This window comes from Myotis lucifugus, unplaced genomic scaffold, assembly GCF_000147115.1.
Source record: "Myotis lucifugus unplaced genomic scaffold, Myoluc2.0 scaffold_30, whole genome shotgun sequence".
Taxonomy (NCBI): Eukaryota; Metazoa; Chordata; class Mammalia; order Chiroptera; family Vespertilionidae; genus Myotis; species Myotis lucifugus.
The window spans coordinates 4,985,615-5,057,703 of record NW_005871078.1 but is presented as its reverse complement, the minus strand read 5'-3'; the positions used below and the strand labels follow the sequence as shown (position 1 = coordinate 5,057,703).

Here is a 72,089-nt window from a genome sequence, read left to right as displayed (position 1 = left end):
GGAGTGCTCATAATAGGTTTAATTATCATTGAGGTAAGACTCTCCACGGTAGTCTACCAAGGCTCTATGAATCATGCATTTCCCCCCTCTCTGCTTTGTGAGATGCACGCTATTTTCCATGCTGTTTGAGGACTAGGTATTATTACTTTTCTGAAAATTAACTGAAACTTCAAATATATGATCAAATGGGAATTCAAAAGCATAAATTAAAGGCCCAAACCCTGCTCAGATTTTGCTGCTTAACCTTACGCATTGTCCTCAATCTCCTGTTGCTGCAGTTTTTACCATCTGTTATGGAAGGACAGGCTGCCTTAGGCATTGCTTTAGAAAAGCACATGAAAACTTTCCCCTACCTCCAGGATACCTGACAAGAAACCTACACACTGGTAACAGTGGTTAGAAAACATGTTGGACAAATTGAAAACACAAGGTATTACTAGTCCAGTTCAACAAGGAGATACAGATGGCTTAAAAGCTCATGAAAGAGACTATTCTAGGGAGGTTTTCAGGCTACCTGAATAGAACCAAATATGCTCAGGCACTCGTAGAACTGACTGAAAAGTAAGGATCAGATTACTTTCCCACAAAATAAAATTAGATACGACATCTCTCATGTGGAAAAATTAATCTGTCCGGATGGGAGCCTTGCAGACCTATTTACTCTAAAGGATGTTTGCGTTTACAAATTGACAACTGAAACTACTTTTCAGCATATCATTTCCCAAATAACATACGTGGTGCTCTTCATGCCAGCAGGAGAAAATCAATGTGCACTTATGGTCAGGAAAATTCAATTAGTGTCTATCAGCAGGAAAATACCAATTGGTTTTTCTTCCACGATCCAAGGGTCTCATTTCACTATGGATTATATTCTGTATCCCTTTAACCGTTTTCATCCTCAGAAATCCTTCCCAGTTTTGATCTGGGAATTGGCTTTATAATGATCACTTGATTTTCATAGAGCCGATCCCATTTCCACTCTGTCAGCAAGTTTTTATTCGCCGGTAGTGGACGGGGAAAACCTGCCGCTGAGCTATAAAGGGCAGACTCACAGGCCGTCAGAGGAAAGCTGATGACTCCCCTGTGGAGGCTGCATGAGGATCTGCCTAGGAACGCTCACCTACCTCTCAGAGCGCTTTTAAGTATAATTAGCTACTGGTCCCCGACTCCCCCCCCCCCCGCTAATTTTTCTTCTGCTTTTTGTTCTTTGAATATAATCAGTCGTTTTAACTTCTTTAATGAAAACCTCTTTTATGTGTTTTGTTCTGTACATCATAGAATATTAGAGACGACTTAGGACTGACATTGTCTAGTGCTTTGTTCTAATTGCTCCATGGGGCCCTTTGAGGTAACGAAAGGACCTGGATCCCTGCCCGTTTCCCCTCTCCCCCATCGGTGTAATATATTGGTTTATCCTTATGATTTCATGTGAAGAGAGTTTTCCAATAAGAAGAATTTAAAAGCCTCATCCAACCCTCTAACTTTATGGATGAGACAACTGGGAAGGTTACTGATGGGTCAAAGTTCACCTTGTCAGTGCAGAGCTAAGACCACTAGGTATGTAGACCTTTTCACTTCCCGTCTACAATCTTTCCACTACCATACACTGTCTTTACTTGTGTGTGTGACATGTATAGGGCCAGCTTTGCTTTTTCCATATATAGATTTCATATTAGTTAGGACTCTGCCTCTTGTGAATTTTAGAAACCCCACCAGAGGTAGTTTTAGAAGAGAGGATACTTTATTGGAAGAACAGGGGAGATGAGAGTATTTCACAGGAGCCAAGGAATAAGTGAACAAGCAAACTGAGGGAGGAGCGGAGACCTGTTGTAACCCATTCTCTGGAGCAATGGGAACCGGGGACCTGAGTGCTGAGGACTTTTCTTCATATGTGGTCTTTGCTTCTCTCTGCATTTCTTCCTCGTTTTAAATACAGTGATGCTGCACAGTTCTCTTCCCTACTCTTTCTACATTGTGGAAAACAGTGTGGCAAGGATATGGAGAGAAAGGAACCCTAATGCACTGTTGCTGGGAATGTAGATTGGTGCAGCCACTATGGAAAACTTCAAAAAATTAAAAATGGATCTGCCTCATCACCCCGAGATTTCACTTCTGGGTATATATCCAAAGGGACCCAAAACACTAACTTGAAAGAATAGAAGATACACTGCTATGTTCATTGCAGCATTATTTACAATAGCCAAGCTATGGAAGCCACCCAAGTGCCCATCAGTAGACAAGTGGATAAAAACATGGATATATATATATATAAAATTTGGCCATAAAAAGAATGAACTCTTACCATTTGTGACAGCATAAATCAGTGATGGCGAACCTTTTGAGCTCGGCGTGTCAGCATTTTGAAAAACCTTAACTTAACTCTGTCAGCATTTTGAAAAACCCTAATTTAACTTGGGTGCCGTGTCACATATAGAAATTTTTTGATATTTGCAACCATAGTAAAACAAATATTTATATTTTTGATATTTATTTTATATATTTAAATGCCATGTAACAAAGAAAAATCAACCAAAAAATGAGTTCGTGTGTCACCTCTGACATGCATGTCATAGGTTCACCATCACTGGCATAGATGGACCTGGAGGGTATTATGTGAAGTGAAATATTTAAGTGAGAGAAAGACAAATATTATATGATTTCACTTATATGTGGAATCTAAACAACAATATAAACAAACAAATGAAACAGACGCATAGGTACAGAGAACAGACTGATGGTTGCTAGAGGAGAGGGGGATTGGGGCACTGCGTGAAAAAGGTGAAGTGATTGAGAAGTACAGATTGGTAGTGACAAAATAATCGCAGTGATGTCAAGTAAAATAGAGGGACTATAGTCAATAGTATTGTAATAACTATCTCTGGTGCCCGATGGGTACCTAAAATATCGGGGGAACACTTTGTAAAGTATATGATTGTCTAACCACTATGCTGCACAGTTGAAACTAATACAAAATAATATTGAATGCAAACGGTAATTGAAAAATAAAATTCAAAAAATATCTTCCAGAAAAAAATGCTTTTAAACGCAAAGACAACTAATATTTCACCAGTAGTATATATCTATGACCTGTTCACATAATCAAGGGATGTTTTAATTCTATAATTCTTAGTGCACTTGATTTTTGAAGTTCTTCTATTAGCAAAATTTGGGAGTACCTCTACCTGCTGCCACAATATCCTTTATCTACCAGTTTCTTTTTCTGTTCTGTCCCCACCCTCCTCACCACCCCAAATTCACTTATTATTCTTTACTTAAGGAGGTTTTTTTCTCTCTCTCTTGGTAGCTATTTTCAGAAGTTTCATGTGGGGAATGGACCCCATACTCTGACCATGTTTTTCATAAGAATTGTTTAGCTATACTCATAGCCAACAAGGAGAAGTATAACCATGAACTCCACCCCACCCACCCCAATATAGAGATTCCTCTCTGTCACCCTTGTCTTGATGCTATAAACTATGGATTTTGGTTTTACTCTCAGTGTATGCTCCTCAGTCTCATTGGTTTTTCCTGAAATCTATAGTCACTGCCAACCTTCCCAATGTGGTCTCTTTTTTCCTCCACTTGCTTTTATGTGCTCACCTGGTTCATTGTTATTCTGTTGTACATCATTCCAGCTATTTGTCAATCTGGAGTTTTAGTTGACTCCTAGTTTTGCAAAAAAATAGATTTTCTTTGTTTCACATCTCTTTGTTGTGTAGGAATAATTTCCCAGAAAAGAAGACTAAAATGCTGACATTCTGTCACCATATTGTAACTGAGGTCTAAACTGTTGCTTTAATAATCCATCCTATAATGGTTTGTTACAATAATATCAAGCATTTTCTTGGCTTTAGCAATGAGTTTGCCTCTTTGTTTACAGTTTTCTTGTGCCCTTTTCATTCTTTGTCATTTCCTAATTTGCTGCTGTGACTCTGAACAATTGTTTTTGCAAATTCATTCAGCAAATTAGCTTGTTATATGTTGGAACCAGATATTTGAATTCTTTGCAAGCAGGTTTCCTTTCAGTTTCTTGGCTAACTTTTATTTCAATTTCTGTTTTATTGTATTGGATCTCTTTTAAAAATTCTATTTTTTATTTTAATTTCTTTGTGAGGAAAGAAAAGCAGAAGCAAAACAAGAAAAGAAAGGCCCTGCTTTCTCACCGTCATCTATTAACAGTGTTATCTTCCTTATGCAGCATACTATCCCCGTCTGTGAAGAGGCAAAGAAACCTGATTATAAAAGAAAAATCTGTCTTCTTCTATTTTTTTTAACATTCTTGTATTGTTCTCTAAGCACTCACAAAATGAAATGAAATATACATTTTGGCTACCCTACCTAAGTGCTCATTATTAATGAATGATAGAATTAACATAAAATTTCAAAGTATACAGATGAGAAAATTTATTTCACAACATTCTTACCATAGACCTTTAATTACACAGTCTTTGTCATCTAGTCTCTTTACTACACCTCTCACTGTCATCCGATCTCTAACACACCGAGATCCTGGACATAAGGCCTTAAGACTCTTTCTGGACTGGGGGAAGCATATGGCAGACGCTCAGCGGCATCTCCAGGACAACAGGAAGGGAGAGGAGGGAGAGAAGGGAGGGTGAGGCTCCTGAGCCCTGGCTGAACCAAAAAGTAGCCCCATAATTTTCTCAACCATGGACTAATGTCGCCATGCAAAGAGAATACCCAGGTATTAATTAAGCCAAGTGTAGCACAGAAGATACTAGCAAGAGTTCAATTAAGTATTAGCGAAGGACCAAAGCCTCCTCTGAATACCTTGATATCATATATTTCTCTCCGCTCCACAGCCCAATGCCATGTATAAGAGGAGTGGGGGAACGAGGGAGTTCTCTGCCAGATTGAACAATTATTCTAGAGCAGCAGTGTTAAACCAGAGAGTCTATTTAAACTATTGGATTCGACTGAATTCTGAACCTGATTTGACTCAGTTTGTATGTGTGTGTGTGTGTGTGTGTGTGTATATATGTGTGTGTGTGTGTGTGTGTATGTGTGTGTGTGTGTGTGTTTACTTCTACCCAATAGGTGGAAGTGTCTCTTGAGAAACATCAGAGAAGTTCTAGAGAAACAAAGGAGATACTTTTAGAAAATGTAATATAGAGTATGGTCTGAATAAATTTGCAACATTGCTAAAAAGATGATAACAGAGTTGTTCTGATTAAATCTGTGGTAAGGAGTATATATTTGTTTTCCTATATTTTTTCAATAAAACTGTTTCTATTTATATTTACTTCTTTTTTAAAAATCCTCACCGAGAATATTTTTTTATTTATTTTAGAGAGAGAGAGTGAGAGAGTGAGAGAGAAACATTGATGTGAGAAACATCAATCAGTTGCCTCCCATAAGCACCTGACAGGATATCAAACCCACGACCTAGGTATGTGCCCTGACCAGAAATTAAACCTGCAAACTTTTGGTGTATTGGACAACACTCCAACCAACCAAGCCACCAGGACAGGCACACTTATATTTACTTTTTTACTTTATATTTGCTTTTAAAGATTTACAAAATATTCCAAACACAGAAAAGTGAAAAAAATAATCACTGTGCTTTTTGCATTTATTTCTATAACTCAATAATCCTATCTCATATGCCACCAAGCTTCCTTCACCTATTTTCTTATTTATCTAATTTTTCAAATAAACTGCTATATTTACTATAGTGTTTTTGTATTTATTCATAATTTGAAAGTGTCCTTATTGATTAATGTCCTCTTAACTTCTAATATTTTCATTGGTAGTTACTGTTTTGGCTAGCTCAGTGGTTATAATTTTATAAGTTTTGAGTGGTCTAATAAACTCCATTTTTCCAATGTTTTATTATTTTTAACATGTGATTTTTATAGAATGCGTTTGTATGTCTTTCCAGAAATACTCACATTAGGTTATTTGAGAAATGCCTATATACACAATTAGAAAGGAAAACTAATAAGATTGGTGTCTAGCTCTACTTTTTGTTCCCAAAAATCAGAACAAAATAGCATCTTTCTTGTTCATATCTAGAGTCACTCCAGCTTGCAATCCACCTAACTCCCTGAATCTTTTTCTTGTTCAAAATAATGAACTCTGTCTTATCCTTCTGTCTTTTCAAATACCTCAATGATTTATTTCACACTCTCCCTGCATTTGTCTGCTACCTTCTTTACCTTACCAAGAGCATGCTTAATTATGATGTTGTAACTCCACAATCATAACAAATCAGGTTTGGTTTTATACAAATATTTAATAAGATCATAGAGAATACCCAGGAAAAAATGAGCCACATAAAGGTCTCATGGACAGATTTCAGGGACACACTGTATACCTCTGTGGTTTGCATCACCGTAGTCACACCTTTGGGTCAATAATGTTACTTCCCGGTTAATAGTGTGATGTGAAGCCTGGCTGGTGTGGCTCAGTGGTTGAGCATTGACCTGTGAACCAGGAGGTCACAGTTTGATTCTTGGTCAGGGCACATGCCCTGGTTGTAGGCTCAATCCCCAGTATGAGGAGTGCAGGAGGCAGCTGATCAATGATTCTCTCTCCTCACTGATGTTTCTATCTCTCTCTCCTTCTCCCTTCCCCTCGGAAATCGATAAAAATATTTTTTTAAAACGAGTGTGGTGTGGAGTCAGACATCTGGATTCAAATCCTGACCTCAGAATATCCTGGCTGGGTGATCTTAACCTAATTCCTTACTCTCTCTAATCCTCAATTATTCTGTCTTTAAAAAAGATTCATCTTCCCCTTAAGATTATCGTGACATCTACTGTGATGTTCATTGAAATAATGCACATAAAACCCTGGGCACATACCTGATATATAGTGAGGGTGAAGAAACATTGGCTGTTATTAGTGTTGTATGAACTTGAATGCATAGTTGGTGCGGGGGATGTTCATGATCTTCTGAAGTGCAGTTTCACTGCTGGGTAAACCCCAGAACATAGCCACTCTTATATGACAAGTAATAGAACACAAATAAATGAATTTAAGTTGTGACCTTCATTTTAGAAAGAACATAATTTTTTAAAAATGTATTGTTATAGTCATTTAAATGTACCTTTCATTACATTTACAAGAACTCAAAATGTGATCTCTTGGCCTCGTGTTCTTCCTCCTTTCATACTCAGTGTTGAAAGTTGATTTCTCTTGTATACTTGCTTTTGGCTAACCATTGTTTGCCCTCACCTTCACCCTTATTTTATAAGAGATCACTCTCACATGAAATGGCTTGCTGCCACTCAGGCACACCCATATTAGCAGTCTGAACAGCCCCTGTGAAAGCAGGAATGGAAATTGGGGAAATTTTGCAGTCTTTCACATACGTTGTTGCCAAGGAAACCATCTACGTACTAGCTCACAGTCAGGCTGGCTTTTGTTTTGTGTCTTCAGTTCATATGAGGAAAATAGAAGGAACTCAGATTTCCTAAGGATGCCTCATGGACAACAGTTAAACTCTAATTTAAAAAAATTAGAAATCCCACCACTATCAGAATGCAAGTAATAGAAGGGCAAGTAGACTTTTCAATACCAACAAAATTTATTGTTACACTTGATAAAAATGCATCTGAGATTTTAAGTACTACAACCAGATAGTTTACCGAAAGCAGGGAGCTCACATTCCAGCCAAGAAGAGGTGTGGCTGATTTATTTTCAACCCAAAGTGATTGTTGTCATGAAAATATGGTCAGCTAATAGATGAAAAGGCAGAAGACTGGCTCCTTATCTTAAAATGACCCCTTAACATCTTAGAGTCTCAGTTACCTTAGGTTTAAAATGGGCATGAGGATACCTTCTCTGTCTACCTCAGGTTAGAAAATAAATGTGAAATACACTGTAAACTGCTCAATTTGATTGCTATTTAAATATATACATATATGTGACTTTTATAATTTCCCAAAATGTTGTTAAAATACAAAGTCAAATTATTTTTAAAAGATTAAATTGGATATTTTAGCCATATTTTAAAAACAAGAAAATAAATAAGTAATATGGATTTCTAAGATCAAAGGTTTAGAACTTTATTTGTAAGGAGGCTGTCCAGAGCACAGAGGATCAGGACCTAGAGATTATAAGTCTCCTAGCTGTAGTTTCTGATTCAAGTCTTTCTCTGCTCTTGTTTATCCGAAATGCTTCTAGTAGAATCATCCTGTTATTGCCTTGACCAATGACTTATGTTATAAAGAGAGATACAGAGAAGGAAAGTGAAAGACACAGTCCAAGGAAGGCGAAGGGGGTGGAGCCTCCAATTGCCCAGGTCCAGCTCATGAGTCAACTGGTCTCATCCTTTCAATGACCTCCTCCAACAGGAAGATAAATGGGTCAAAAGTAACACTACGGTCGCAATGATGACCCAGTCCTTGCATAAAATATGAGTTTAGGCCAAAATACATTCCATTATTTTAGAACATTAATTCTACAAAACTTTCTCTAAATTTGAAATCTAGCCATATTTAATATATACGAATATACATATATATGAATTTAAAAACTGATAAATTCTTTAGGAGGTGATATGAATGATTCTGAGAAGGTAGATGCTATTAGAGTAAGCAATCATTTATGAAGATCCTAATATATGTTCAGCACTATTTGCCTTGTGTAGTAAATATTCTAATTAAAAAACGCATATTCCATAGTGCATAGAGTAAAAATGATTAGGACTTGATTTTGGAGTACGATAAAGTGAAGATGCTGAAAATAAAGACACATGAGGCTGAAGAGACTGAGGTTAGATTATGCAGGATTTTAAAAGCCAGGAATTCAATGAGTATCTGCATTTTAAATAATCTAGATTAGTTTGCAGGGTGCTTTCTTTGGAAAAGTTGTCAATTGCTAAGTCAGAATCACAAATAAAATGGTCTCAACATGCTGACACACTTCGTTCCTTTTGGAAATTTGCATGAGCTATTTAGACCTCTCCGTTCAGCCTAGGTTTGGAACATAGGTTTGGAACATTTGTGGTCAAGATAATTTCGTAGGGAGATTTACCTCACAGCTAACAAAGAGATAAAGATACTCAGAGTTCTTTTTGGTGTTTTCTCTTCCCACCTCCACTGTATACTTTCTACCATGTACGATTCCATGGTCTCACAAGCCTCTGTACCATTGTATGAGTGCTTTCCTCAGACTTGAATGCCCCCTCCCTTGGTACAATTGATGAACCCTCACTCATTCTTCCTATTTCATTTTCTGTTCTTGCACACTTTATGCAAGCCCCAATTAATCAACTTCTACAATTTTTAAAATATGTTGCATGCCCTATCATTCAATTGTGAGCTTCCTGGCATAATTTATTATGCCATATTTATTTGTTTTGTTTTCATGACTTAGCGCTATGCTTCGCAGTTAGTAGTCAACAAATGTTTGATATTTAACAGTTTAAAATAGCTTTATTTTCCATTGTAACTAGGATAACTATGACACAAAACCCAGGAGTTAATGAAAAAAGGGGGCCTTATATTGATGAAAGCACTGAGAGAAGAGACTTTGACTAAGAAGATGTTTAGGGAGGCAGAGCTACAGCCAAATTAGGATCAACTTGAGGTCAGTTCAAGACCCTGAAATTCAAAGAGAAGATAGCTTTGTAGATGTTGCAAATCTTCAAATCTCAAAACAATGTGAAAAAAAAGAAAACATCTGTGCATTCAAAAGGAAGCTGAAGCTGGCATAAATCAGATAAGCTGGTGCAATTGGAAAGTTGGAAATTCACAGGGTAACTGCACATGGGAGTATGTTCTTCCCAAACTTCAGTGTTATTTCTTGTGCTTTTGCATTTGCAGCGAAAACCTTCCTTTGTTGGTGCTAATCTTGAATTTTTTAAACTTTGATGTTTGTGACCTAGCACACAAATTTTTCTGCCATTAAGAGGAATATAGCCAATCAACACACTGCAGAAATACTCTAAAAACAAAGAATTACTTTTACTGCTATATCTGGTGTATTAGTTTCCTATTTCTTGCCATTGCAAATTACCATGAACTCAATGGCTTAAAACAACACCAATTTAGTATCTTACGGTACTGAAGGTTAGAAGGCCAACACAGGCCTCACTGGTTAAAATAAAAGTTTAATAGAGTTGCGTTCCTTCTGGAAGCTCTAAGGGAAAACCCATTTCCCTGCTTCACTCTATCTTCTAGAGGCCACCCCCATTCCTTGGTTCCTACTCCCTTTCCTCCATGTTCAAGGCCAACAACACAGCAACTCTGACACCGCTTCCATTGTCACATCTCTCTCTGTCTCTTCAGCCTCCTTCCTCCACTTTCAAGGATTCTTGTGTTATATTGGGTCCACTCTGAAAAATCCGGGATAATCTCCCTGTTTTAAGGTTTCATATTAGAAACCTTTATTCCTCTGCAATTTTGATTCCCTTTTGACACGTAATGGAACCTATTCATAGGTCTCAGGGTTTAGGATGTGGACTTCTTTGGAAGGCCTTTATTCTGCCTCACATACCTGTGTACATGGAAGCATGTTTAGCCCCCCTCATAAACAACATATGGCTTAAAAGAGGTTAGGAGTTGAGGTAGCCCATGATGTTAGAAAAGTGTATTTCTAGCCAGGATCTGCAAACTTAAGTATAAGTTAAACAGTTGCCATATTCTTTTATTTTATATTTGCTGCAAAAGTCCCTATGAAACCCTTACCTTGACCACATCCTTTTAAAATATATACTCCCAAATAATACTGTTCAGAATTTTCATGGTATGCTTTTAAATAAACTCTACAAAATATTGTAGGAAGATTTTCACTGTTGACTTAACTGATCTAGAAATAGACCTGCAAGATGCTTCTAGTGCTAAGTAGGGCACAAGCAATCACGATTCTATTTGCCATCCTCTTGACAGAGGAGTGAAACTAAGATCATTATCAAATCAAAAATTATGTTTAACTATTACAGATTTTCATTAAAAAATTTACTCTGTTATATTCCATTGTGTTTGAAAAGCTCAAAGGAGAAAAAAAGAGAGTCTTTGTGTGTGGAAAGAAACCACAGAAGATTAATGAGGCCTTCCTAATTAAATTAAAATAAAATTCCGTATTTGAGAAAGAATATTAAAAGCAAGTCACAAGGCCAACATAAAGGGAGTACTTTGTAAAAGTCATGATATAGTTCATGGACAAGGACTAAAAGCTCCAAACAGCAGGCATGGTTGATCTTGTTTGGGTGAAGTTAAACTAGATAGACATACCAAAGCAGAATGTTCCAAAGAAAAAGGAAAGATATTATAGCAATTAATTTCTGTGCTCTGATAAGCAGTCAGAAGTTAGAAATATTAATTTATAGGTAAATAAGTTTTATTAAAAGTTATTTTCTATTTAACTAAAAGAATAGTTATTTTGAGTTGAAATGTATTATTCATACTAATCTGTCCATTTAATAATAGCTATCCAGAAGAAAAACAATTATTTTAAAGAATAAGAATACCCGCAGTATTTAGTAAATATATAACTTTATAGCTATGCCATTATACCCCACGTTTCAAATTAACCAGACATTGGCCCTATCTTCACAAACTTTTTTTTTTTTTATTTTTTATTTTTTTTTATTTTTTTTGTGATTCTTTTTTTTTTAATTAAATCTTTATTGTTCAGATTATTACATTAGTTACTCTTTTTTCCCACCATAACTCCCCTCCACCCAGTTCCAACCCCACCCTCTGCCTTCACTCCCCACCCACTGTCCTCATCCATAGGTGCACGATTGTTGTCTAATCTCTTCACTCACCCCCACACCCCTTTCTCCCCCCCCCAAGAATAGTCAGTCCATTCCCTTTCTATGTCCCTGATTCTATTACAATCACCAGTTCATCAGATTATTTATTCACTTGATTTTTAGATTCACTTGTTGATAGATGTGTATTTGTTGTTCATAATTTGTATCTTTACCTTTTTCTTCTTCTTCCTCTTCTTACAGGATACCTTTCAGCATTTCATATAATACTGGTTTGGTGGTGATGAACTCCTTTAGCTTTTTCTTATCTGTGAAGCTCTTTATCTGGCCTTCACTTCTGAATGATAGCTTTGCTGCATAAAGTAGTCTTGGTTGTAGGTTCTTGGTATTCATCACTTTGAATATTTCTTGCCATTCCCTTCTGGCCTGCAAAGTTTCTGTTGAGAAATCAGCTGACAGTCGTATGGGTACTCCCTTGTAGGTAACTGATTTTCTTTCTCTTGCTGCTTTTAGGATTCTCTCTTTGTCTTTTGCTCTTGGCATTTTAATTATGATGTGTCTTGGTGTGGTCCTCTTTGGATTCCTTTTGTTTGGGGTTCTCTGCGCTTCCTGGACTTGGAAGTCTATTCCTTTCACCAGGTAGGGGAAGTTTTCTGTCATTATTTCTTCAAATAGGTTTTCAATATCTTGCTCTCTCTCATCTTCTGGCACCCCTATAATTCGGATGTTGGTACGCTTGAAGCTGTCCCAGAGGCTCCTTACACTATCTTCATATTTTCGGATTCTTTTTTCATTTTGCTTTTCCGGTTGGGTGTTTTTTGCTTCTTCGTATTTCAAATCTTTGACTTGATCCTTGCGACCCTCTGGTCTGCTGTTGGGAGTCTGTATAATATTCTTTATTTCAGTCAGTGTATGCTTAATTTCTAGTTGGTCCTTTATCACAACATCGAGGGTCTCATTAGATTTCTTGAGGATCTCACTACATTTATCGGCGGTCTTACCAGTCTTTTCGAGGGCTTCTAAACAGTTCTTTAAAGACCTTAAAAGTGTTGTTTTGAACTCTATATCCAACAGTTTGCTTTCCTCCAATTCTGTCGTTTGTGTCCTGTTTCTTTGTCTCGGCATTTTTTTATGCTTCGCTGTGTCGATAGAGTGCCTTTCTGTGCTAAGTGTCCCAATTACCTAAGGTAGACACTCTTGGTGCACCCCCTTGTGGGCTTTGTGCACAGTCTTGTTGTGGTTAAGCCTTGATTGTTGTAGTTATCACTGTGAGGAATTGACCTCCAGGTCAATTGGCTGTGAGAATCAGCTGTGTCTGCGGTGGGAGAACTTCTGTGCTGGAGACACCCCTCTGGGGCTAGACTTGCTTCGATGGGGCTTTGGTGCTCACTGAGTCTGCCTCCTGAGTGTGTCTTTTATGGTTCCATGGAGCTTAAAGCTGGATGGTCCCACTCTGACCTCTGGGCTTCCTGGCTCCTGGATCTCTAGGGAGGTGCTAATCTAGCCTTTGCCTGAGGCTATCCAGCAAAAGCCTCCCTGCAGGGCTTGGGCAGGGCAGGTCCCACGGGATCAACAGGGCTGGGTTAGCAATTATGGCTGCTCTCAGTCTTGCCCTCAGAGGCTCTGCTTCTCAGTGTCCCAGTAGTCGCTGCAAGCCCCACGGAGAGAAAGCTGCCCTAGGGTTCTGAGCGATGCCAGACAGTCCCGCTTCTCCCGTATGAGTCTGGATCCTTAGAGACTCGCCTGGAACTGGAGCTCAGAGCCTGAGACTCCCTCCCGATTGAAAACAACCGCGCCCTCAGCCTCCAGCCCGCTCCACATGCACTCCGAACCTTAGTATTTTACTTCAGCACTGCGCCTCCTCTGAGCCTCGGTATGCTTTTCTCTTTCCTCCTAGTTGTAGAACATCCACTCAGCCAGCTTTCCTGTGGTTCTGGATGATGTCCGTTCCGTCTTTTAGTTGTATTTTTGAAGTGGTTGTTCGAGGCAGCAAACTCCCGTGTTTACCTATGCCGCCATCTTGGTTTCTCAGTATCTTCACAAACTTTATAGTTGATTAAACATTCATGTGGATATTTTTTTCAATCCTTTATTGTTTAAAGTTTTATATATGTTTCCCCCCCATGTGGATATTAATAAAAAATAAAGCTTAGAGTACCAGAGATAATGTACTATGAAGAACACAATTCAGTATAAATAATATGTACCAGTACATTTGAGATTGCAGAGAGTCTTGCTTTTACTAACTTAAAGGGTGCTATTGCAGGAAGGTAGGACAAGGAACAGCCTTTCGAGCTGCATAACCAGGTGTCAGAAAACACTGAAACATCATTCAGATTACTGTGGTGACTGTAGCAACCCTCCAATCCCAGGAAGCTGCCCGGAAGACCTCCCCTGCTCCCTATTCCAGTGCCACAACCCTTATAGTGCCTCAAGTACTCTTTATCTACCATCTACATCAGTCTTCTCAGTGCCTTCTGTCTGCTTTTGCCTTACTCTTTCTGTACCTTTCATTCATGCACCCCAAGAAGAAGAGAATCTGAATACTTGGTAGTTACATCCAATATAAATACCCTTTTCTTGTCAATATAGATGAACGCTTTTGCAGAGTCCTTTCTCATCGTGGCTCATTTCAAGAGCCTCTGCTGTTTGTCTTTCGGTCCAATTCACTGTGACCAGGGAGTGGATTTGTGTGGCACAAATGTAGAAGAAAGTACCCGCAGCTTTCTTTTTTTCCTTATGGAAGGTTGTAAATGTAGCAGGAAATTAGAAATATTTATCTTGTTCATATGTAAGAAATATTCTATGGAATATTTGGGAATTATAATAGCCTAGAAATTTAGAATTTCTAGAATGATAACCTCTAAAACTTAATATTCACATACTAACTAGGTAGAAGCATGATAAAATTGAGGTGGTGGTGACGGTGGTGGTGGTGATGGTGGTGCTGCTGCTGCTGCTGCTGGTGGTGGTGGTGGTGGTGGTGGTGGTGGTGTGTGTGTGTGTGTGTAGGCATTATTCATTCACGCATCCATTATTGGGCATTTATTGAATGGTGGCAACTATTCTTCATGATGAGGACACAGTGATGCATCATACACACTAATTTGGGATTTTCCAAGCTCAAAGACAGCTTGAAATCTAATGGAAGAGACACCCCTTTACCATGAAATAAAAATAATTATTTCAAATATAAGTGCTATTTTCACATGCTGCCATTATCAAACGTGTCCAAACTGTCTATTTCTGTATCTTCATACCCTGTCTTCTCTCCTGTTACTGTGTATCAATGACCCATGCTCCTTCTAGTACTAAGTCTTCAAGTTGGGCACTGGATCTCCCTCCCAAATCACTTTTCTCTTCCAACTCATCACTTTCTTCCTCTCCATTTGATTATTCACATTAGCATTAAAAGATGCTATTGTTTTTCACATTTTAAAAAACAAATGTTCTCTTGATCCCACACCCTTCCAGCTACAGACCAATTACAGTAAAATTTCTCCAAAAGATGGTCCATGTTTATTTTCTCTCATTCCTCTTTTCTCATTCTTTCTTGCTGTCCAGTTCAGCTATTTACCAGTTCACTGAAACTAAGCTTGTGAAAGTTTCCAATGACCTCCGACTTGTCAAATTATGGGGTCAAGTCCAGTTTTCATCTCATTTGCCTTATCAGCAACATTTCCTCTCATTGACCACTTTTCCTCTAAAACATTTGCTTCACTTTGCTTCTGGCACACAAATGTCTTTTAGGTCTTTTTCTATTATGCAAATAATCTAAGCCTTTTCAGCTTCTCCTCGAAACTTACATACCCATACTCTTCACTGTGCACTTTTAGAAAAGGATATTCCATCAGAAATCCATACCCATAGTAGACAGTTTATTGATCATATTTTGTTATTTTAATGTTTTTAGTAACCCACAATACTTACTAGGCTTTTATTATGCTGCCTGTAACAGAGAATCCACAATAGCTGGATATTAAATAAGATATAAGTTTATTTCCCTCCCTCATAAGAGCAGTCTTATCTCAGTCCCAGGCTGGTATGATGTGCCAAGGTAACAGGAACTGAAATTCCCAATCCTGATTTCTCTGCCATCCTCAGTGTGTGTGTCCCAATCTCTTTCAAGGTGGCTCCCCAACTCCAGGCATCTGTATTCCAATCAGCACAATGGGTGAGTCAACAAAAGAAAGGAATGACCTTTTCCACCTCTCTTTAAGAAACTTTCCCCCCAAAATTGCACATAACACTTCTGCTTAGTTCCATTTGCCAGTATTTGTCATATGGTCACACGATAACTTTAAGCAAACCTGGAAAATTATTCTGGGCAACAATGGGCCTAGTTAAAACCTAAAAGTTCTATTTATCAAGAAAGAAGAGGAAATGGATATTTGGGGGAAATGAACTCACTCTGATCATGTCACTACCCACCCAAAGTAGTTTATTAATCTTTTTCTCTGAAAAAATAATAACATCCTCCATTAAATTTTGGTGAGTGTATTTTGTCTGGTATATCTAACTTATGGATATATGTGTATGTAAGTATATATATAGGCATATCTATATGTATGTCTGTATTTATCTAGTTTCTATCTATCTACCAATTTATCTATAATCTATGTATCAAATTAATTTATCTATTTACCTATACATCCATCTAATTATAAAATTAACCAACTATCAATTTTTTTAAAAGTTTTAAACATATTTCTATTTCAGAGAGGAAGGGAGAGGGAGAGAGAGAGAATCATCAATGATGAGAGTCATTGATAGGCTGCCTCCTGCACACCCCACACTGGGGATCAAGCCCGCAACCCGGGCATGTGCCCTAACCAGGAATCTAATCGTGACCTCCTGGGTCATAGGTTGACACTCAGCCACTGAGCCACGCTGGTCGGGCATAACTATCAATTTTTAAAAACTACATCACTGTTTCCAACTTTCTCTTGGCAGTCCAATTCTAAGATGTTTTGTTGTTGTTATCAACAGCTAAGAAGGTTGCTTAGAATGAAGATAGGGGCTATAGAAACATTGGAATTAGATGAGGGGTATTGTCATTACTAGCACATGGGATTAATCATCAAAGTTTTGAAATCGTGTGGTGACAGCCATAGCCTCTCTGCTGCTGTATAATGTGCTTGGAACTAGTCAGATAAATACTTTTGATGAAGCTAAAGCAGTGCATGTGATTCTGATGAGGACATACAAGAATATCTCATCAGTACCAGAACAGTTCCGTGATGAGAGGCATAAATTTACAATATTTCCTATTTTGAGCTGTGTGAAGAAATTGATTGATCTCCATTATAATACATAAATTTCATATCTCTTTTTATTTGCAAGAAAATGTAGGTAATTGGAGGTAGAGATCATGGCTTCAGAGTGTGACTCTATTTATTTATTTATTTATTTATTTATTTATTTATTTATTTTAATTAGCAAGCAAGAGCTGAAAGCCTCTTTCCCCATCATTCCTCTGCTCATATTTCATTCATTTAAAAGAAAACTAAGTACACTGTTACACCCAGATGTCATAATCCCAGACCACAACACATCTGTCTGAGTGACAGAGAATGGAAATGACTAATTCTTGTCTGCAGCCAGGGTGTTATAGATATTATCAATGTAGGTGTTAAAGGTATTGAAGCTGATGGGAAGGATGTCTCAAGTAGTAAGTGAAAAAGTGGAGTATCCAAGAGTCTGTCAGCCTACACTCTGGGAAATAAAGTAGGAAGAAACCTTTTTCAAGATTAGAGTTTATTTAACCACATATGGCGAAAGGCAGAATTTCAACTCATGTACTAGTTTAGAAATGTTTAGATAGCCTGGCTGGCGTGGCTCAGTGGTTGAGCTTCTACCTATGAACCAGTTTGATTCCTAGTCAGGGCACATGCCCTGGTTGTGGGCTTGATCCCCAGTGTGGGGTATGCAGGAGGCAGCCAATCAATGATATTCTCTCATCATTGATGTTTCTCTCTCTCTCTCTCTATCTCCCTTCCTTTCTGAAATCAATAAAAATATATTTAAAAAAGAAATGTTTAGATAAACTGGACTGATAATGATTTTTAAAATACTGCTTCAGATATATAAAGAATCTAAACCCCACAGAAATGTTAAGAAAAAGAGACCTATTCCAAACTTATTTGTAAAACCAATCTTATGGTGATCTAGATTCTTAAAGTTTCCTGTTATTTCATATGGATTACAATTATCAATCTTCCTTGCTAATTAGTTCATACCATTTCATTCTGTGGTCTTAAACCACCTAAGTGACTACTTGGATGTTCTTTATTATATAGGAGAGTTACCAATTCATAGTCTCCATGTTCTCCCTTCAGCTGATTACTAAAGGCACTACTGATATTAACAAATAATTTGTCTTAAAAATGTTCATGTGAAATTTGGCTCTTACAGTGGATGTACAAAAATCATCCTCTCCTCATCTGCACTTATTCCTAATTTTGTATTCCAAAGTAGGAACCTCAATTTCTTTGAACTAAATAGAAAGAAACTTGCCACTACCCTTTCCAATTCATTCCTCCCTAAAGAAAAATCCTTTGGAATTGGAGAACTGAGCATATAGAATTCTGCCCATCGTTTTTCTTTTCTTTTGGGCCTGCCAGCATGCACAGAGGATACATTTGGCTCAAGTCCTTCTGCTATGTGGTGAGTATACTGAGATCAGGATCCAGGAATGTCTTCTAGAAATAGGTCTGAGGAAGTCTATCTTCCTCTCTATCTCTACTATCTGGTCTATATGGTTAAAAGACAGCTACCCTTGGTGCCCCCAAGGCATAGAATTGCTGTTGCTAAGAAGCCTCATGTGACTCCATATCTAAATCCCACTAGGTACTCTTATTTTCAGTAGTTTGATCTTTAGTGCTCCGCTGCAGAATCAAAGATATTAGGAGCTACTCATAATTTATTTCTTCTTTCATGTACACAATCACAAACACCCCCCATTTTTCTTACCAATTTATACAGAGCAAGTCAGTAATGGTCAAAATGTTAATTTAATCCCAAAGTGATAGAATCTCAAGTTCTAATGGTAATAGAGATAGAATAAGAATGAACATACCTGTAAGATAAACCCAATATTTATTTCTTCTGATTGGGGGTAGTGTAAGCTACATGGGAGAGTTAAAAAGTTTTATTTATTTTTCTCATTGTTGGCATTGGGAACTTCATTGATAGAAGCATGTGCACAAATGCTGAGCAAACAAAGGGGTTGACTGTATTCTCAGGTAAGAGCACACCCATTTCATTGTCTCCAATGTTCCCCTGGTGTAACAAGGGATGGTAGGAGAAAGCACTTTTCCTTGACAGCTAGAATTCTGGATGTGCTTTGGTTTTCCCCACGACATTTACTCAGAAAAGGTTTGGAACGTGGAAATGAGATGGGGACCATCTTACATGGCTGTGGCAGTTAGCAATGGTCTGACAGTGACAGTGTGTGATGGGATATGAGGCCGTTATGATGTTGGCAGTCATGGCAGAAGCTCCAATCCTAGTTTCCCACCTCAGATCACAACTCGTGTTGTGACCTGGAAACCAATTGTCCTTGAAAGCCCCAGGCTCGCATCTCTTCTACCTTTCCAGCAACTTTGTAAAGACTTTTATTCCCTCTATTGAATCTCTGCTAGAGATATCTAACATGCTTTCTATTTCCTGCCTGTAACATTTCTTGATATAGTATAACACTAGCTATAGGACATTGAGGAAACCCCAGTCTCCTCACTGTGAAGTGCTGATTATGATATATTATGAGGTCCTTTCAGAATTAGAGAGAAAGTATGCAAAGTGCTGAGCTCCAATAAATTCTCAATAAAGAATTGCTGTTTTCACCAACCCTCATTAGTAATACATTTTTCTTTGAGTGTAAAGTACATGACCACTTCATAAATGCTGTTATATTGCTAGATCAAGAAGAATGCTACAGATGATTATAATTTTGTATTATGGTCATTTCCACACATTATAATTAAACAAAGCTATGGTTCCCTGGAGTATATTAAGATATTTTCTTTGAAGTTTGTGTGATAATTTCTTGTCCCTCTACCTAGCATGTAATCCAATTATAAATCAGATTGGAGAGATGATAAGATTTCTGATTTTTATAGGGATGACCATTCAGCACTCCTTTGTTCATAAGAAGATTCTGACTGAGTGAAAAAGGAGATGAAAACCTTTTATGCTATTTATAGATTTGGAATTTTCCCTCTGGTGATTTATGCAACATAGATTTGTCACATTAGAGGCAAATGTCATTGAATTTATGCTTTGATTGTGCGTGTGTGTATATGTGTGGGTTGGATTCCATAAACAAAGAAATTTCCTAAATATATTATCCTGCAATATGGTAAAATCTGAAATTGAAAAGTGCAGCTTCTTAATCTTTAAAATAAGATTTCTGAGGGAGTGAAGTCTGCATTCCTCTGCCCTAAAGTAGGAAATAAAGAAAAGTCTCTGCAGGCTCCTGGGTGACCTTTGACAGGTATCACAGCAAAATGGCCTGGGCAGCAGCAGGATGTATTATTCAGAGGTTTGTGTGCTGCCAGGTGGAAATAATCACCAAAATAAACACCTCGGGTTTTAAAACCAGTGTTTGCCTTTTCATTGTGCTTACTCTGGCTCTGAGCGGTTGATTTGTTGGGTATCCCACCAAGTCAGGGTAAAAGGGTAGAGGAATGTTTGGGATGGGAGGAACTGTGACTAGTTCTAGGTCTCCCTTGGCTTACAAACGGATGCCATCTTTATAAACAAACCACAAAGGGTTTCACAAATTTACTTGTAAATATGTTGAAAGTCCTCATTTCAGGGGTTTTCTTTCTCTGCTCTTATTCTCTCTGAAAACTATGGATTCTTGAATTTCTGCAATCATCCAGTCCAACTGACAATTCTGACTTATTTGAGGATCAGTAAGAATCTGGGGCTCAGCTCTTTGGTTGGAACACATTACTGATGAGGCCTACCAGGGTCCAGAAGTCATGATCTGCAGATGTAGCGATGACTTTACGCACCCCAGCAATTTACAGAACGTGCCAGAGAGTCAATAGTAAACAGAATTTTATATGAAGCAAAATTGTACTTTAAAAGTCAGAGAAAAATTAAGGCATTGTTAGATAAACAAAAGATAAGGGAGTTTGTTACCTGTCCTGCAAAAAACGTCGAAAGGAGTCCTGCAGGTTGCCAAGAAAGAACAGTAAACAGAAACTCAAAGCTGTATGAAGAAATTATGGTCTCACCCTGGCTAGTTTGGCTCAGTGGATACAGGGTCGGCCTGTAGACTGAAGGGTCCCGGGTTCAATTCCAGTCAGGGGCACATGCCCAGGTTGCAAGAGGCAGCTGATCAATGATTCTCTCTCATCATTGATGTTTCTCTCTCTCTCTCCCTCTCCTTTCCTCTCTGAAATCAATAAAAATATATTTTAAGAAAAGAAACCATGGTCTCAATAAAGGTAAATACATAGGGGATTATAACTACTAGCATTATTGTAACTTTAGCTTGTAATTCTACTTTGGATTTTCTCAGTATCTAAGAGACAAATACATTTTTTAAATCATTAGTTTAAAAGCTAGTAATACTATAAATTTGCTTTGTAACTTCACTTTTTGTCTTTTACCAAAAATTTTCCTTTTGAAACCAAAGTATTAAAAATTTTTATAGTCTATGTTTTGGACACAAATGTATAACATTGTAAATTTGTGGCATCAATAACTGAATGTGATTGAGGCTAGAGAGGTATAGGTACAAAGTTTTGCATGCTATAGAGGTTAAGCTGGTTTAAATTCAAATTAGAGTATTCTAGTTTAGCATGTTAAATGTAAGCCCCATGATAACCACAAATAAAATTGTTATAAAATATACACAAAAGGAAATAAGAAGGGAATTAAAACATTTCAGTATAAAAATGAAATAAACACAAAAGAAGAGAGAAATTCAGGGATTGAGAAACAACAATAGTACAAGACATTGAGAAAATAAATAGCAAAATGACAAAGGTCTCTTCTCATCAATAATTACTTTAAATTTAAATGAATTAAACTATTAATCAAAAGATAGAGATTGGCAGAATAAATTAATAAAGCATGATCCAACTATGCGCTGTCCACATGAGACTCACTTTCAACCCAAAGAAAAAAATATGTTGAAAGTGAAAGGATGGAAATAGATATTTCATGCAAATAGTAGTCAAAAGAGATCAGGGAAGGATATACTAACAAACTAGACATTAAGTCAAAAAAAGTGTACAAGAGAACAAGACCCACATTATATACTATTCAATACATCAAGTAGATATAGCAATTATAAATATTTGCACACCTAATAACAGACCATCAAAATATAAAGAGCAAAAATGGACAAAATTGAAGGGAGGAAGCTCTATAATGATAGTTGGAGGCTTCAATACATTACTGTCAATAACGGATAGACAAATAGATAGAAGATTAAAAGGAAATAAAAAGACCTAACACAATAAAACAAGTAGATCTAACAGATATATACAGATCGCTCTACCCTAAAACAACAGAAGACATCATCTTCTCAAGTGCCCATGGGACAGTTTCCAGTATAGACTTTATGTTAAGACATAAATTAAGTCTCAATAGATTTAAAAAGATAGATCATACAAAATGAGTTCTCAAAACACAAAAGAATGAAATTAGAAATCAATAACAAAAGGAAAACAGGAAAATTTACAACTAATGGATAAAGAAGAAATTACAAAGGAAATTTAAAAATACTTAGAGATGAATGAAAATAAAAATACAACTACCAAGACTTAGGGGACACAATAAAAGTAATGCTAAAAAATTTTATAGCTATATGTATTTACATTAAAAAGATATTAATAAACAACCTAAATTTATAACTCAGGAATCTAAAAAGAGAAGAACAAGCTACACCTAAAGATAGCAAAATAAAGGAAATAATAAAGATTAGAGAAGAGATAAATCATATAGAAAATTTTTAAAAATTGTGAAAATCAACAAAACCAATAACTAGTTCTGTATAAAGATTGACAACATTGACAAACCTTTAGCTAGATAGACTAAGAAAAAGATAAAAACCCCAATTACAAAAGTCAGAAATGAATGTGGGACAGTGCTACTGATTCTACAGAAATAAAAAGGGTTACAAAAGAGTACGATTGTACATCAACACCTTGGGTAACTTAGATGAAATGGACAAATTCCTAGAAACACAATACATATCAAGACTGAATCATGAAGAAACAGAAACTCTGATTAGAACTATAACTAATAAGGAGATTAAGTGGTGAAAGCAGGGGTTATTGCCTTGCTTCTGACTTAGAGGAAAAGTATTTTACCATTGAGTCTGGTGCTCTCGATGGGTTTTTCATAAGTAGATTTTATTATTTTAAGGTTAATTCTATCTATCCCTAATTTGTTAAGTTTTTTATTATTAAAGGACATTGAATTTTATCAAATGCTCTTCTGCATCAATTGAGATGATCATGAGATTTTTAGCCTTCACTAGGAGATACATAGAATGCATCTAATTTCACTTACCCATTTTTTGAACTTCTTCAATCTAAAAACTAATAATAGCATTTAATATTAGCAAATTATTAGCCATTAACTTCTTTTGGACTATTATTTTTCCAACCTTCTCTGGAATTTCAATTACTGTCTGTTAGATTCCCACTCACTATCTTTCATGTCTATAAGTATTTTATCTCTTTATCTCACCCTACTTTGTTCTGTATAAACAATTAAATCTATTTTCTAATTTATTATCCCTATTCAGTTGAGGTTAATGTTCCATATAATATGTTCTTGTGTTCTTAATTTTGATAATTATGTTTGTCATTCTGAAATATTTTATTTGGCTCTGTTCCGTATTTAGTTTTTGTTTGCTTTTTATTGTCATACTGCTTCCATTGTGGGTTTTGTACCTTCTTGTATTTTTAAAAATAATTTTAAATACTAATACCAATTAGTCATATTTAGACCATTTTTATCCCTAGTTTTTTAAATGTTAATTTTCACATTTGCTTCATTTGTTGACTCTTTTTGCATTGTTCTTAAATTTTATGTATAGTTTGACCTTTTTATTTTTTTATTTTTATTTTTATTTTTTTTAAAATATATTTTATTGATTTTTTACAGAGAGGAAGGGAGAGAGATAGAGAGTTAGAAACATCGATGAGAGAGAAACATCGATCAGCCACCTCCTGCACATCTCCTACTGGGGATGTGCCCGCAACCCAGGTATATGCCCTTGACCAGAATTGAACCTGGGACCTTTCAGTCCGCAGGCCGATGCTCTATCCACTGAGCCAAACCGGTTTTGGCAAGTTTGACCTTTTTAAAAATTGTAATGTCATCTCCAGGAAGGGTGTATTTTTCTTTTCTTTTTTTTTTTAACATACAACAAATTTATTTAGCATAGTCAGCCCCAACATCCAGCACAAAAAGTTTACAGAGGATAGAAAGTACATTAATAAAGCCAGTCTTTATCAAGAGGAAACAGAACAGGGCTGCCAAATACGTCCTACATGCCAGGTATGCCCAGTGGAATCTTTCCATACCCATCCTGAGACCTCTCCGATCCTAATGATTACCTCGGCTGTTCTTACCCACCTGGTGGTCTGTATCTGCCACAAAAAGTTCCCAATAACCTTCCCAGCCTCCTGTGAGCACTGCTGGTCCCAGTGGGGATGGCTAATCAGCGAGGACACCTTCCAGGCTTTTCTCATCTCAGTGGTCAGTGAAAAGCTGAGATGGCAGAAGGAGGAAAAGGACAGCGCCCAGGCAGAGCTCAATGCCTTGAAACGGACAGAGGAGGACCTGAAACAGGGTCATCAGAAACTCGAAGAGATGGTTATCTGTTTAGATCAAGAAGCAGCTGAGGTTGATAAAAACATAGAACTTTTGAGAAAGAAGGATGAACTCAGCTCTGCTCTGGAGAAAATGGACAATCAGTCTGAAAACAACGATATTGATGAAGTTATCATTCCCACAGCTCCACTATATAAGCAGATCCTAAATCTGTACATAGAGGAAAATGCTATTGAAGACTCTACCTTTTACCTGGGAGGAGCCTTGAGGCAGAGAGTAATAGACCTGGATGTCTTCTTAAAGCATGTTTTCTGTCTGAGAGCACTAATGCAAAAAACAAGAAAGAATGTGGGTCTCAGTGACCTCTACTGCCTTCTCTGATAGCAGCTGGAGATTGAGCTCTTCTTAAAGCAGTCTCGCCTTCTCTTCCTTTCTCTGATCAGTAGGTGCCCAGAATAAGTTATTGCTGTTTATCATTTAAGCATGAAATATTTTTAATTAAAGGGTGGATTTTCTTTGTGGGAGTCTCATGTACTGTGGGCTGTAAATTCTGTTGGGACCAATGGTAATTTATGAATTTCAAGCAAATTACCTCATGAGTAGTAAACATTCAGAACTAAGAGCATCTGATTTGTAATTCGGATTTTTATTTTACCCGGGTTACATTTTTTTTTCATTACAGATCTGGTAATTGGCATGTTTCCTGATGCTTCCCTCGATCTGTGGTTTTTCTAAGCCAGTTTCCACAGCCACCCAATTCCTTTTTTCTTTGCAGAGGGTTCCATTCCAGCTCAACACCTTATGTGAAGCCAAAACCACAGCTCCGTCGTAACATAAGCAACACTACTCCAGTCTGTCAACTTTACCCCAGGTCCCATACCTCTGAGCTTCTTTAATAAGGGCCTAAAGTTCTGTGGTAATGTTTCTCCTTGAGAAAATCCCATTTCTTTCTTCATGGTGAGTTTGGCTGTGTGTTTTCCTAATGTATTTTTCTCTTGGAATTTATTATTTTTCCTGTAGAAGTATGTCATTTGTAGGAGTTTTCTGGCAGTACAGAGCAAGAGAATAGTGTCAATGGAAATTTGCTAGATATAACCTCCTTTACCCAACTAGTAATAAATATAGATATATTTGCAAGTCATTGATATTCTAGTGTATCATTTTCACTAGCTTAAAACTATTTATTATACTTATGTGTCCTAACTTATCCAGCTACATTCTTATTTTGGTTGTTTTCCGTGTTTCTCTCCCATGATTTTTTTTTTCTCATAAAAATTGCATTATGTAATTTTTCATACATTCCATAAAAAGAAAATCAAAGGATATACATAAAATAATAACAAAGTAAAAAAAGAAATTTCTAGGAAATAAATAGCAGCAGTAAGTAAAGGGTTAATAAATGTAAGGGGGTACCAAAGTGTTCTTTTCTCGGTGACAATGTTTTAGCTACATCGAAAGGGTTTCTTTGCTTTTTTAGAAAGGTTTGTTGGTTTGTTTGTGACAGCTATGAATGGCCCAGAAAAATGAAAGAATCTTGTAATAAACCAGGACCAAATTTTTTTGCTGGCACTGTATCTTGAAATGTGACTGCTATGCTCTCAGAAAAACATTAATGTGATTGAACCATACATCACTTTCTCTATTTCTTGCTGCCTTCTTTCTACTTTGATATGCCCAGTGGATGGAAACTTACTGCATCCTGAGAAACACCACTTTCTCAGTCTTGGAAACATGTAGCAGTAATGATTAGGGCACCTTGGCTGAAACTATGGTTAACTTGGAACTAATTTCCCAACTGTTCATCACACCATAAAAACTTTGATAAGAGTTGCTTATCAAAGCTGGGGCAGTCTAGCACTCTTTACATCTTCCAGAACTCTCTTTTATCTCAGAAGCAATCTATTCCCATTAAACTGAGTGACATAGAACTATAGCTAAAAACTTCCAGAAGAAGCAAAATAAAATATTTTCTAAAAGATAAAACAAGCAACAGACTAACTGCAGGAAAAACAACACATAAACCAAGAATAATATACAATATTCAAGACAAAATTACTAAAATAAATGAGAGGAACAATTAGTTTTCTAATGCTAATTTTCCTGGGAGGAAAAATTAATGATATTCATTGGAAACCAACTCCATCCTCTTTACAATTAAGGTTTCTTTATAAACCAATAGTAAATCCAAGTACTTAATAGCATTTTTTTCCCTGCTCACTGTGGTGTCTATGAAGAGCAGATCTAAGATACTTTAAGTTGAAGGTAATGTACCTTTTCTCTATTTGAAGGTCCTAGTTTTATTCCCACAGATAATGGAAAGCTAAACTGCCTTCAGCTATCAGTTGGTTAACTGATTTGATTGTCTTTTAGTCCCACAAAATATTCGTGCTTACTTTCAAGTTTAATTAGGTCCCTATAGTGTTATGTGAAATAGAACACTCCTTAACCCATGGTACACATATAATTGAACCAAGCAGGACTGAGTCTTATAATTTTTATTTGGTCAATAGAGTTCAGATGGTTTAAGTGACTTGCCAGACTGTCACACTGTCCTTCCAGTTATTCAGGAAAGCCCTCATATGGGAGATAAATCCTGACCAATTTTGAAACACTAGAAACATGCACTTTAAAAGGAAAAGCATATCAGCATAACCAATGGACACAGACACTGGGGTGGTGGGAGCTTGCCTGGGTGGGAATGGCTTGTGGGGAGGGGGTGCAATTGGGGAAAAATGAGACATATCTAAAACTTTAGACAATAAAAAAGTGAAAAAAAAGAGGAAAAGCAGACTACTCTAAAAAGAAGAAATAAAATTTTATATTTTTATTATTATAATTATCAAAGGAAACTTTAAGAAAATGCACTTTAGGATCAGATTCTACTAGATCAGTATATGTTAAGTCATAAGATTTGAAGAAGTATGAGATCAGAGAGGTCTAATTTTACTCCTGAATGCACTTGGGGAAATTCTAAAAGTGCATCTACTATAGAGTTACCCAGAACACATTTTCTGAGAGCCTGATATTATTGTCTGAGATCAGGTATGGACACTGGAATACAAAATCAAAATAAAAAACTTGTCATTGATTCTACTGCACAGCCATCATGGAGAATCATTGACTCTGTCATTGCAGAAGACTGTGTTGGGGAGGCATAACTAAATCCACCCGGAAAGGATGGATAGAGTTTGGCTTGGTGGATAGAATAGCAGAGCAGAAATTACACATTTCAGGCCAGCATGAGGAAGGTGTCAACGTTTTTAATATCTATAATAATAAAAGCCTAGGTGGCCCTTGCACATGATGTCACCACAAGATGGTCACCACAAGATGGCCTCCACAAGATGGCTGCATGCACAGTGGAGGCGGGGCCCAGCGGCCGCTCTGTGTCGTGAGGCCTGGGGGTCCCACGGCTCCACGTGGGGTGGAGGAGGCAGGTCCTGTTGGAGGAGGTAGATCGTGGCAGGAGAGGGCAGTTGTGGGTGATCAGGCCTGCAGGGGAGGGCAGTTGGGGGCGATCAGGCCAGCAGGGGGGCAGTTATGGGGCAATCAGGCAGGCAGGCAGGTGAGCAGTTTAGGAGCCAGCGGTCCTGGATCGTGAGAGGGATCCCAGATTGGAGAGGGTGCAGGCCGGGCTGAGGGACCCCACCATCACCACCACCACCCCACCACCCTCACCCCCCCCCCCCACCGTACACCAATTTTGTGCACCGGGCCTCTAGTTTCCTTATAAAAAGCCATGCCAGTCACTTAGGAATTAGGAAAATTATGCGTACATATCCCATCACCAATTCCACTTCCATCTTTGATCTTGTTTAGATTTCTTGCTTTCCTCTGATTATTTATATTCATATTTTGTTCTTTTAGGGTCTTTCATGGAGCAGTTATCAGGGCCTCTATTTGATTTCTCCCTGCATCTGTCTCACCTCCTCATACTTCAATTATGTGTATACAGTCAATCCCAGCCAAATGTTATTTAATTCTGTACCCAACCTAAGTTCCCATGCTACTACAACCACCACCCACCATCCCCCTGCATCCAGGGAAATGGAATGCCCTAGCCCGTGGTAGGCAAACTGCGGCTCTTTGGCCCCTTGAGTGTGGCTCTTCCTAAGCCTTAGGAGTACCCTAATTAAGTTAATAACAATGTACCTACCTATATTGTTTAAGTTTAAAAAATGTGGCTCTCAAAAGAAATTTCAATCGTTGTACTGTTGATATTTGGCTCTGTTGACTAATGAGTTTGCCGACCACTGCAAAGCTTAATGGGTCTCCAACTCCTTTAGCCTAATTTATTTCATGTACATATTTTTCAAAATTATTTATTACTTCCAGCTTGTGGTACCCATTTTCTTTAGACATTATTTCACTTTTATCTGGATTACCTATCTCCATACTGTTCAAAGATTAGCTCCAAATTCTCGGTTAAGTTGTTCAGTGCAGATAGAGCTGATTGGGAAAATGCCAAAGTTGGTAGAGAAGCACTATAGATACAACCTCTACTCTCTGGTTGGCACTTTGAAGCCTTTCTTTATTAGATAGAATCTGATTTAAGCTCAAAATGACCCTATGACAATATCTACTATTTTCCAAAAGTACTTAGAATTTAGTTAACTGCTTATTTCAAGTAGTTTTTTTTTTTCTCAAAATTGCCTTTCTTGTAGATTCAGGTGATTTTATACTGACTCTTTTCCAAATGTGCTGTACATTAACTCTGAAATCTCTCCTCCAGAGCTTGGCCATATAATTATGTTGATTGCATTCGCACTTCTTTATTTCCAAAGTGCAGCAGGTAATTGTAGAGGTGCAGCTAGTCTATGCTAGGTTCAAGTTCATTTACTGTGCTAATAAAAGGTTTAACCCTTTGGTATTGGCAGCTAAGTAACTCTCTCTGCAGATATGCCTAAATTTTGTAGCATAAAAAAAACTCTTAGCACTGAGAGCTAAGTTAATATTCAAAACAGAATTACCAATGACATTTTTTTAAAGATTAAGATGCTCAGATTTGCTGCTTCCCTTTCACTTGCCACCAGACACACAGTCACTAAAGCAAACTTAATTAGAAAATAGAACATTTTATAGGACTACCAAACACAAGGAAAATCACATTTCAAATGGAAAATATTCTAGAGTCTATTAGGTATAGAAAATATGACATAGAATTTAAACAACAAGCATTTGCAAATTAATCATAGTTATAAGTGCTGAATACAAAAAATTATTTAAAAACAAAGCTATGAACTATTTGAACTTCCACATGCATGTGCTGTGCCCATGGAAGCAGATCCTGTATAGATAGGTGTTCACACTGGATGATCTGAGTTTGTATCAACATATAGTTTATCCTGTATTTTATTGCAGAAATCATCCAAAAGTATATGCACTAGAAGTTTTGACAATAAGCCCTAGGATCACAAATTATAAGTACCACAAAATTGGCAAATATGTTTCATAAAACTTTTGGATTTGCTTGTAGATCCAACTTGACATTCAGGAGTCTGAAACTTAAAAAAAACAAAAACTAGCTTGTCCTTCTTCTAATGGCCCAGTATCAAACTGTACTATCTTTAACCTGATTTTTTTTTAATTTAAAAAAGGGAAATAGAAAATGGAATAAGGGGAGAGTATAACCATATAAGACACTGAGCATATTAAAAAATGTCATTTTAATTAAAGAAGATTGCACTGATGTAGGGAAACACAGAGAGATTAAATTAAAAAATGGGACTAAATATGCTGTATGTGGACTTTAGCACATAAGTGTCAGTGGGAATGATGAACTATTCAATGAATATTATTGGGACAAATACCTAGATAGTAAATAAATCTGGTTCCCCTTGTCATCTATTATATCAAAATAATTTTTCCATGGTTGAAATGTTTAAATATTAAAAAATAAGTACTAGAGAGAGCAAAGAAAATAATCTTTAGGTAAAAAAAAAGTTCCTTCTACAAGAAAGAAAGAAATGGAAGCTATAAAGGAATAAAATTTTTTACTGCACAGTTTGAAAGTTATGTAGAGCAAAATACCATAAAAATTTTTTTAATCTAGAAAAATTAACTGCACATATATAGATAAAGCACAACTTCTCTTCCTATATAAAGAACTCTTCAAATTAACAATAGCTCCACAATTTCACATCTAGGGATTTATCCTAGATATGCAAACATAAATGTGTGAATTAAGTTTACGGAAACATTATTTGTAATAATAAAAATCTGAGATAAATCTAAATACCAATTAATAGGAGACAATTTATTGCATTATGGTATAGCCAAACAGCAAAAAAAAATATGAAACAGGCAAATAAATTATGGCTTAGTAGCAGTCATAAATAAATAGTGTTTATCTTTGTGTATAGATAAGATGTCCAATATATTCAATAGTAAAGACAAGACAAGCTTCAGAAAAACAAGTATAATATTATCAAATGTATGGGAAAAGAATAGCATAGATATTTGAATAGGTTTTGTGAAACGATATGAAATAAACTGCAAATAGTGATTACCCCAAGGAGTGACACTTGAGGAACTGGCGATAGGAGGCAGCAATGTGCTGTTCACTATAAATCTATCCGGACTATTTTATTGCACTCAAATTTAAAAAGGGGAATGAAAACACCCCAAAGGGGAGCAGACAAACACATTGGGTTCTTCTACTGTTGCCCAATGCTTCATGTCCAGATATTTTACTTCCATCCTTACTCCTGGCTCCAAGTCTCTTTGGCCTTGGGACTGCTCCCAAGTTACATCAGTGGAGCATGTTTTTGTAGAGATGGACCCTAATTTTAAAATTTTATTTTTTCATTAATAACTGCCGCCCAGGCAAACTAATCCAACAAGCCGATATGAAGGTAACCACAGAGTAAGGCAATTAGTTTTTGGCAAGGACACAGGCATTCACCCCGAGTGTTCAGTACAAGCTGCATTTGCCAAGCGTATTGCTACTGCCAAGGCTTTGCATGCAATAATAGCCTTATTCAGAATCTCTGCCCTTGAGCCAAACCAGTAGCTGCTTTGTAGCACCCTCTTGGCTGACATTGAGAACTACAAAATTTTAGAGCTGAAAGAGACCTTGAAAATAATTCAGTCTAATTTTTTTCACCTTGTATATTGGGAGTCCAAGACTCGGTGATAGTCTTTCTGGTCACTCAGCTAGGTGATGAGGACAGACATTAAATTAATGTTTCCTCACTCCTAGTCAAGTGCCATTGACACTTGATGCATGGTGGATAGAAATCCAGTAATTTTCAAAAATGTAGACAACTAACCATTTTACCTCTTCCTTCTCCCGGCCATTATTGACAGTCTAATTGAATGGTTTTGATGAAATTTTAATTTTCATATGACGACTCATAATAACTGCACAAGCCCCATGCCATCAGAAAGGTCCACAGATCTCCATTCTTTTTGTTAAGAATTCCTTTGAGGCACAATAGTCAAGGGCAAGGACTGTAGAATCAAAGGGTCTAATTTTGAATCCTTGCACCATAACTCTCTAGCTGTGTAATTTTGGGTGTACCAAATCTCTTTGTACCTCAGTTTCCTCATATATAAAATGGGAAAAATGATAATATCATAGGGTGGTTATAAGAATTAAGTAAAATAGCACATGTATGGATTAGAAAAATACCTGGCATATGAAGAGAATTCAATAACTACTAGCTATTTCTACCACTAATACTATTATTAATACTAGTTCCTAGAATTTTTATCTGTTCTCCTATTGTGAGTATCTGATCCAAATTTTTATCTGGATTATTGAAATGACTTCCCAGCTTTCTCTCCTGACCACAGTCTTTCTTATTCTTTCTCATTATTCCCAGTGTTATTAGTATGAACTTTATGTAATGTTAAGTATGATAATGTAATTGTCCTTGCAAAACCATACAATGTGTTCTATCACCTGGTTAAAATCTAAACTCCTTGGCAAAACACAAGGCCATTTGTGTTTTGAGAGAGAGAATAGGTCATTGTAAAACAGTGGTCCCTCCCCACCACATGCATGATAAAATTATAAGGAAGGAAGAATGGTAACTTTTTGCACTTGATCTATCTTATCTTATAGCACAGCCTTTTTTATAATGTGATCTAATGGCATTAAAGTATGGTCCTGTGTAAAAGTATTAAAGATATTCATATTTAGGTTCATAAGTTATTAATATATTATCTTTTAAAAAATATTTTTATTGATTTCAGAGAGGAAGGGAGAGGGTGGGAGAGGTAGAAACATCAATGATGAGAGAGAATCATTGATTGGCTGCCTTCTACATGTGCCCTTGACCAGAATCAAACCTGGGACCCTTCAGTCTGCAGGCCACTGCTCTATCCACTGAGCCAAACTGCTTAGGGCAATATATTGTCTTTTTAATTTAACTTAATTCATTGTATTTAGATTAAGTAGGTCTAGAGATACTGCACAATAATGCTAAGATGATACTACATTTGTTTGGTTATATTGTGCATTTTATAACCTTTTTCAACCGAGTAGGAGGCTAATGGTAGCACTGAAAACCCTTAAATATTGGTCCAGAACTAATCCAGAGCTGTCTTCTCAGATGTTTGATATGAATGGCCACTGGACATCTCCACAAGGAGATACCACGGGTATTTTAAACTTGACAGTGAAATTTTGCTCCACCTCCTTTATTCTCTGCCCCTATACCAAGCATCAGCATATATCCAGTTCCCCCATCAAAACCTGGGATGGACTTGTTCTTCCTCACTCACCTCAAAAGTCAATCATTTACAAATTCCTTCCTGATTGCTTTCAAAACGGTTCTCTTCTCTCCCTTCTAACAATCATTGCCCTTATCATGCCTCAGGTGCTCATCATTTCTTGTCTGGATGATTGCAATGACCTCAGAAATCTCCCTGCCTCTAGGCTCATCCCACTTGAGTCCACCATCTCCACAGTTACCAAATACAAATATCTAAAATATAAATCTGAACCTTTTACTCCCCGGCTCAAAATCCTTATAGTCTCCTTTTAAAGCTTTATGACAAAATCAAAACTCCTCAATCAAAGATGTAAGATCTTTCATAAATTTTCTCTGATCTACCTCACTCAACTTACTTCTATATCCTTAATATATTCTTTACTCCATCTGTACCTAAGCAATTGTATTTCTCTGAATGCTGTGCTGCTTCATGCTTTATGCCTCTGTACCCTTAATCATTTTATCTGGAATACCTGTGTCCTTTTCCTCCTGCTACCTTCCTCATTTGCTTAACTCCTTTCTACACATTTTAAAAAGTAGTGTCATTGTCCCTCCATTTCTAAGAAGCTTAATTGACCCACCTGAATTAAAACATAGTCTGTGCTCCATTAATTCTCCTGTGAATACCCATTTATAACACATACCACGCTTTCCTAAAATTATCGTGTGGCTCCTTGAGAGTAGGGACCACATATTACTTATCTTTGTGCTCTAATGCTTTCAAAGTGCCTGGCGTTTAGTCTGTAGGGAAATCTTAAAGTCAGCGTGGCAGTGACAGCAAGAGTGAGGGAGCAATTCTGCAAGGAAAGAGAAGCCCGGGCACCCCTCCAATTGTGAACTTAGTCTTGGCTCTGTTACTTTAAGGAAGCCAGGAAGTTTCTTTATATTGACACTTATTTACTTACATGGACACTCATGAATACATGTTGAATGAATGTATGCATGAATGAGTGAATGACAAGAACTGAGTTCTACTGGGGAAGCTTCATACCTTTTCCCATATCCCTGCCCCTTCCCAGGCAGCATATTTTCAGATTCAACAAGAAGGACATCCCAGAGGAAGGTGCAATTCTAAATCTGTTATAATATAGACTATTCACAGCACGTGGAATCAGAGGATTCTAAATAGTATCCCAGGGGGCTGCTGCATTTTCAATAATTCCCATAGCCAGTTGCGAGTTAAAGACAGACTCTATCTCCTTTTGCAACAGTGAAGGGAAATAGCATTTGTTTAGCCACAAAATACTGGTTCGTGGAGAGTTGTTTTGTTCCCTGTCAATACCTACCCCCTCCCACATGTAAAAATATCAAAACCTATAAGTTTGAATTTTCTCTTATTCACCTAGTTAAATGTGCCCTATTTTATTCACCAAAGAGGCTTAGTAAGATAAGAGTGCTTTTATAGCAATTACCCGAGGCTTGCTTTGGCACAGATAGTGGCCTATGTGAAGGAGAAAATGTCTCACAATCGAATAGCCCATCATAGATTTTATGAGATATCGGGACTGGTTTGACAAGGACTGTTTCTCTTTATGTACATAAATCTTCTCATACTCAGGGAAATGGATGACTTATAAACATTTTGATGGATTTTAATCACTTAAAAGAAAAAGAATCTGTGTAGAAATCTTGTTAAAATGCTAAAGCAGATATAATGTTCTCTTTTTTTATTTTGTTGTATTGCTTAAAGTATTACAAAGAGTATTACATATGTCTTCTTTCCTCCCCCCCCTTGACATTCCCTCGGCCTCCCCTACCCCCCAGTGTCTTATGTCCATTGGTTATGCTTATATGCATCCATTCAAGTCCTTCGGTTGATAATGTTATCTTTAACACTGATAAAGATAAGCCCCTTCGATGTTAAAAATCTGTATCTCTGAGCCTGGCCAGTGATGCTCAGTGGTTGAGCGTCAATCTATGAATCAGGAGGTTACGGTTTGATTAGGGTTGGAGCACATGCTGGGTTGCAGGTTCGATCCCTGGTAGGGAGCATTCAGGAGGCAGCTGATTAATGATTCTCTCTCATCATTGTTTCTATCTCTAGCTCCCTCTCCCTTCCTCTCTGAAATCAATAAAAACATATTTTTAAAAAAATCTATAGCTCCAAAATAAAAGATGGTAAGGCATATTTGGTTAAATTTACTAAAATTACTTAAATTTAGTTACATTTACTCTCCTCCCACCTTGATTATCTAGTTTATTTTTTTTCTATTTTTTACAGTCTACCCAAAGAGTAATGATGCTAATTATGGTTCTCTGTCATTCTCACTAAGAAGGAAGTTCCATAAGAGCAGAAACATGTTTCTATTTTTCTGTACACTGTTGGATCACCATTACATTGTGCAACTTCATGAAAATGGTGGGTTCTTATTAAATACTAGAGGCCCTGTGCACAAAAATTTGTGCACTTGGGGGTGTCCCTCAGCCCAGCCTGTGCCCTCTCGCAGTCTGGGACCCCTCGGGGGATGACCACCTGCTGCTTAGGCCTGCTCCCCGGGGGGTTGGGCCTGAGCTGGCAGTCAGACATCCCTCTGGCAGCCCGGCAGCCCTCGGGGGATGTCCACTTGCCAGTGGGGAGCAGGCCTAAGCTGTAGTCGGACATCCTTAGCACTGCCAAGGAGGTGGGAGAGGCACCCACCACCACTGCTGTACTGGCAGCCGTCAGCCTGGCTTGTGGCTGAGCAGAGCTCCTCCTGTGGGAGCACACTGACCACCAGGGGGGCAGCTCCTGCATTGAGCATCTGCTCCCTGGTGGTCAGTGTGTGTCATAGTGACCAGTCATTTCCAGTCGTTCTGCTGTTAGGGTCAATTTGCATATTACCCCTTTATTATATAGGATTTGTTAAGTAAATAAATGGTAACCATTGAACTAAAAGATATAGAAGTTAGGAGGGCAAGAAACAACCCATCCAGTAAAGTTAAAGAGGTAATGCCCTATTAACCTATTCAACTCCCCCAATAGGGGGTACATGTAATAGAGCAAACAGAACATGGATAAAACTGTTCACACTGCCGAAACCGGTTTGGCTCAGTGGATAGAGCGTCGGCCTGTGGACTGAAAGGTCCCAGGTTCAATTCCGGTCAAGGGCATGTACCTGGGTTGCGGCCACATCCCCACTGGGGAGTGTGCAGGAGGCAGCTGATGGATGTTTCTCTCTCATCAATGTTTCTGACTCTCTATCTCTCTCCCTTCCTCTCTGTGAAAAATCAATAAAATATATTTTTAAAAAAACAAACTGTTCACACTAATATCTGCACTGTTGTGATTTTATTTTAGGCTAGATTATACAACGCCAAACAGGCAAGCCTATAGGAGTAAAATTTTGTTAATATATTTCTAGTATTAAGTAGAATTGTCTGAGAAAATATGTTTAATATGTAAACATGTTTAACCAGAAGCAAGGAATATTTTATGACAATGGTTTCTGAGGAAAAGTATTCACTTTTGAATGTACTAGCACCTTCAACTCAGTAAGTCTTTGCTGAGTAAAATCATGCATGGGGAAGAGTCCTGGGTGGTTCAGGGGAGAGCATTCAATTATCCTCTACCAGTCCCTTCAAAGGGGCTTTTTGTTCATCTTTGTTCGATCATCTTTATTTCTTTAAGTTGAAAATGTCATTTTTTAAAATTTAACTTTGTCATACTGAGATGAAGCAGGACCTCCTGAAGTCATTCCAGAATTTCATGCATTGTTGACTTCTGTGATCATGACATTACTTATGTAGATCATCATATTTGAAACCCTTCTACAGCGTAGCCTGCATAATATATGTGGAGAAATCTCATAGCAAATTGAATTTTAAACTAAAAATGTTTAAAGCAGAATTCTTCTTTTTGGGTGATGAATGTCAAATGTTAATAGAAGCTCTTGTTGATCACTGTCTCCATAGTAATTTATGATAAAGTCCTCTGGATATGCAGATGAAAATATCAGTGCCATGTGACTCCTAAGGAGATCAATGTAATTGCTCTATTAAATTCAGGGCAGTATATAAAGTATGCTTCATTATCACAAGGCATTCATCCTATATGGATTCTGAACCATCTGGTTAAGATATTGACTTACTGAGTACCTAGCCAGTATTAGATCCTGACTGGGCTCTGTAACTCAGTGGTAAAGAAAGAAAGGGAGGCAGGAAGGAAGTTGGAAGGAAGGAAGGAAGGAAGGAAGGAAGGAAGGAAGGAAGGAAGGAGAAAATATATTATAATACAATGTAACAAGGTAGTTCAGGAGCACCTATCAGGGTATGTGGGGCCAGGGAGTTTGTCCAAGAGTAAATAATAATTGAAAAAGAGTAGCCAGGAAAAGGGAGAGGAGACAAAAACATCTCACATTTAATGAATTGAAAGGATGACTGGTGTGAGTGTGTATGTATGTGTGTGTGTTTGAAAAGACATTAAGGAAAGGGGAGAAGGGATAAGACATGATGCTAGACATGTAAATTGGAATCCAAAGGCCATGATAACAAATTACACTTTTTTCCAAGGGCAGGAGAAACCCATGATAGATTTACTAGGAGAACAGCATCATCAGACTGATGAAGCTCCCAGGCTGTAGTACGCAGAGAGGCTGGCTGTGATTGACAGAGAAGAAAGGGAAATGAGTTAGATGGCGGTTGTCGTCCTTCAGGTGGGAGATAATGGTGCATTCATACAGAGTGGTGGCAGTGGAAAATGAGAGAGTTGGTGGATTTAAGAGGTATTCAAGATGTAGAATAGACAGACAGGAGGGACTGAGTGACAAGACATGGGAGAAGATGAAAAAAGGATTTAAAAGTGATATCTGGATTGAACATGTGTATTACTGTTGACAGAGCTAGTATTTATTTCCTTGTTTTGGCAAAAGCAAGAACCAACATTGTTCTTACTCCAAAGTTGCAACAGGGCCTTATCCAACAGAGCAATTTCAGCACATGCACTTGCCTCTCTTATTAAGTCATTGATGATTCCTGGGTAGATAGCAATTCAGAACATTGCTAGGTCATGGCAAATACATAATCTGGACTTTCAATGAATAAACCTGAGGTATGAGGTATATGAAAAAGTGGTGGTGACTAAGGCTATTAAAAATCCAAAAAGAACAAGGAGGAATTTGGTGAGAGTGTTTTTATGAATAGCTTCTCATTTATTCATAAAATATGATATTAAAGATACTTTTGGGGATTCCCTTAAAATTTTGTTTCAATCAGGTATGGGACCACAGATAAAAGTGAATTGACTTTGTATTTACTGATATTTCAGAATACTCCATCTGCCTTAGTATTTCAATACATAGTTCAATGAAGTATTTGTTTAACACATGATTACGTAACCACTTCTAGTTCATTCCAGGATTCTACAACTTGAAAGTTAGGTTTAAAATGAAGTCAGAAGTTTTCAATAGCCTGATAAGAAAAGGGAAGAGGCAAAAGGAAGGAGGGTTTTTTAAAAATTTATTTTCCAATCACAGTAGTGTATACAGTATAGTGGTTATGTGGCAGGATAATAAGAAGCTGAGAAAATTCCTGGGCAAGTATAATGAGGAAACTGAGGCAAGAAAATTAAACAAGGCCAAATAGTTTGGGAAGCTTGTAGACAGCTTGTGAATCACCAGACCTTATCTTCCCCAACCAAGGACACTTGAGAACAAATGGTTTATAGTTTTCCTTCCTAACTAGAGAACACATAGCTTAAATCACCCTGGCTTGAAAAATATAGGGCAAAGTCCCAATTAATGCCATTTGTGCCAGCTAAACCCAAGGACAGATAAAGTCTGGAGGATAAATAAGAAAACCCCCAAAAAATCATTTAGGTGGTATCACTTGAGGGACAATGTTAGGCAAGAAAGATAGCTGCTAGGGTAGGAGGAGAGGAAGAGGGGGAGGGAATTTATCTCACCCACTGAACAAAGAATTCAGAGTCTTGGGACTTGTCAAGGTAAAATCACCAAATGTTCTCATAAACTCTGGGAAAAGCCACAGCAATATAAAAGGGGGACCTTGAAATCTATTCTATATTTTAAATTTAATATAAATTTATTCTTGAAACCTATAAGGGGGGGAGTATAAAACCCGTGAACCCCCACCAGGTGGTGTGCTCAGACTAAGTGAGTTACCTGCTTGTGCTTTATGCCAACTGTACTCTTAATAATTTCATTTGCTTTGCTTCCTTAATAAATTCACTTGCTTTGCTTCAAGACTGCTTTCTGTCACTCATCTGAATTTTTTCTCATGAGTGTGACAAGAGCCAAGAAGGGGAGAGCTCCCTCGGACTCAGGTGGCTCCCTGTTAACAGTTAGATAATCATATACTTTACAAAGTGGTCCCCCGGATATTTCAAGTACTCACCTGGCATCATATTTTTTTTATTAAGGAGACTATGGCTATAGCTTAAGGCATATGAAAAAAAATCAGATTTAATTAAAGCCATTAGAATTATTTTCTAACACTTTAAAAAGGCTGTCAAGATATTTATCCCATAAGATAGCTGATAAATTTATTAGTTTGATTAATTATGCAAAGCACAAATATTCTTTATTCCTTCATTCTTTAATTTGACAAACACCCACTGAATACTCAAGTTTAAAGACAAATAATTGTTATTTTTCTCTCAAAAAACAGAAGTGTTTTGAGAAGCCATTAATTCCATAACAGCATTATGTCATAAATAATGTGACCAAGAATGTACAGAATAGCCCTAGCTGGTTTGGTTCAGTGGATAGAGCATCAGCTCAAGGACTGAAGGGTTCCAGGTTTGATTTTGGTCAAGGGCATGTACCTCGGTTGCAGGCTCAATCCCTGGCCCTGGTTGGAGCACAGTAGGAGGCAACCAGTCGATGTGTCTCTCTCACATAGATGTTTCTCTCTGTCTCTCTCCCTCCCTTCCACTCTCTCTAAAAATCAATGGAAAAATATCCTTGGGTGAGGATGAACCAGAATGTACAGAATAGCAAGGGGGGAGGGGAGGGGAAGGCTATGTTTTAACAATAAAACTTAATTAGATGAAGAAGGGAGAAGGGGCAAGTGAGAAGAATAAAAAATTTTAAGTGAGAAATCTGCTAACTCAAAAGTCTGATGTTCAAGGGCACTACAAAAAGTTCCAAATAATGAAATCAAAGGTTATGTGAGGACAATGGTGGGAAATGAGCCTGAAGTAGCAGGCAGGAATCAGACATGTTATGAAGAGCCTGCAAGCCAAGGGTTCTGATTTTATCCTGAAAGCTATGGGGAATTATTGAAGGATTTTAAGCAGAGATGTGACATAATCCAATTGACATTATATTAGGAAAGTTGGCAATCAGACACTAAGTGATGGCCAGTCTTGAGAAGATGGAGAATTGTGCTTGCAAAAATCTACCAAATACAAGATGTGCAGGTTACATTTCATGAATTACAACGCCTAACTACAATGAAGAATACGCTGAGCATCTGTAGTAATCATTCTGACATTGGAGCAGATCTGTTTTTTAAAAAAGGAAGCGTCTTAGCAATGGAAAGGCAAACTGTAAAAATAAGTGTAAATATATATAAATATATGGAAAACAGTGTTTGGACTACATCCTAGGGTGTAATAAGCAACTGAAGTAAATGTTTTCAATCTAAGACACTGCTCTTAGATTTTAATCCCCAGAAAATGCCCTGTGGTCTTATTGTTAATCTCAGACATTGAGGAAAAAATAACTAAAGGTGTATTGGGGTTTTAGTGGGCCATTCAAATATAATTGCAAATGCGGGACACTTCCAGGCACAATTATTTTCTGCTTTAACTATCTTGCAACACAAACACCTAAATCAGCATGGTCTTAGTTTCATGTAATATTTAGCTGAGAGATAATGAATTTTTTAAATAATCATGGAGGAACTTATAGATCAAAATCATACTAATGTTCTTCCTTATGGGCCATATGCATATGCATACAATGTTCTCTAATAATTCGATGCATTTACTCAAGTAAGTTATAACATATTAAATGTTATGAAAACATTTTTAAACAAGTGTAGCAGGAAAAACTGGCTGAAAGTGAATTAGAACAAATAGGGAAATACATGAAAAAATGTAAATCCTGTATTTTTTTTCTTTTATTAGTTTATTTTTTTATTTCACTGCTTTTTATTTAAAAATATAGGGATATATCTAAGTTGTTTATGAAACCAATGATAATAAAGAATTACAGAGAATTGTGAAATTCCATGGGGTAGCTAATATTCCAATATAGGAAAAACAGCCATCAGAGATGTTCCCGTGGACCACGCAACAATCCAGCCAACTTTTTATCTTGATACACTTGCTATTTACTATATTTTTGAGTTTAATAAATGTTTGCCAATCTCCTTATAAATTCATCTTGTCCCCAAATTTCTTCTGCCTCTGAACGTAGGTCAGCATGTGGCTCTTTTTGCCAGGGAACTGCCTAAAAACCCATGCCAATGCTTCGTTTTGCAGATGGCTAATAAACTCATGCCACAATTGTCCCATTTCTGATAAAAAGTGATGGGTTTGAGAGGGAGTTTGGGTGAGCTGCTATGACTTTCAGAAATTTATTAGTCCTGGCCAGTGTGGCTTAACTGGTTAGCTTGTCCCATACACCACATGGTGGCGGCTGGATTCCTGGTCAGGGCACATACCCAGGTTGTGGGTTGTATAAGAGGCAACTGACTGATGTTTCTCTCTCACATCTCTCTCTCCCTCTAAATACAATTGTTAAAAAATGTTGGCTTCTATAGATCAGAGGAGACAATAGTATTTTTCTAGACTTAAAAAAAAGTTTTGTTGAAGTATAGTTTACATACCATAAACTTCACCACTTATTATTAAAATAATGAAGTTTATGGTATGTAAACTATACTTCAACAAAAGTATACAAATAATTAAAAATTCATTGATATTAGTGAACTTAGAGTTTTACAGCTACTAGTATCACTCTAATCAGTTTTAGAATATTGTCATGTTTTGTTGTGTATTATCTGGCAAAATCAACCTTTGAGACCTTTAATGAATAGAATAAGGTAAGAGTATCAGATGAAACCTAGGCAAGGTCTACCACTGGGTCAAAAAGTCTGAGGTTATCTGACGAATGGAGGGACTGAACCACTAAACTGGCATCCTCTTGAGGAAATTCATTCTGAAGAACTAAAGAGCCCTGAATAACCAGATGTATCAAGTAACAATGTTAGCAGAGGGACCCATGTTTCTGACTCCAACCTGGTGAATGTTGCTACGCATTCATTGCTTCTTCCACTCCCATATTTGATTCATGCCCAGTGGCTTTTTTCATGTACATACAGGGTAGAGCAAAAGTAGGTTTATAGTTGTTCCTATGGAAAATAATACAATAATTAATAAACAATAATATTAAAGAATAAACTCTGTGTTTTGTGTACCCACAACTAGAAACCTACTTTTGCCCTACCCTGTTTTAGGCACTAAATAGGTATTTGTTGAATGAAATTTTTAAAATAAGATAATTTGACTTACACCAAGAGACCCACCAAAGAGCAGGTTTTGAGACAATAGGGAATGTAGTTCAATTTAATAGACTACATCACAGAAAGGGAAAGGGGCATTTCCATCCACTCTGCAGTAGGGCACAGAGCAGCTTTGGCATATGACAGTTCCATTAATTGGCTGCAGTAGGAAACCACATTACCTGCAGGGAGATAGCAGTACCTGTGAGTAAAGTTGAACTTCAGAGATGTGGTTTGGTGAAGGATCAAAGAGGCGTTATGATGAGTGTGTCATCGAATTACCCGAACATCTCAGTGTGTTTGATCAATCTGAGACCCTTGGGGAATTAGTGACCCTGCCCTCCTTCCCCACCTCGTTCTGTACCATCCCTGCCCTTGCTCACTAGGCTGTCACCAGAGTGGCTCTTTTTCTGGTTTTCTTCCATGACAAATAGTTTCCGCCTCAGAGCCTTTTTGCTAGCTGTTTCCTCTTCGTGAAATGTTCTTTTCTCCTATATCTTGGAGGTGAGTCTTTGCTTTCAGGTTTCAGTCTAAAATAAGCACCCACTTTTAATTATATCACTCAGTTTATTTTCTTCATTGTACTTTGTATACAATATTATATATACAGAGTGGGATAAACATAGGTTTACAGTTGTGATTATGTGAAGCACAATTTATTATTGTATTATTATTATTGTATTATTTTCCATATGAACTGCAAACCTATTTTTGCTTCATTGTTATGCTTATAAATATGATATACTTATATATAAATTTATACATAGTGTATATTTAAAATACATGCAAAAATGGCTATTTTGTGTGTATATAAGCATTTTTAGAAGAAGCATGACTAGAGGGAAATACTAACAAAGCAACATTGCTTGGCTTAAAGCTTTAAGGTCATCTTATAAAAATGTATTGCTAAAAACTTTCTCCAAGAGGTCATCCAGCTCTATTGCTAAATAGGCCCAGTAGGAGAAGATTTGTATCTCTAGGTCAAGCCATTCTTCAGTTGAAGAATTCTAACTTTTAAAAAATTTTGCATATTGATACAGAATATGTTTCCTTGTAACTTTATAACTAATCTTGCTTTCTTCCCCTTTGAAATTACATAAAATACATCTACATACCATATTTACATGTTAGTTTTTCCCAGTATTCGATGGAATATGGGTTATTGCAAATTCAATTCTTAAATGGGCATAAGAATATTGTAATTTTATGGGAAGGTGGTTTCCTGAGAGTTTATTAAAATATTTAGAAAACAGTAACCAAAGCAATGACATTATCAGATGACGAACAAACAAAAATGTACTGAAGACACTGAAATGTTTGGTTGGTCTTTGATGTTGCTGCCCTAAAATGGGTGGGGTGGGGAGAGGGGAAGCTTAGGCACAGAACAGAGCAGATGCAATTCCAAGAAACTGGGTTTGACTGGTGGCTGGGAGGCTCAAGGCTTCATTTTGAAGTTTATTTGAACCAAAGGGTGAGGAAACATCAACCACTGTGAACAGCCCAGGGCTCTCAGAGCTATTATTTTTAATCTATATGAAAATAGTATCTTTCTATTGGCTTGCTGCTTGACATTGAGATTCAAGGAATGATTTCCATTTTAAGAGAGGAAAACGACACAGTCTGTGAAGCTATTTACAAAACAGATTCCATCAAAAAGGGATCAGAACAGTGTGAAAACTCTTTTGAGCTTCATGCTTCTTCTAAAAAAGGTAGTAGAGTGGGTGGAATTAAAAATTTTCTTTCAAGTTATATTGTATGCTCAAGATTCTCGACTATTTCTGTAATGTCAACTCACTGGACTTTAATTTTGTTTAATGTGTATTTATTGAGTCCTGAATGTGTATCAGGCCCTGTGCTGGCTATGGAAAATCAACACGAGATGTAGGCTCTGACCTCAGGAGGCTCACTATGGTGAGGGAAGCAGGCCTGTAAATGAGAAATATTCTGTCCAAACACGGTTGTGAGTAGGAGTGTGAGCATTGGGCCCTGTAGGAGCATACACAAAGGACATCTGTACCAGTCTGACAGGCTTAGGGAAACATCCTCAAGGAAATGATGGAGAGTGGAGGATGTGAATGAACCTACAAATAAAAGATACCTTGAGACACAGCTAGTAGTTCAGTGTGGCTGAAGCATGTATCAAAGCTGAGAGAGATAAAATTATAAGGGCTAGACAGATGAACAGAGAGCAGATCTTGAAATGTTCCATGTTTGCTTATAAACTAAGAAGGAAGAAAATGCAAATGAATTCTCGTTCATATTTTTTGATGTCAGGTGATATTGTACCTATGTAAGGCCTTAGTTTTTCCTGTGCTATATTTCACCATTTCAGTAGCATGAAACTCAATAAATATTTGAATGAATGGATAAATGAATTTTGAACCTTGACTCTACTATTCCTCAAATCAGATACCCGTTAGTCAATTTCTTTTCTTGACACTTCAGTCTCCTTACGTCCTCTTCTCACAAAACTATATTATTTGTCTTTAGGGAATTTTCATTATAGAAGGGAATAGAATGTTATAGCAGTAAGACCTCCCCACTGCAAACATGGTCTACCAGTAGGGAGGAAGAATGGCTATTCGGATCTTCTACAGGCTGGAGAAAAAGAGACATTGATTCTAAGTAATTCAGGGAGTGCTGGAAAGTTTTGCTGAAAGCAGCATTTGAGTCGAGGCTAGGTGGATGAGCAGAATTTTGACAGGTGTGGACAGAGGTTTCATGTGAGACAGTGCTTTGTACATGATTAAATGCTAAACAATAATATAGTTTATTAATATAGACAAATAATATAGTTTTGTGAGAAGAGGACGTAAGGAGACTGAAGTGTCTAAACCATAGTAATAAAGTCATTACTATGGTTTAGAAAATAGTTATAGGAAATAGATGACCAGATGTAGGCAAAATTTTGAATATTTATGTATTCCTTCTTAGAAAGTTAAATGGAGTTTAGTCATCAACTGGTGGGTGGATTTCTGAACTAAAACACAAATATATAATAACTACATGTCTCCACATTTCTTCTCCACAGCCAAATTCATATTAATCAAATCCTTTTCCCTTGTTCCTAAGCAGAAGCAAGAATACATTAAAAATTGTAAATATTAGCATAGAATTTGCAAGTCAGCCCATCCTATTACAAATGCAGTTGCAAAGGTCTAACCTTCTGTGCTCTTGTCTACACTCTGTGCAGGCCTGAGTACTTCCCCCAGGATGGATACCCAGCACTAGGAAAGACAGTAAATGCTTGTAAGCATCATCATTTCTTCTGTCCTTGTTTACTGTCCCCACATTGACTGTTGTCTACACATCTATGCAGGTACATGCATGACTGAAGGCATGTAATCATCTCCAACACACACACGTGTGCAACCCACTTGGAAATACACAATGCACAGGTACAATTCAAAGGTGAGAACACTCTTCCAGTACCTAAAATATAAATTCTTATTGCTTTCATTTTTAAGGTAGAATGTAGTGCAAAATCCTGTTTTAAAAGTGTTTTATTTCATTTAGTTTTGTTTTTATTTACTATAATTGGTCAAAGACAATTTCAAATGGAAGATCCTGTCATTTGTGAATTCTTTTTCTCAGACTATCCTGAGTCAGGACCTATAGCTATCAGATGCCTCAAAGCTTCATTAATCTCTTCTCCCCTGCTGCCTGCCTGCCTTTTGACCATTTCACTGCTAATTAGCCTGAGAGCAGGTGGAGAAAAAGATGTTGCTAATCTCTATTCATGCTCTTCACAGTTCTGGTTTACAGGAGGGATGAATAAATCTGGGAAAAGTATTGTATGCTGCTGTTTTAAGATTTTACTGATGTCTCTGTCTGGATACACTGAAATTTAGGCTTATCTTGAAATATTAAGTTACTAATGTAACATTCTTAATGATCAATCTTTCCTTCAATTCACTTTTAATAACTCAGCTGATGACCTGCTGATACAGACAACAAGCAAGTAATAAATGACAGGAGGATAAGAGCAGGGACACACACAGGCATGAGGGCACATAACAAAGAAACTCAAAGACAGTCACAGAACAATGGAACTCTGGGTTGTTCTCCCATTTCCCCCTATCCTCCTGGCTCTCAGGTCAAGAAAATGGTGAGAGCGTGTGACTGGTTTGGAGTTATGACTGAGCTAATGACCTGCCTTTTTAATAAGAAGCTAAGATTTTTCACTTACTGACCAATCTCCCAGAAGGCCCTTGAATAGCTCCGTCTATTAAGTTCATTAAGTAATCTCCTCCCATCAAGCTTCGGAGTGTGCCCCAATTAAAATAAATTTTATTGAGAGAACCACAGGATAGTGCTGTAAGGAGCTTTAGAATTATCACCCTAATAAATGAGTGATGAAAATTAGGTTTATGTATTTAAGCATATTTTGCCCAAATCAGTTAGTCAAGATGAAAGCTCAGGTCTTTTGACTCATTTTATGGCATGTGAAGTGAGTTATGCTCCTTCCTACTGGTGAAGCTTCTAGAAGTTTCATAACCAGCCTATATAAAAATGCCCAGCACATATATAATCCTTTGGATTTAGATTTCAAATCATTAATTTAAAACTACTATATGTTCTCAGAAAATAAATAAAAATTAAAAGTACCTATAATTCTTCATCTCTCTAGATTGTCATATGATGATCTAATCCATCAAGGACAGTCTTGGTAGCTCCATGTAATGTTTAGGGATTTGAAAGTTTGTTCTTAATGAATTCAAATGGTTTTTTAGTGATTGTTGCTGTTTTATCAGAGCTCCCTACTTTAAAAAAAAATAAGTTTATTGATTTTTTAGAAAGAGGAAGAAGAGAGAAACATTGATGTAAGAGCCTAACATAAATCAACTGCCTCCTACACAGCCCCTACTGGGGATTGAGCCCGCAACCCAGGCATGTGCCCTGCACGCAATCTCTAGGTGCACTGGACGATGCCCAACCAGGGCTGGGCTCCTGACTTCTTAAAAATCTTCTGGTGCAGAGTTATTTTCTAAAGTGCATGTCAAATTTGCTCATCTCTAAATTATGGAATATGTCTTTTGCTATTGTTGAAATGATGGACTAGTCAATTTTGTTAATTTTAAGTACATTCGGATTTTAATATTTTTTTGTTTTTAAAAAATATATATTTTTATTGATTTCAGAGAGGAAGGGAGAGGGAGAGAGAGAGAGAGATAGAAACAGCAATGATGACAGGCCCTACACTGAGGATCGAGCCCACAACCCGGGCATGTGCCCTTGACAGGAATTGAACCTGGGAACCTACAGTCCACAGGGAGATGCTCTATCCACTGAACAAAACCGGTAGGGCTTTTTTTTAATGTTTTAATAATAAAATTGATAACTAAATAAAAGCTGTTTTATTTAGCGTTTGTCAAAATTATTTTTGTAGAAATGTTGAGTTACCAAACTTGTTCTCTGTCAAAATAACTGAATCTGTGTTATAATTTCCATCAACTTATTTTGTAAGATGAAGATCTCTGAAAGAGGAGCTATTTTTAAGCCATCCCTGAGCATATTCCTTCCTTCATCCTTCCTCCTAATTTGTAAGGTCAATGATATCGACCTCTTTGACTAATAGCAAATCCTAGCTCTATGAAATCAGCTTATCTAAATACATTAGGAATGCTCAGCAGCCTGTTTCATGGAAATTAAATTAGTGAATAACTTTGTGATGAGAAAATCATGAGGTCATGGCCACTATTGCTTTAAACTAAATGAGCAAATCTTTAGAACAGTTTTTGCTCTTTCCATGTTAAGACCTCAGTGGCCATGTCTCTCAGATTTTGGTAGTCAGAGCATCTCCAAGACTCGGGAAGTAAGAACAATGCCAGGTGATGGGATCAGGGTGGTTTAATAAAGTGTGAAATAAGCAACAATCCTTCCTTATGAGATTTGAAGATGTTTCCTTTAAAACTGTTCAGAGTTCTGTGATATATATTAGAACACTGTTTGGAGACTTCTGTTTATTATGTTCGCATTTTTTTTCTTAAATTACATACAAACATTTTCAGACAGTAAAACATTTTACTGTATGAAAAGAATTGTTGGGAGTCACATCAATGTAAAAAAATAATTTTAATATAGGTATTTACCCTACTCTCCATTGGAAAAACACTTCTACCTGGTGGGTCTTTACTCTGGTGTGAGACTGAAATCTGAGTTACGAACATTGTCAGGATGACCATCTATGAAAAGAGTGGACAACGTAGCCCAGGCTTGGACTGCTGTTTCAATTTCCCTTTCACATCTTCCAAAGAAGCCCTTTCTAGCAGTTTTGTACTCAAGTCTTCCCTTATCAAAGGGAAGGGAGAGCTTAAGAAAAGATCTAATGAAGAAAAGCCATTTAGAAAAACAGCAGCAACAACTTGGTGCAAACTCTTACATGAGTATGTTTATAAAATATCTAATTTTTAAAAGTCACAAGTCTTTCATCTCAGCACCTCCCTATATTCTGTGGAATGAAAGTTTCTTTTTTCATTTTTAAATATATTTTTTATTGTTGCCGGTTTTTACATAACTTTCAGGTATTAGCACAGGCAATGAAGGAATATTGGGTGGGAAGGTGGAGTGAGGTGCACAGCAATGGCATTTGTCATTGCACAGCCCCTAACGGCAACTTTCACAACATTTAGGGAATCATAACCAGTATTTTCACAATGGTAACAAACTCTGCTCTAGTTATGCAGTCTTGGGTAAATCTCTCCGCCCCTCAGTCTTGGTTTCATCTTCTAGGCAATGGCAAGACAAGACTAGGTATTTACTAATCTTACCCACAGAACTAACATCATCTAGGCTTCTGATAATTATTAACAGCCATACAAAAGATAGATTTGTAACTGAGATTTCCCCATGCTTAGCCATTTACCCCTGCTAGGCTTGGGCACATTTATTTAGGTAAGAAAGGGCACATCTTTCATTTTCGCTTATCAATTCAAAGGAAAAAATCACTGATATTTGACAAGAAAGAAAGAAAAAAATAATATTGATTTCATTTATTTTTGTTATTTTGGACTGATGAAGATACATAAAAAATATGTAGGTTAATAAACTATACTGGCATAAATATTTAAGCTCAGTGAAGGAGGTCATCAGACTCCATGTCATTATGAATAAAATTTACAGAGCAAATAGTTATCCTTTTAAAGATTTTAATACATACTTAAAAATGGACACTTTAATATTACATAATTATATAATATTGATACTGTTAGATATGTGGATGTATATATTTTTCTTTTCAGTAAAATAGTTTCATGCTTATAAAAGTCACCCTAGGTCAACTTGGGACAAAGAGAACAACATACAGTAAAAATAAACCAAGTAGTAAATATATAAGTAAGGAAAAATGTTATAAAGCAGTTACATTGTTGACACAAAAGAAAAAAATAAATAAATACACTTTTCTATTATTTGAAGGCAATTCACAATCATTTCCAGGAATTCTGTGAGAATTTAAGGCCATTTGTTCTAAAGAAATGCTTTAATTTGGACACAACATCACAAAACTGTAATTCTTGTAAAAACTGTACGTGCAAAAACTCTTCACAATTAATTGTGGACAGGCAGATTCGTATATAGGAGTAGGTTATTTCACAAATGTGTTGTGCACTAAGTCACATGGTTGTGTATATTTCACTGGGAATTTCACAAAAAAACTTCCAGCTTGTGCACCGTGTGTGGCAACGTGGAAAGGTGATAGGAAACCAGAAAGAGAGACAGTATCCCTTTGAATTAAAATATCTAGACAAGATATAATGGGATAAAAAGTTTTAAAACTTCTGCTACATGGTTCACAGTTAAATATTTTGGGTTTTAGTCTTTCTAAATAGCATTATAATATAAAGATGCTACTTTTTACACAAACACACAGTATTTTCTGTGCATTTACAGTTCACAACGTTTTGACTTTTTAAAAATGTCTACTGAGCAGCACAAAACATAAACTGGCTGCAGTCTAAATTTAGAACCCAAACTCCAGGGAAAATGCATGTTCTTACAGGATACACACCTGCTGAGCTGAACTCCCATCTTGGCCAATGCAGAGGAACTGACTACTGAGCATGTGCAGCTTCGTAAGACCACTCACTCACGGAAGAAATATGAAAGTATCTTTCCTTTCCTTTGTTTGAGACTGTATTTGTCCAGACAGTCATTCAAAGAGATATTGCTCTTGTAATGATAGCTATTGCAATTTAGAAGACAAAGGATTCAATATTCAAAACTCTTATTTTTAAGAACAGTTATAAAAGTATTGAAATTTAAAAAGTAGGAACATGTAAACATTGATACAGAGAGACTGCTTCCCAATACACACAGCAGTCGAGGACAATATTTGAGTTAAAAACAGAGTTTGTGCTTTTTCCCAACGACACATTGGAAATTAGCTGTTTCTGTCCAAAAAAAAAGGTAAAGATTCAGAGAAGACATCCATATTTTGCTTCAAGCATTCAAACAATGTTTCTGTTGCTCATGCAACAACCATATTTACAGTTTTGGTTTAGGAAGAGAATAAGTTTGGATCCCAGAAAGCCTATTAACCAGGACTGCTGAAGCCAAGCGGAGAACGGTTCCATTCCCTGGTTCCTTACAGAGCACCAGGACCAAGCCTGACTCAGCAGTTCCAACTGACATGTAGTTAACACGAACGTTTCGGAGCACAGTCATATCTGAGTCTGTAACACGTGTGTAGGTGGAGTGTACGGGGGAGGCGCCGGCGATGGCTTGATTCCTCGGGCCCTCATGTAAGAGAGAAACTGCTCAGGGATCTCAGCTAGGACATCCTTAGCCAGTCTAGCCATGCTCAGTATGTGGTTTCCGCTTCTGTCGATATAATCCCTGAAAGGCACAAACTAGAAAGCAGAGGTGAAAGAAAGTTAGTTCACAGACTCCAGCATGGTAGTTAATAGACACAAAAAATCAGCACATGTCAATATCTGGTTGTAGGAATATCAGAGAAGATCAGAGTTATGGTGAGGTGGACAATAATTACTATGCATGGTAAAGACATTTGGTTCATTACCAACAACTATAACAGTGACCATAACTTTCTAATATAAACTTTACCTAAAAGGGATGTAGCCCAGGTTGGTTTGGCTCAGTGGTGAGAGTGTCAGTGCATTACCAAAGGGTTGTGGATTTGATTCCTGGTCAAGGACATGAATCTAGGTTTTTGGTTCAATCCTGGTTGGGGCTGTGTGGGAGACAACCAACTGATGCCTCTTTCTCCCATTATATTTCTTTCTCTCTCTCTCTCTCTCTCTCTCTCTCTCTCTCTCTCTGTCTCTCTCTCTCTCTCTCTCCCCTTCCCTCCCTCCCTTTCACTCCCTATAAATCAATGGAAGAAATATTCTCAAGTGAAGATTAACAACAACAATAAAATTGTGTACTTGTGTTCTATGTCCCCTGCCCCCCAATAACTCGTCTCCTTGTCCTGACACGCCCATCATGTTGCTACCTACATGTGTTTTGCAGTTCTGAGTTCTCTACCTAGTCTGACTCCCAATAGGATGGAGCACTGAACCTCTTCAGGGCTCACTTTCTGTCCAATGGAGTTAATCCACGTCTAATTCAGATTTCAAAGGAAAACTACTACCCAATGCAGAGTAAAAAAAAATGTATATCGTTACATACTCCTAAACACATGTAAAGTATTTTTCGTTAGAACTAGAGCATCAAATCATAGGGACATGAATATGAAATTCACAGTTTGCATTAGTGGGAACTTGAAATACAGGATAGGGCAAAAGTAGGCAGAAGCATACCTATATGACAATAATTTTCCTCTCTCTGTCTGAGGAAGAAAACTCAACTTTTTAGAAAAGTGTGATAGAAAGGTGACAGATCTTACTCTTACCCTGAAAGTAGCTAAGTAAGGGTATGAAACAACTAATAGAATATCATTTTCAGCTGAGAAGTGGAGGATGTGAACTTTTGTGAAGTTGCATTACCGAACTATATGGATAAAACTTGATGTTTTTAATAAAAAAAATCAAAGAAGTGAAAAAAAAAAGCTAAGGTCTATTTTCTCTCTGAAACTATGATTAAACAAGTGAGACAATAGGAATCAACATAGTTAAGGGTTAATGAAAAAATATGTCTAATTGTAGCTATAATTTACTTCATCCTTATTTTAAAAGGTATAGTATTTTAAAAATTAACATTTAGTAATATTAGTAAGGTTTAGTGTACATCTAATTATCTTTTAAGCTGTTCTTAAAGGATTCATCTCCCCGCCCCCAAAAAATATGTAGCTAATACCTGCATTTTAGGGAAATAGTTGATACTGCCTTAAGGGAGAAGGAAATCTGGCCTTCCTTGTCTTTCCTTTACCTAGAGTTTGCCTTGTATTTTTATTTAATTCTTTACCTTTCTTCTACGCCAGGGGTATCAAACTCATTTACCTTTTCACCACTATTCTCGCAAACCCTGGAATTAGATTTCCTAGGTTCAGCGGCTGGTTCTTCTACTTATTAGCTGCATGAACTTGGACAAGTTATTTTTCACTCTTTGCCTTGGTTTCCTCTTTTATAAAATGAGGATAATAATAATACCTATTTATTAGGTTATTATATAAGTAAGTTACCATGTAAAGTGCTTAAAACCATATTTAACTCATAATATGTACTATATATAATAGTTATTATTATCATTATTATTCATCAATTTATATTTAATTACATGTTCAATATAAATATAAAACTATCTTCTTAAAAGTTTTATATTTATGCCCTAGCTGGTTTGGCTCAGTGGATGGAGCGTAGGCCTGCGGACTGAGGGGTCCCAGGTTCGATTCTGGCCAAGGGCACATGCCTGGGTTGCGGGCTTGATCCCCAGTGGGGAGCGTGCAGGAGGCAGCGATCAATGATTCTCTCTCATCATTGATGTTTCTATCTCGCTCTCCCTCTCTCTTCCTCTCTGAAATCAATAAAGAAATATGTTTTTTAAAAATGTTTTATATTTACATTCTTATTAATTTCATCTCTTTCAGATTTAAGTACAATGTCAGTATTGTAATCTAAAATAGTAATTCATGGTCTTTTTGTAATTTTAAAACACCTGTTAAAAAACCCTCAAGATGAAGGACCCAGTTTGCACTCTCTGTCTCTGGAACATACTTGGGCCTTTCTCTTCCCCTTCCCCTTCTTCTCCCCCTCACCTTCCCCCGTACCCCCTGCATTACCTTGCCTTTCCCTCTCCTAAGCTCCAGGGGCCCTTCCTTTGCTTTTATAACTTGTTTCCTGGGCCTACGCAGCCCAGCTGGCTTACTTCTACTACCTCTGTAACTTTCTAAATAAACTTTCTCTTATAATTTGAAAAAATGCACACACACCCAAACACCTGTTGTTTCACCTTTCCAGCAAATGCTATAAGATGTGTTAAATTTTTTATTAAATTAAAATGTATTCTTAAGAATGTTACAATATTCTGGAATATCAAAACTAAGAACCATGATCATTGTTCTCACAATGTATACAGTTATATTTATATAAAAATACTTTTGTAAATAACACATAATAATATATACATATATATCACATTTAACATGCTTGTTAGGTGGCGGCACAGATATGCCTTGAGTATTAAGGGACTTCCCCGGATTGAAAATCACTGTAATAGCAAGTTGGGTCTCATGTGTGTTGGGTGTAGGAAAAAAATGTTGAGAACTTTCTACTCATAACCTAGATTATCTAAACCTTTTCCAAAGAGACATTCATCAACTCAGTCATGTCAGGAAGTACTCTCCTGAGAAATGAAAAATGACAAGTCACTCTTCATTTCCTCTGGTTGGTACTAATGTTCAATCTTACAGTTTTCATGAAAAATATATGCCCTCTTACTTAAATTATTGCTCAAACCCTTCTACAGTCACAACTTTCCCCTTAACATCTCAGACCATTCTGTTTATAATCTCTTTTAATCACTCATTTCTGATCACCATACTGCTCACACATTTGTGAATGGAGATCGTTGACTATTATCACAAATTAACTTGGGCCCTTAAAATGCTTGGGTTAGAGGAATAAATCAATTTTCACTTGCACTAATTTATCACATTCATAAGAAGAATACCAATAAATGCATTCTGTTCTGTAGAAATATACTATGTCCTTGATACTCTACATCTTTCTCTTAGCATCCACCCACTCTAAGGAAAATGTTTTTCACAGCTGCTCTAATGGCCAGCTTTGACTATTTATGAAAACAAGTTTAAATTAGTTTGGGTAAATGGGCTTTTAGTTGCTGTTCTGCTCAATTTTACTAGATTGTTCCTACTGTGCAGAGCTCCATTAGTGATTTTCAAGTATAAGTCTTCAAGGTTATTATTCTCCATTTAATGGAAAATATGATTTAAATATAATTTTTAAGGAAATGATAGGCTGGCGAGCATCTGTAGGCAACCAAGAGAAATGACATTGCTTCATACACAATGGCCAATCCATAGCCCAACAAGCAAATGAATACATAGAATTTAAGAAAATAACTCATTTAAGTTTTAGGATAGAAACCATAGGATCTTATCCTGCTTACTATTTATACCATAGTCATATGAGATTGAATAGCAAGACAATGAATATAATCACACATAAGGCTGACCACAGTGTCATATGTCAAGATCCAGCCACTATGAAATAGTGACCTAAATTGCCTTCTGACTGGATTATGCCAACATACTAACTAATAATAAAAACTGATACTGATATTAATGCATTTATTGAGCAACTGGCCAGTGGGAGGCCTTCTGCTAAGAGATCTTACACTATTTCATTTTTATAAGCATGTTATCCATATTTTGAACCTACAGAAGAGGAAACTGAAACTTAGACAGTTTAATGAATTTACCCAACATCAGAAAGCTATAAATATCTGTCATTATTTAAACCCAAATTAATCTTACTCTTTTAACCCTGATAGTAATACAAAAAGGAGAACAGACCCTAATAATCTTCATTACAGGGTAGGTGTATTGATTACAAAAAGAACACAGGTATTGGAATCAGAACTTGGTTGAAAATTTGGATCTACCGATTTATGATCTAAACAGCTTTGTGTAAGTTGTTTAACACCCCATCTTGGGCTTCAGTTTCCTTATTTATAAATTATTACAAGGCAAAAACTGTCCAGTATTTTTATGAAGATATAAAGCGATAGGTGAAAAAAGTAGGGAAAAAAGGTGGGGAAATTAGTTCAAGTGTGTGGAGACAGGCTATTACACAAGGCAGTATACTGGGAAATTTCAAAATGTAGAATTTTAGTCAGCCCAATGAGGAGGAAGATTTTTCCAATAAAGTGACAATAAAAAATAAGAGAAATAACAATAGAAATGTGTGATGCAAAGATAGTTAATAATCCTATTTGTTTAGACAAAGTGTGTGTGTGTGTGTGTGTGTGTTTAGCTAAAGAGGAAGATTGGAGTCAGGGCATGGAGACTCTTAAATGCTATGTTTAGGATTTAGGATTTAGAATCAAAGTTATACAGAATATTTGTTAAAAATTTTAGAATTAAACACCTTAAGATTAAATCGTGACTCCAGTTCTTACTGGCTTTGTGACTACGAACAAGAGGAATTAAACTTCATTTCTTCTTTTAAAAATATGGTAATCAAAGTACCTGTCTCACATAGTCAATTAAGGACTGAGTGATGTAATGCTATAGCTCTTAGCCTACCTAGCACATGAAGGATTTAATAAATGATTAATTAGAATGAAGTTGGGTGCCACTTAAGATTTGACAATATAATGAAAACCCTATCTATTACCCCTAATTAGCTACTGAAATTCAGCTGCCTACTATTATTTGCAGCCTTAGGGTTTTGTCCATTTAAGAAATGTGGGCTTTTGTTTGCTGTGCATTAACTTAATTAGCCTCAACATGTAAAAAACTTGAAAGTAGTGAAAAGGTAAGAGAGCCTAAATAGACCCTATTTTCTGATAGTATTTTAGCCAGCAGAGTTTATAGCATTATGATGGCTTTGATATTTTCTGATGATGGGAGGACTGGCATTGTTATTCTTGGTGTGCCCTTGTAACTCCTATATCCCCAACTATTCAAGGAAATGTCTTTTTTTTATTTATTTACTTATTTATCCTCACCATGGATATGTTTTTTATTGATTTGTTTTTTAGAGAGAGTGGAAGGGAGGGAAGGAGAGGGGAGAGAGAGAGAGAGAGAGAGAGAGAGAGAGAGAAATTGGTTGTCTACTGCTTGCGCCCTGATCAAACCTGCAACCAAGGTGTCCTTGACTGGGAATCAAACCCCAGACTCTCTGAGGACTGAGATCTAACCACTGAGCAACCGGACAAGGCTCAAGGAAATTTCTAGTCTTGAATATAAGTCATCTAAAAATATTTTAGTGGATGGTAGAGGCTGTATAACTGTTGGAATGTTTTTAAAATCTTATTTAAGATGAGAGAGAAGATGCTAATTCTTCTTAAATACAATAAGATATATAAATTTTTACCTTGCTTACTATTTTTAAAAGACCAATCACCACTTAGAAACTTCTGCATGAAATTTGAAAAAACACATCAAATCTCCTGAACTGTAGGCATGTAAGCCAAGATCTCACCATCACTCACGAGGCTACTAATTGTCTGGTAACATTTTAATTTCATGTTCAGAATCTGTAATATCTCACAGTTCTTTCAGTTCAACTTTATGGGGTAAAATCTCTTGAGTGTTTAGCTAATTTCCCCAGGTCCCTTCAAAACCTTTGGGGAGCTCAGTATCATTTTATGGTAGTGGACTGGCCTTAAGGATTCTGAGTGTCAAACAGAGGAAACATAATTATTTGCATATATATGTGTGTGTGTATATATATATACTATATAGCTTATACTAATAAGTAACAAAGTATTTCATGATTTTTACTTCCTCTGAGAATCACAACATCATAAGAAAGGCAAAGATGAAAGAATTTAGAGTTTAGAGGTAATGAAACAAAAGCTTAAAGAGATTTATTGACTTGTTCAAGGTCAGAGTGCCCACGATATAACTTCATAGATTTGAGTCCTATAGCAATATTCTGTCCAATATAGGATATCCATTGAGAGACTAAATACTTTCAAGGGAATTTTTGTTTTATATTTATAATAAGAACTGCTGGTTGTCACCAACATAAGATATTAGCCCTTTTAAAGAAAGCCTTAACAATATGGACAATCTTAAGAAATACCAAGTTTCTCATAAGCATCATTTAGATAATAATATGAGATACGGGGTTGCCTCTGCTAACTTTGTAAAAATGCATTACACCAGCAACATAACACATTCTAAAGGACTTCAAATTCATATTTCACTTTAGTAATTTAATTTTTTGAAACTGTGAGCCAGACATTGTGGAAAGCTTTCAGATAAGGTATAATTACTTAAACCTATAATTATGCTAATGAGGTTCAGGTGAATAATCATGTGTCTAATTATGAAAACAAAACACGATGGGATTCTTAAATAGATGACCACATTACCATGTTCCCTTTCTTAGCTGCTTTGAACCTCATCATTCATGTGTGTGTGTGCACGCACGTGTGCTTTTTACTCTACTAAGAACATTAGGTTAAAAAATATGTCATATTTAATTATCTTAAAAAATGTTTCTCATTGAAAATTAAATTTTGCTGACAGACTAAGAACAATGCTTTTTAAAATTTAGCCAATTAATTTTTACAAATTACTTTATGTTATATTCTCCCTGAAATTATTTTAATCATTTTTTGTTGTATTTTACTATTTCAGGAATGCATTTCATATATGTTTTCTCATTTGATCGTTACAACAATGCCAGTACACTGAATTTAGAAAGCTTGTCCAAGTTATCATAGTTGGACAATCCAGGATTTGAACCAATTTCTGTTGAATTCTAAGTTAGATTCTCTTAATGACTGTATTATGGGTGAATATATAGTTTATTAATTAAGAGAAAAGGCTGAAGTCCATTGTTTGCTCCTCCCAAACTTCCATGTCATGTGCTTCAATGGTACTGACACCTTCCCTTTTCTATTTAAGAAGGTAGACTTCATAGTCTTTTTTCTCTTCTGGCACCCTAAAAATATGGAGGCTGTAATGTATGCAGAACTTTAGTTGAATTAACTCCTTGTTTTCAACTATAAATTTTAATTATATTGGTTACTAATTATTTTCATTCAAGCCACTCCTTGAATAGTAGGCTTTAGTTAAGTATTCTTTTAAAATTTTAAGAGAATTGTGAACCATATTTTATTATGTTATATATTATATCATGTTATTTATTTATGGTTATATATTATTTACATATAATTTATATATTTATACATAATTTTAAGATGTATTTCCCCACTTTCTAATCATAATCTACAAAGAAAGTATGAAAATATCTACATTTTTGGTTCATTTATACTAAATTTATCTACTCTAAATATCTATCAGCTGTCTAAAAATACTTTTAGTCTTTGTTGCAGACTAAAAAATGAGTAGATAAGCATTATTAAAAAGTTCATTATGTTTCTAGATTCTAATTTTACTAAAACTCTCACTATTTTCTGGTAATAATAAAGAAGGTAATAATAAAATAGTAATAAAATAAATTATTGATAATTTATTTACATATTGTGAACCTAAAGTTCAGGGGAAAGCATGGGTGCTTTTTCTAGGCCCTAATACTTAATAGGAATCTAACAGAGAACCCACCAATTAAATTAAACAGAACCTGACACCCATCATTTCAACTTAAAGTTGTTTATTTAACAAGAGCTGTTCACTATGAACAAAATAAATAATTTTCATTAAATTTCTTACCTGCACAATATCCCTTTCGGCATATTTTCCTCTGGAGGAAACTCTTACATCATCTCCATCCAACTCAATCATTGCTTGAAAATAAAAAAGAATTATTTATCCAGTGTATTTTAGCCATATACTAAAACAACGTAGGCAATACAGAAATCAAGATGTATGAAGTAGCAAAACGTCCTATGTGAAGTCAAAAAGCTGTTGATCCCCTGCATCTTCTCAATCATTTCTCCCACAGAACTTGATCGTGGGTAAATTTCACAAATGAAGAAAACAGGCCAGCACCTCAGGTGACCCTTTGACCGGTGAGAAGAGCCAATGCAGTAGAGAGCAGTCATTAGGTGCATCTCTCCATCCCAGGGGTTCTCAAACCGGGGTCACGTGCTTACAGGACTGTTTGAGCAAGTGATACTAAAACATTCCATTTTAGTTTTTCTTTCTAAATTAAGAAGCTTGGTGCTAGTCATCATAGAATTTCCAATAACAATTTGAACTTTATCCTTTTTCAAAATATATATTTTTATTGATTTCAGAGACGAAGGGAGACGGAGAGAGAGATAGAAGCATTAATGATGAGAGAGAATCATTGACTGGCTACTTCCTGCACGCCCCCTACTAGGGATTGAACCCACAGCCTGGGCATGTGCTCTGACTGTGAATTGACCGTGACCACCTGGTTAATGGGACAATACTCTACCACTAAGCCACATAGGCTGGGCTGAACTTCATTCTTATCAAAACTATAACAAAGCTATATATCCATACTGCCCAATTCCCACTTTAAACATAGGTTGAACAATAAAGAGACATTTGCTCTGCCCTTGTACTGCTTGGATAAAGTATGATTTTTCTGAGGCATGATTTTTTTGGTTAAAGGAGAATTTCAACATCACAAAGATCAGAGGGTATTTGGGAATGCTGTGATATAATGGTTCATCTGCTGATACAGTAATGTTATGCTGCAATTAAGAACATTTTCCAGAGTTTATTAGGTTTTCAGCCAGAATTCTCTAAATAATTAATTACATAAGGAATGCTAATTTGTGCTCTCAAGTATAATTTTATTGCTGATAATTCATTTTGTATATACATGACATTCACTAGACTACAGAGAGCCACTTGCAATTATGTTTGCCTCCTAACCCTCCAAAATATATTGTTCAATCAGAATACAATCCTCACCATTTTTTAAAGATTTTTTAAAAATATTTTTTATTTATTTCAGAGAGGAAGGGTGATAGAGAGAGAGAAACATCAAAGAATCATTGATCAGCTGCCTCCTGCATGCCCCTCTACCTGAAATCGAACCTGCAACTTGGGCATGGGCCCTAACCAGGAATCAAACTGCGACTCCTGATTCACAGGTCAACACTCAACCACTGAGCCACACCAGCCAGGTTTTTGTTATTTTCTTTAGTGCATGGATAATGCATTTGGGTTAAAAACATTGTTTTACATTTTACTTTTTCTATACATGTTCATGAATCAGTGTCTGGGCTAAAGCATTGCTAGCACACATAACTGATAGAGAGCCACCACTCAGTTTGCTTAAATATACAATATATGTCTTGATTTTGTAAAATGTATAAGGTAATTAACTTATTTTTAAAAAGGCCTATTTTTTTTCCCTCTCCTACTCATGAGGAATGTTAATAAGAGAATTCATTATACTCAAATATTTTCAAGAGTTAATTCCTCTTTTTGGTTTAGGTTTGTTTTCAAAATTTTCATATTACTTTGAGACATAAATGTATATGGATGATGACATGCCACCAAAACGTCTCCTTTATTATCTAATTTACTAATTAAAGAAAATGAGTTATTCAGGCAATAACTGAATAACTAGAATGAGATCCAATAAAGCAGTGGTTCTCAACCTTGGCTGCACATTAGAATCACTTGGGAATCTTTTTAAAATCCTGATTTCTGGGCCTCATCCTCTGGAAATTCTGTTTCTTTGTTACTAATGTTGTGGCCCCACCCATAACAAAGAAAGGAAAGAAAAAAAAATCCTTTAGAGAAGCATCTACTGTCTCCTGGTGGAACAGCCTCCTTTTCTAGGACTGGGCCTGGAAGACTTTCCACCCTATTTAAACTTCCATCATGGTGAGAGCAGGACCCCAATTCCCTGTTCAAATGTTCCCCAGAGGAAAGTTTCACTCTAATTCCCAGGATAGAATTCTACTGGAAAGGCAACTTCCCTCTTTGTCTACAATCTTCACTCACTTTTCCACATGGAAAGAGGAAGGATTCATAGGATTACTATTAGAAGAAACTGACCTTGAACCTCTCTTTTTTTGGAGCTGCCTATCCTCAGAGTGAAGGCAATTCCTCTCTGGGGCAGGCTTAATAGGCAAGACTTAGCCCCTGGATGGAGTAGGCCTGGAGATAAGGGTGAGGTCATTTAATCTTGGGCGGGAAAGGTTGAGAAGTCTGCCTCTGTGCACAGGTTAACCCAAATTCTCCAATTCTGCAGTGCTAGTAATAAAGCTTATATTCTAGTGTCTGTTTCCTGCATTTTTTTTTTTTTTACTTCAGGAAGTCAGAGAGGAAAATGATGAATTACCACACCTCAAATCCTAATAAATAATTCACTGGAAACTAAAGAAAAGAAGAAAACAAATAGCTGTCTTGTGTAGTAAGTAGAAATACGGTATATGACTAGGAAGGGTCAGTGGGTTTATATTCAAACATTATGTGTGGGGGTTGTTGATGAACAGGTGCTGGTCTTTACCATCCCTGAGGTCATACATCTAGTGGTGGACTTCCATGGGAGTCTGGGAGACCTGAGATGTGCCCTATCAGAGGTGTATCCTTGAGAGGCAAAAGCAAATTAGTGACTGAAGAAAAAAGCATGGGTTATTATAACCTAGCAATGCGTGAAGTTTGTGGATCTTGGTCTATCACTAATTAATGTAAACAATCAAGTGTACAAAGCATTAAGAAGAAAGATGTGTTTTAGGTTTCCTGACTCCAGAGAAATGTGTCATATTGATGCCTGAAAGATGATGCAAACAGATGCAAATACCCAGAGACAAGAAAATATTAGCAGAAGCAGCAGCCATCAGACTAAATGACTTTTGCTTTAGAAAATGGAAGATTATAATGATGAAAAGGATGACTAGCCAAGCATAGAATGAAAGAAAGGAATTTTCGGAGTCACCAATATAACTTTCCCTGTGGTTCTTTACCTGCGATGGACAGATCCATACCACCCATACAGAGAAGGCACTGGTGGTTAACAGAGAATCAACCCAGTGATAATCATACTAAAGTTAGTACCTGTATGCCTAAATTACCTTGTAACATACCAGAGGTTGTTCCAAATAGTCTAAAATTATCTTCATTTCCAAAATGCCAAGCTAAAGAAAGTGTTATTGTTAATCTAAAACACCTGAACCAGGTAAATGTTACGAAGTCATACCGGTGCTGTCCAGTATAAAGTTCTCTTGAAGAAATTTACCAGATAACTAGTAACAGACTATCCTGAACGAAGTTTGCCCAGATCACGAGTTACACAAACACCTGTCACTTAATTAGCATCTGAACAAGGCCTAAGCCCAAACAAAACTCCCAGTAAGTCAATTTAGCATAATTATATAAAGTCTCCTTTCAGTGGTTCTCAACCTTCCTAATGCCGCGACCGTTTAATACAGTTCCTCATGTTGTGGTGACCCCCAATTTCATTGTTACAAATTGAACACAATTAAAGCATAGTGATTAATCACAAAAACAATATGTAATTATATATGTGTTTTCCGATGGTCTTAGGCGACCCCTGTGAAAGGGTCGCGACCCACAGGTTGAGAACCACTGTATGGTCAGTTCCATTTTCATTCTGTTTTCATATGACAGAACTTACATATTTATAAAGCTAATGTCTATCAACTAGCCAGGGTCTGAAAATCCATTCCCGTAGCATACTGTGCTGTGTTAACATTTCTATTCACAACCTAATGGTTTATTAATTTAGTTTTTATTCCTAAAGGTTTTTAGGAAACTCAGAGAGTAATTTGCCTTGGGAACAAAAACTCAATTTATCACTCTGTAAGTCTTTAAAAAATATTATCTTAAGGTACAAACCATCTCTACTAAAATGAAAAAATATATGTTGCACGAATCTATATTAGAAAGATAATGCTCTACTCAGAAGACAATATTTTAATTCGCTCACCTAAACAGACTTCATGGTGAGATATTTATATTTATGCCTAGTGTACATGGACATTATATGCAAATCTACATGCATACTCACATTCAAAATTTTTAAAAAGAGTGATAGAAACTTAAAGGCATGATGACTCAGATTAAATAAACTCCCAAGGAATACTATTGAAATTGTATTACTTACCATCAAATTCTGCTGGTCCAACACCAACTATAATTATTGACATTGGAAGTTTTGAAGCCTTCAAAAAGAATACACAATTAGTTCACAATTAAGAAATTGAGTTCTTAAGAAAAGAATTAAGATTTAAGAAAAATTTAATATCCTGTTTTAGTTTATATTTTTCACAGATGTTCATTAAAGTAGTTTTGAAGATACTTAAAATAACTACCAGATAATATACTTAATCCCATGCCTATACTTTCCCAACTCTGTACATATGCTGATTCAGTGGGACAGTCCTCAGCAATGACCAGCCTTGGTTAAAATAAAAAAATAAAAGCTTTAGCTTTAGCTTTCACTTGCTACTATCAGCCAAAATCTACATAAGATGATATTGGGTATCCTTGATTTCTCTTTTTTCATGTTCTCTCTCTTCTAAAATATCTTTTAGTTGCTAAAGGGGAAAGGGTTACCATATTTATGAAACAGCAGTATTCTATTCTACCTCATTTATAGAAAGTTATTCTTAGTATGATTAAATTATGTATTAAATATCCATGAGATTGTGAGGGATACTGAATATGTTATGGCAGGCTTTCTCATTATAGGTATCATTTAAATGACATCATCACATTAAATACTTTAATGGTAAAAATGTAAGCTCTAGCAACAGACAGATGCAATACTATAGCAATCACATCTTCATCTATGAAGGCCATTGAATTAAAAATAATTGTTCCTCAGTGCATCGTGACTGTTAATTTAAGTTTAAATTAGTAAGTCCATATTTTAAAGTGCACACTAATGCTACTGATCAGAATATTAGGGAAATCAAGATTTAAAAATAAATAAATAAATGTGTGAACTTTTACTCCTCCTCTTCCTTTCCATATTTAGTTTTTCTAAGTACATGTATATAAAATATTTGATTTTTGCCCCTATATGAACCTATTTTCTCACAACAAATAGCTAATTGTATTTTTTCCATGCTATTAATAATTACGAGATATGATAAACACTCATGCAACCCATTTTCACTAAATGTCTACTGTGTGCCAAACATTGCTAAACCTGAATATGAAAGGGGAATAAAATCAGAAATAATTTTATTAATTACTAGAGGCTGGGTGCATGAATTCATGCATGGGTGGGGTTATTCAGCCTGACCGGTGATTGGGGCCGATCAGGGCCATCTCTCCCAGTCCTGATTAGGGCTGATTGGGGCCGGCCGGCCGGGGGGAGGGACTGCTTTGAGCATCTGCCCCCTGGTGGTCAGTGTGCATCATAGCAACCAGTCGTTCGGTCGACTGGTCACAATGGTCTCTTAGGCTTTTATATACATAAATAATCTAGATTTTATAGATTATAGCCTAACAATGAAGACAATAAAAAATCATTAACTATAACATAATTAGAAATTATAATGAGAAACATGGTTCTGAATCAAGTCCAGCTCCCATCCAGTTCTATAGAAATAGAAATTAGCAAAGTTCTCCCATAACTGAAATGTGAATATTAAGAAATATTTTGTGCAAATTGTAAAATTGTGTACAAGTACATCAAACTAATAGAGATAAACACGCTCATGCACATGAAGGTAGTGCTATTACCTTTTTTAAAAAATTTTTTTTGAAATAATTTTGTTACAACTCACATTTTCCACACTCTTAGCTTAGTCCTTATGGATTACTAGTAATGGTACAAATGTGTCTGAGTTGTCTGGGTAAAGTTAAAATGCAATTGGTTCCAAAGGCACGGGCATTTTGTTTCACTGTGAAGTCAACTAGACGCTAGTCTCAACCCGAGTAGCACCATGCTGTCACGTAGCCAGCCCAAGACTGAATGACTCCCACTTACGTTAACTATAGACTCCTTCGTTTGAGCCATGTCTGAGATAACACCGTCTGTCACAATCAGGAGCACAAAATACTGGGAGCCATCCTTTACAGAAGAAGCATATCTGAAAGGCAAGAAGTAGGTAAAAATCACCACAGAAAATAAAACAGTTCCTCTCTATGCGATGGTTGCTAAATACAACTTGGAATAGTCAACAAACCTTTTAATCTCAAGAGAGTATTTAATATATGTTAGGAGCCTATAACATGCAAACTCTTAAATATACATTGCCCTGAAATAGCACACTAGAATAATAGCAACATTACTGCATGCTGGCACTTGGAAATTCCTGGCTGCCTTAGAAATTTATTCACTAACAAAAGGTAAGATGAATGAGGGTATGTTTAGCACAGTGGAATGGATATAACTTTTGGAAATAGACATTGCAGGTAAGCAACATATTACATATATGATCTTCAGTAAATTACTTTATCTAAACTTTATCTTACTAGTCTTAAAATTAAGATACACCTTTATATTGTTAACTAGAGGCCCGGTGCATGAAATCTGTGCACTCGCAGGGAGGGCGGGGGGGTCCCTCAGCCTGGCCCACACCCTCTTGCAGTCCAGGACCCCTTGGGGGATGTCTGACTGATGGCTTAGGCCCACCCATGGGGAGCGGGCCTAAGCCATCAGTTGGACATCCTTAGCACTGCCGCGGAGGCAGGAGAAGCTCCTGCCACCGCTGCTGTGCTCGCCAGCCATGAGCCTGACTTCTGGCTGAGTGGCGCTCCCCCTGTGGAACTGCACTGATCACCAGCGGGCAGCTCTTGCATTGAGTGCCTGGCCCCTGTTGGTCAGTGCGCATCAGAGTGACCAGTTGTTCCCCTGTTCGATTTGCCTATTAGCCTTTTATTATATAGGATATTGAAACCACATGTATGGTACTCAATATATAGTACAGTTCTATAAGTTAGAAATAATCATAAATGCCTTTTGTTTTGGAAGTAGACAGAGTTGATGGTTGCACAACACCGAGAATGTGTTCAATGCCATTATACTATACACTTTAAAATGGCTACTTTTATACTATGTGAATTCACCTGAATAAAAAAAATGCAACAGAAGAAAAGCTTTTTGAAACATCTAGAGTTCAAGTTCTTAACACATGTTAAATTAATGAAATCTGGGACAAAAAGACAAAAATTAGGCATATAAGGCTATTAAAAAGAAGGAAATCTTACATTTTGGGACAGCATATATGGACCTGGAGAATATTTTGCTAAGTGATATAAACCAGTCAGAGAAAAACAAGTAAGATGTGATTTCACTCATATGTGGAATCTAATGGACAAAATGAACTAACAAAATAGAAAGAGACTCATAGCTACAGGGAACAGATTGACAGCTGTCAGTGAAGGGAATAAGCAAAAAAATAAAAAATTCATAGACAGACAACAGTATGGTGATTACCAGAGGGAAAGGGGATGGGAAGAAGTAGAAGAGGGTAAAGGGGGTATAAATGGTGATGGAAGGAGACGTGACTTGGCATGGTGAATGCAATCCTATATAATAAAAGGGTAATATGCAAATTGACCCTAGAACTACCAGGAATGACCAGTTGCTATGATGCACACTGACCACCAGGGGGCAGACACTCAATGCAGAAACTGCCCCCTGGTGGTCAGTGCACTTCTACAGGGGGAGTGCCACTCAGCCAGAAGCCGGCTCATGGCTGGCCAGTGCAGCGGCAGTGGAGGGAGCCTCTCCCACCTCCACAACAGCGCTAAGGATGTCTGATTGTTGCTTAGGCCCACTCCCCGTGGGCCTAAGCTGGCAGGTGGACATCCCCTGAGAGGGCGCAGGCCAAACTGAGAGACTCTCCCCTCCCCCTTCCCCCTGAGTGCATGAATTTTCATGCACCAGGCCTCTAGTCTATATATATAAAAGCCTAAGCTTAGGAGACAGTAAACAGGAAGACTTTGGTCGATTCCTGGAAAAATCATTGAGTGAGTCATAGAGAGACTGGGTTCAAAAACACTTACATTGATTACCAATGAAATACCTTCACAGCCTACAGCATGCCCCCTACAGGGGGTGGAGCCCCCAACCATAAAATTATTTTCGTTGCTACTTCATAACTGTAATTTTGCTACTGTTATGAATCGTAATGTAAATATCTGATATGCAGAATGTATTTTCATTGTTATAAATTGAACATAATTAAAGCATAGTGATTAATCACAAAAACAATATGTAATTATATACATGTTTTCCGATGGTCTTAGGCAACCCCTGTGAAAGGGCTGTTCGACCCCCAAAGAATATAATATTTATTATATTTTCTTTCAATGCTTCTGGTTAACCATGGAGAAAGTCTCAGTTGTTAATATGCCTCCTCCCCATAACTCCCCCAGCTTGAGGTATAATTGGTATACAGAAAATTGCAATAAGTACTGTATATAATTTGATGAATTTGAACATATATGTACACTTGTGACCATCAAAACAATCAAGGTAAATAAATATGTCCTTCATCTCTGAAAGTTTCTGTGTCCCTTTGTGTGTGTGTGTTAAAACCATTTAAAATAAAATCTAGCCTCTTAAAATTTAAAGTGCACAGTATCTTATTATTAACTAGTAGAGGCCCGATGCATGAAATTCATGCAAGAGTAAGCCTTCCTTCCCCCGGCTGCAGGCACCAGGACCTGGGCTTCCCTCCAGCCACCAGCAGGCACCCAGGACCCGGGCTTCCCTCTGGCCGCCAGCAGGCACCCAGGACCTGGGCTTCCCTCTGGATGCCAGCAGGCACCCAGGACCCGGGCTTCCCTTGCAGCCCTGGCTTCGTCCAGAAGGTCGTCTGGAAGGACGTCTGGTTTAATTAGCATATTATGCTTTTATTATTATACATAGGTACTGTGTTATACAGTAGAGCTCCAGAATTTACTCATCCTGTATATATGCTCCTTTATTCCCATTGAACATCTATTCCACATAACCTTTTTCCCAACCCCTGGTTACCACCATTCTATGTCTATTTCTATTCATTTGACTATTTTAGATGACTCATCTAAGAGGAATCATGCAGTATTTATTCTATGACTGTCTTATTTCACATACCATAATGTCTTCCAGGCCCATCCATGTTGTCACAAACAGTAGGATTTCTTTCATTTTAAAGGTAGAATAATATCTTATTATATGTACACTAGAGGCCCAGTGCATGGATTTATGCATGGGTGGGGATCGTCAGGGACAATCGGGCTGGGCTGGCTGGAAGGAGGGGCTGCGGGCAGTTGGCCAGCCAGCCCCGCCCCTTGTCAAACTTCCAGCTGAACTCCGGGTCGAGGGGAAAATTTGCATATTAGCCTTTTATTATATGGGACTAAGAGGCCTGGTGCACAAAATTAGTGCACTGGGGGGGGGGTCCCCTCAACCTGGCCTGCGCCCTCTCAGTCCAGGAGCCCCCCTCTGGGGATGTCCATGAGCCTGGCTTCTGGCTGAGTGGCGCTCCCCACTGTGAGAGTGCACTGACCACCAGAGGGCAGCTCCTGCGTTGAGCGTCTGCCCCCTGGTGGTCAGTGCGCATCAAGAAGTTGCAGGCCAGGCTGAGGGACCCCACCAGTGCACAACTGGGGCTGGGGAAGGACGCAGGAGGTTGGCCAGCCAAGGAGGGACTGCGGGAGGGCTCCAGGTTGTGTCTGGCCCATGTCTCTCAGTCCCGATCAGCAGGACCCCAGCAGCAAGCTAACCTACCAGTCAGAGCATTTGTCCCCTGGTGGTCAATGCATGTCATAGCAACTGGTCTACCGGTTGACGGTATGCCTCCTGGTGGTCAGTGCATGTCATAGCAACCTGTTAAGCGGCTTTAACATAACATTAGCATATTATGCTTTGATTGGTTGAACGGCCGACTGGACGACCAGATACTTAGCATATTATACTTTTATTATATAGGATACCGCATTTTACTTATTCATTTATTTGTTGATGGGGTGTTTCCATATTTTGGGTGTTGTGAATAATGATGCATGTATCTCTTTGAGATCCTGATGTCGATTCGATTGCTTTGGATATATACTCAGAAGGCAGGTTGCCAATAGCACTATTTTTTTTTTTTTTAGGAATTTTGATATTCTTCATAGCAGCTGCACCAGGTTACATTCCCCACATCCTCCACCTCCTCACTAACACTTATCTTTTGACCTTTGGATAACAGCCATCCTAACAAGTGTGAAGTGATAGCAGATCATTGTGGTTTTTGATTTGCATTTTCCTGATGATTAGTAATGTTGAGTATCTTTGCATATACCTGTTGGCCATTTCTATGTCTTCTTGGAGAAATGTCTGTGCAGGTCCTTTGCCCATTTTTTAAAAATTGGGTTATTTTTCTTTAGCTATTAAGTTGTAGGAGTTCTTTATGTTTTAGAACTTAACCCCTTATCAGCTATATAGTTCATAAACATTTTATCACACTCCAGGGGTTGCCATTTCATCTTTTTTTTTCTTTTGCTATTGAGAAGCTTTTTAGTTTGATGTAGTCCCACTTGTCTATTTATTTATTTTTGCTTTTGTTGCTTGTGATATTGGTGTCATACCTAAGAAATACCAATTGCCAAGACCAATCAAGAAGCTTTTCCCTATGTTTTCTTCTAAGTTTTACAGTTTCAGGTCTTACATTTAAGTCTTTAACCTATTTTAAGCTCATTTCTGTGAGCTGTGTAAGATAAGGATCCAATTTCATTCTTTTTCATGTGGATATCTAGTTTCCCCAACACCATTTATTGAAGAAATTTTCCTTTCCCCATTGTATGTTCTTGGCACCCTTGTCAAAGACCAATTGGCCATCTATGTGCAGGTTTTTTTCTGGGTTCTTTTTTGTTCTGCTCTTCTATATGCCTACTTTTGTGCCAGTACCTTGCTATTTTGATTGTTTTAGTTTTGTAGTTTATTTTAAAATCAGGTGGTGTCATACCTCCAGCTTTGTTCTTGCTCAAGATTGCTTTGGCTATTTGGGATCTTTTGTGGTTCCATATAAATTATAGGATTGTTTTGCTTCTATTTCTGCAAAAAAATGCCATTGGGATTTTGATAGGTATTGCATTAAAACTTTGGGTAGTATGGACATTTTAACAATATTAATTCTTGTGACCCATGAAGACTGGATGCTTTTCCATTTATTTGTGTCTCTGTTCATCCATGTTTTATGGGTTTCAGTGTAACAGTATGTTGCCTTCTTGCTTAAGTTTATTTCTAAGTACTTTATTTTTTTGGTGTCATGTCGATTGCATTCATTTTTCTGATAGTTTACTGTTAGTGTAAAGAAACAAAAATTATTTTTGTAGATTGCTTATGTATCCTGCAACTTTACTGAATTCATTTATTAGTTCTTTAGGTGGGTTTTTTGTTCTTTGGGGGAAGGATATTTAGGGCTTTCTACATATAGGGCTATGTTATCTGTGAACAGAGATCACTTTACTTCTATCTCTATGATCTAGAGGACTTTTCTTTTTCTTGCCTAATTGCTCTGGCTAGGACTTCCAATACTATGCTGAATAGAAGTGAAGAGAGTGGGCATCCTTGCCTTGTTCTAGATTTTAGAGGAAAAGCTTTCATTTTTTTAATCATTGAGTATGATGTTAGTTATGGGACTTTCATTGATGGTCTTTACTGTGTTGAGGTAAGTTCCTTCTGTACCTCATTTGTTTTTTACCATGAAAGGTTGTTGGATTTTGTCAAATGCTTTTTCTGTCTCTTAAGATGATCAAGTGATTTTGTCCTTCATTTTGATAATGTGGTGTATCATATTTATTGATCTGAATATGTAGAACTATGGTATCCCAGGTATGAATCCTCCTTGGTTATGTGTATGATTCTTTTAATGTGCTATTGTATTTAGTTTGCTAATAATATGTTGAGGATTTTTCGATCCATGTTTATCAGGGATATTGCTCTGTAGTATACTTCAGCAGGAATAACTTTTTAAATTAAATTTATTGAGATAATATTATTCAACAACATTATATCAATTTCAGGTGTACAACACCATAATTCAATATCCGTATACCACCCAAAGATTAGTTTCCTTCTATCACCATATATTTGACCCCCTTTACAAATTTGCTCTCCCCTCACTTCCCTTCCCCTCTGGTGACCACCAATTTGTTGTATCAGGGATATTTTCTTTGTCTGTCTTTGGTATCAGGGTGATGTTGGCTTCATAAAATGAGTTGGGAAGTGTTCCCTTTTCTATTCTTTGGAAAGAGTTTAAGCAGTATTGGTATTAATGCTTCTTTAAATAGTAAAATTCAAAAATGTAGCCATATAGTTCTGAGTTTTACTTTATTAGCAGGTTTCTGATTGCTGATTCAATCTCCTTGTTATTTGTCTATACGGGCTTTTTATTTCTTGATTTATTCTTGGTAGGTTGTATGTTTCTAGGAATTTATCCATTTCTTCTACATGGTTCAATTTGTTGGAATTTAATTGTTCATAATAGTA

General features: G+C 36.9%; 1 protein-coding gene and 1 pseudogene across 11 annotated transcripts in view; one reads left to right on the top strand and one right to left on the bottom strand.

Moving 5' to 3' along the window:
- Positions 1 to 20,692: 20,692 nt before the first annotated feature.
- Positions 20,693 to 24,874, top strand: LOC102434901 (annotated as a pseudogene).
- A 24,748-nt stretch (positions 24,875 to 49,622) lies between these two features.
- CPNE8 (copine 8) overlaps positions 49,623 to 72,089 on the bottom strand; it is a 184,125-nt gene continuing 161,658 nt past the window's right edge. For 8 of the 11 annotated variants that reach the window (XM_023752289.1, XM_023752290.1, XM_023752292.1 and 5 more), the window contains 4 exons: positions 65,610 to 65,712; positions 63,774 to 63,831; positions 59,429 to 59,502; positions 49,624 to 51,506 (listed from right to left, as the gene is read on the bottom strand). In XM_023752289.1, coding sequence (XP_023608057.1) covers positions 51,318 to 51,506; positions 59,429 to 59,502; positions 63,774 to 63,831; positions 65,610 to 65,712 — 424 coding nt within the window. In that variant the 3' untranslated portion in view covers positions 49,624 to 51,317. Of the gene's footprint in view, positions 51,507 to 59,428; positions 59,503 to 63,773; positions 63,832 to 65,609; positions 65,713 to 66,586; positions 66,692 to 72,089 lie in introns of those variants that run through there. The other 3 variants (XM_023752291.1, XR_002828720.1, XM_023752294.1) reach the window with 3 other exon arrangements.